Source organism: Leopardus geoffroyi, chromosome C1 (genome assembly GCF_018350155.1).
Source record: "Leopardus geoffroyi isolate Oge1 chromosome C1, O.geoffroyi_Oge1_pat1.0, whole genome shotgun sequence".
Classification (NCBI taxonomy): domain Eukaryota; kingdom Metazoa; phylum Chordata; class Mammalia; order Carnivora; family Felidae; genus Leopardus; species Leopardus geoffroyi.
The window spans coordinates 150,537,486-150,609,574 of NC_059328.1; positions in this window are offsets into that span (position 1 = coordinate 150,537,486).

The window sequence follows — 72,089 nt, forward strand, 5'->3', positions numbered from 1 at the left end:
CTGCTATAAGCCAAAGACAGAGAGAAAATTTTGTAGGCAACAAAAGTAAAAAGAAACATTACACACAGAAGAACAAAGAATGATAGGACACTACTCATTAGAAACTGCAAGTTAGAGAACAATGCACCATGATAAAAGAAAAAGAAATTGCTGACCCAGAAATCTATACCCACTGAAAATACCTTTCAACAATGAGAGTGAGCTGAAGGTATTTTTTTCAAATAAGCAAAGGCTGAAAGAATTCACTGTCAGCATATCTGTACAAAAAGAAACATTACAGAAAGTTCTTCACATGCAAGGAAAAATGATATCAAATGGAAATTTAGATCAACCAAACCACCTTCCCCCAAAAAGAAGAGAATCATAAATAGTAAAAATAAGAGTATACATAAAAAATATTTTCCTTAATTTTAATATTTTAAAAGGTAATTAAAACAAGAATGGGCAATTTTTTTTTTTCTGTGAAAGACAAAATAGTACTTTAGACTTTGCAGACCATATAGGTTTTCTGTTATATAACCCACTTTCTGGTTGTTATCATTTGCATAAACCACTACAAATATAAAAACCATTCTTAGCTCACAGGCTGTATAAAACCAGGCCATGGGCAGGATTTGGACTGCAGACCATATTTTGCTGTCCCCTGAGAGAAATCAAAATTGTAACTATAGTGAGTCATGTGTAGAAGTACAATGTATGGCAACAATAATATGAGAGGAGGAAGTAGATGAGAGGGAGAAAAGGATATACAATGTTTTGAGGCTCTTCCACTTTAGAAGTTGTATAATGGGGGCACCAGGGTGGCTCAGTCCTGTTAAGCATTGGACTCTTAGTTTTGGCTCAGGTCCTGATCTCACCGTTTGTGAGTTAGAGCCCCTCATTGGGCTCTGAGCTGCCAGTGTGGAGCCTGCTCGGGATTCTGTCTCTTCTTCTCTCTCTGCCCTTCCCCCACTCTCTCTCTCTTTCTCTCTTTCTCAAAAAACTAATAAATAAACTTAAAAAAAAAAAGCTGTATAATGATGGAAGGCAGACTATGATAAGTTAAAGATGTATATTGTAAACCCTAAAGCAATCACAGAAAATATTTGAAAATGAATACAAAATGGAATTATGAAAAAATATTTAAATATTAAAAAAGAACAAAGAACAGATAAAGAAATGAAAAGATTGCAGATTTAATTACAATAATGTCAATAATTATATTAAATATGAATTGTCTAAATGCCCTTAACTATTAAGAGGCAAAGATCATTAAATTAAATTAGATAGCAGTATCCATTTATATGCTATATGTTATATAAGAAATTCACATTAAATATAAAGACATAGGTAGGTTAAAAGTGTAATGAAAAAAGATATACTATGCAAATCTAATTTTTTTTAAACACTGAACTGGCTCTATTAATATCAGACAAGGTCAATTTTAGAACAAGTAATACTATCAAGGTTGAGGGACAGTATATCATGATGAAGGGGTCAATTATCAAGAAGCCATAACCTCTAAATATTTGTGTATGTATCAACAAAGAGCCAAAATACATGAGGCAATAACAGATAGAATTGGAAGGAAAAATAAACAAATAAACAATGATAATTGGAGACTTTAACACTCCTCTCTCAGTAATCAATAAAACAAACAGATTAAAAAATCAATAAAGATCTAGAACAACAGTATCAATCAGCTCAACATAATTGCTATTTATAAGACCCTCCACCTAATAACAGCAGAATACACATTCATTTCAAGTGCACATGGAACATTCACCAAGACAGACCATACCTGGGCCATAAAACAAATCTCGAAAAAAAAGGAAAAGAATTAGAATTATACCCAGTATATTCTCTGACCCCAACAGAATTTAATTGGAAATCAACAACAGAAAGCTATCTAGAAATCCCTAAATACCTGGAAAGTAACACTACACGCTTGTACACAACTCCAGGTCAAAGAAAAAGACACAGCGAAAATTAGGAAATATTTTGAATTGAATGAAAACGAAACCAAAACATGTCAGAATTTGTGGGAGGCTGCTATAACAAATATTTTTGGGGTTGATACCAGGAGCCAAGCTCTGTTTTGAATAGGGGCAATATACCCATCTGGTAAAGCAATGATTCAGGCAGGAGGCAACAATTTTGTCAAAAGCTACTGGTAGTGTCAGGGAAGATGAGGACTGAAATTTGGTCAGTGGACTTGGCAGCACGGAGGCCAGTGGTCACCTACACAAGAGCAGTTTGTTTAGAGGAGTGGTGGCAAACAACTGGCTGGGAGAAATGGGTTGAGACGAATCGGCTGAGCCGAATGCCAACTCAAGGCATTTTTTTCTGCAAAAATGGAATAAGAGAAAGAATGGCAGGCAGTAAAGGAAGTAGGGTAAGGAGAAGGCTTTGTTTTTTGTTGTTGTTTTGTCTTTTACTTTTTTTTTTTTAAGAGAGAGAGCACGTGTGAGCAGGGGAGGGGCAGAGGTAGAGAGACAGAGAAACAAAGACTCTCAAGCAGACCCCACTCTCAGTGCAGAACCCAAGGCAGGGCTCCATCCCACTACCCTGGGATCATGACCTGAGCCTAAATGGAGCCAGGCACTCAACTGACTGAGCCACCCAGGTGCTCCTGGTTTGTCCTTTAAAAGGGAAGAACTGACACCATGTGTGCCTTCTAATGGGCGTGATCTAATAGACAGCTAATAATTGATGATATTGGAGAGAGGGGAAGGCTATCATATGAAAGCATATATTAAGGAAAATATTAGCCCAGAACTCACAGGCCTGCAGCAAGGAGTAAAAGAAACAATTCATGAAGAATAGTTGTTTCCGGCATGTAGAAAATGCTGGACAAATGTTAGCCATTACTGCTACTTATCATTATTGTTGTTGTTGTTTTTATTATCATTAATTTTTCTACGTCTCATTTTTCTCATCTATAAAAAGAAGCTGGCATATATTTCTAAAGGGCTACTCAGTTCTAACAGGCTGTGAGATGAAATTACTCAAGAAGCTGTACATGATGTCTGACAAGGACCTAATCTCCACGCCGAGATCACAGTGATCACTGGGTAATATTTAAAATGAAACCCATACACAACTTCAATATATACAACCATATGTGAAAACTTAATGGCGTGCACACGGAAGAATCGTAATGCCACTGGGCCTGTTGCTGCAGTAGGAAAACAGTGAAGGAAAAATTCCCCTAACACCTGAGTCTCTAAGACTCTCCAAAAGCAATTGAGTCGTGCAACTTCCATTGTGGACTGGGTTGCTATGTAAACTGTGCTCCATAAGGCATTTAAAGACTTAGCACAAGTGGCTCGAGGTTTAATCTTTTAATTCCATTGCTCCGTAAGTTCCTTGTAGGTTCAGTGAACAAGGAATTTAGACATAATATTAGAAACCCATTTTCAGGAAAGGGCTTAGGCATGGAAAAAATGTGCTGCATTTTAGTACACAAAAGACACCACAGACTAATCTCTAGATTTACTCAGTCTAAGGGTAATTCTCGTGCAGGAATCCTGCTGAAAAGGCTCCTGCTTACCCAGTAAATTGTCTGTGGTGTACTTCTTTCCTGCACCATCAACCATCCTCTCCCAGCACCTCCAAAGGCTTCCTTTATCAAAGGGCTTGTGTAGATGGAATATGGTCACAAACACGCCAATCTGGGTCATTTGCTCCTTGATGAAAGCCCCGATTCACTGTGAAACATTATGTGCCACTTATGGACTTGGACATTTGCACTTTAGAACAGTAGAAAGAGTCACATGACCACATTATCAAACACAGTGTGGATGCTCAAACCACTTGTCACCTAGCCAAGCAGAATGAAGGCCAAGCACTATATAACATAGAGAAACAGTGTCAGGAAAAACAAGTCACAATTTATCCAGCCTGAAAATCCAGTGCTAGTTTACATATATCAGATTTAATTTTATTTGTCACGAGTCACTTGAGGGCAAGACACATTTTATATTTGAGCTTCAAGGAAGTGCTGAATTTGCTCTTCTCACTCTCTCCCTCCTCCCCTTGGGAACTTGATGAGTTACAAAATAGTTGTGATATTCCTTGACATGTTTCTAAAATCATTTACTAGAATTTTTGTTTGTTTTTAATTTCTTGCTACATTAGCTATTTAGTAATTCTAGACAATTGGACAAGGATTCAGGTGGCTGGGAAGCCATGAGTTAAGTCACTGGGACAGAGGAGATCGCAGTGAGCTTATGGCTAACACATGGTGTCCCCAATTTCTTGTTTGGACAAAGAAGGTAATTATCTCTACTTACATTTTTTATATCTGGAACATCCAGACAATGATAATCCCTTCAAAGGAATGTTGCAAGAATTGGTAAACTACTCTAAAATTCCTTAGCACTTCTAGACAACAAATTCCACCACTATTATTTTTACATTATCATAAATTCTATGTTTTATTTTGGTAACAGCACTGTCAGGGACTTTTATTCTTTACCCTCTCGTTTTAGGTATGTAGGCATTTAAAAAAAGAAAAGAAAAGAAAAACTCATCTGAGGTTGCAGTCAGAGAGAAAAACTCAAGAAAAGCATTTTAGACGTAGTAAAGCAATTTTTCTATGAGTGTCATCAAGGTATAAAGGAGAGAGACAAATTGTGGCATGTTTTATCACTTCAAGATAATTAAGCCAATTTTCACTGATGCTTATAAAAGTTTGCCACTGAAATAAGAAAACTCTCTTAGAGTCAAGTTTTGTGTTAAAACCTTTACTGTATGTGTTCTGCTATGACAAGAATGGATTTTTCATCTCCTTTTCCCACCTTGGCTCAGACTTGCCTAATCTTGATGACCACATGCACTCAGGTGGCCAGATATAGCAAATAAACATACAGGACACCCAGCTCAACTAGAACATCAGGTAAATAAATAATTTTTAGTACAGGTGTGTCCCATGCAACATTTGGGACATACTTAAACTAAAAAAATCATTCTGTTTATGTGAAATTCAAATTTAATTAGGCAACTTCTATTTTCTCTGCCAAACCTAAACATGCTGGGATTTTCTTTATTTTTTTTAATGTTTATTTATTTTGAAATAGAGAAAGAATGTGTGGGGGTGAGGGGCAGAGGGAGAGAGAGAGAGAGAGAGAGGAGAGAAAGAGAATTCCAAGCTGGTTCCAAGCTGTCAGCATAGAGCGTGACGTGGGGCCTGATCCCATGAACTGTGACATCATGACCTGAGCCAATATCTTGAGTTGGAGGCTTAACTAACTGAGCCACCCAGGCACTCCCATGCTGGGATTTTCTAACAGACCTGTGGGAGAGAGGGGTCATCAGAGTTTGTCAGAGTTAAGGAAACTAAGGCTGGATGCCTCCCCCACAAGAAACACCTAAAGGCTATAGTTACCCTTTATTGTGTTCTCACATTTTAAATTTCAGTGAGGGATTATTATTATTATGCTCATATCGTGTTTGATATTTCACCAGTAAAAAAAAAAATCAAGATTAAAAGCACTGGCTTTCAAGTCAAACTGACCCAGCTTTGAATCCTGGCTACACCTTCCAACTGTGAGACTTTGAGTTGTGTGAACTCCCTGAATTCAAGTCCCTCATTTGTGAAACAAAGGTAATAATACCACTTCACAGGGATGTGGGCAGGAGTAAACAAGTAATGTCTAAAATTTTTAATATCATGTCTGCCACAGAGTAAGATCTCAGTAAATAGTGCCTACGTGTTATAAAAAACTTTTGTGAGGGTCAAATTCTTAATCTGAACTGATTATTACACAAGAAGCCTGTTCTCGTTGTGGACTTAATGGTATTCATTGACAATCTCTGATAAAAAATCCAGAGCAAGTGTTAGACTGGCCCTAATCATTATCATCCTATTAGGGCAAAAAAGCCATTCTAGTCCAATGATTACACTTTCTGCTAGTTAAGCTACAACCCCATAATTACTAACAAGAAAAACCTTCTCTAACGAATGAGCTCTAAATGAAGAAAATCCTTCAACTCAATATAGATATTTGTATTGATCAAAATGAGCTATTTCATTGATTCTTCAATAACACTATATCCAAACGTAAATTCTGCATGATCATAATATTACTGTGAATTTTTTGACAGCTCTTGGGTTTCAAGACTCAGCACACGTAGCACAGTGGCTCTTACCCTGGCTGGACAGGAGCATCATCTGCAGGGCTTTTTAAAAAAGTAAAAACAGGGGCACCTGAGTGGCTCAGTCGGTTGAGCGTCCGACTTTGGCTCAGGTCATGATCTCATGGTTCATGAGTTCAAGCCCCGCATCAGGCTCTGTGCTGACCGCTCAGAGCCTGGAGCCTGCTTCTGATTCTGTGTCTCCTTCTCTCTCTCTGCCCTTCCCCCGCTCATGCTCTGTCTCTATCTCTCTCAAAAATAAACATTAAAAAAAATTAAAAAGAATAAATAAAAACAAATAAGAAAAGGCATCCCTCCCAGACCAATTTAGATTGGAATTAGAACCTTGAGATAAGGCATGAACATCAGTATGTTTTAGGAATTGTCTGATTTTAACAAGAAGCCAGTTTGAAAACATTGGGTAGAGGAAGGAACACGAACTTTTGAGTCTTCCCAAGTTGACCTGAAACCCAAGGCTCTGTATTTGTTAGCTATGACGCCTTGTACAATTAACTAATTTCTCAAATCAGTTCTAAGGATCTGTAGAGTTCCTACAAAAACGGAAGTTACTATTTTGGAGTTTGTATAAAAAAAATGGTCTCCTGTCGACAACTCCAGCCAACCAGAGCATTCCTTTCTTCCCATTCAAAAAGACTGGCAAGTTACAGCTTAATAATTTCAAATTTTTCCAGTATTTTTCTTCCTTGACTTTTTTTTTTATTGCATGCTTGGAATCTGCTTCTTGCTGAAAAACAATGTCTTAGTTGAATTATATATTTTTTCATGTTGCTTTGTTATCTTGGAATTTTCCAGAGCCATTTCTAAAGGCTGGCCGTGAAGTGGTACAAACTTTTATTTAAAGAAATTTAAATTGGTTTCGCCACACTATAGTTATCATTTCCGTATGCTTCCTTCCTTTGGTCTTAGAGCTGAAGAATTTCTCCTGCTGTGCAATGCTTACCAAAGAGCTTCCACTTTCTCTCTTAATCTCCAATTTCCAAAGTTTGGAAGTTGATTCTAATACTTATTATTTTACTTTATGGTAGTTGCCCTTGCTAAAATTGCTGTCTAATACAGGTTTATTTTAAGTTTTTAATCAATTTTTATATCAGAATATTTTTGCAGGGGTGCCTGGATTAAGTTGGTTAAGTGTCTGACTTTGGCTCAGGTCATGATCTCACTGCTCATGAGTTAGAGCCCCGAGTAAGGCTCTGGGCCAACAGCTCAGAGCCTGGAGCCTGCTTCGGATTCTGTGTCTCCTTCTCTCTCTGCCCCTCTCCTGCTCATGCTTGCTTGCGCTCTCTCTCTCTCTCTCTCAAAAGTAAATAAACATTAAAAAAATTTTTTTTAAAAAGAATATTTTTGCAATTTTCCGTGCAGCCCTTGAGGTTCGGGGGCCAAACAAAGGTGTCACGTGGTCAGGGTTAGAAATCCAATTTCCAACTGTCTTAGAGATAAATGGATGTAAAGGTTGTAAACAGAGTTGATATTCAAAATACTTAGAAACCAGCTCTATAATATAAAAATAATACAATTAAAAAGAGAATCCCACTTATTTTTTTCAAATGTTGCCATATTTACAGTAAAACTAATTTTTTAAGTTTATTTATTTATTTTGAGAAAGAGAGAGAATCCCAAGCAAGCTCTATGGTGTCAGCAAGGAGCCCTACATGGAGCTCAAACTCACAAACCGTGAGCTTGTTTGCTTGACCGTGGCTGTCACTAGCTATATGACAACCTCATCTGAGCCATAATTTGACTTAAAAAACTTCATCAAAGTCCTCCAATGGCTTCTCCATTAAGTAGATTGCCATTAAGTCTCAGGAAAAAAGAGATTTTTTCTTTTTATTTTTTTAAAGTTTATTTTGAGACAGAGAGGGGGCAGAGACAGATTGAGAGAGAGAGAGAGAGAGAGAGAGAGAGAGAGAGAAAGAGAGAATCCCAAGCAGGCTCCACACTGGCAGCACAGAGCCTGATGTGGGGCTCGAACTCATAAACAATTAGATCATGACCTGAGCTAAAACCAACAATCCGACACTTAACCAACTGAGCCACCCAGGCACCCCGAGATTTTTTCTTAATATTAAGGTTATTGCCCATGGGGCTGAGTCTCACAGCCTCAAATTTTTACATTTTAAGTATGTTTTTTAAATAGTTCTATGAGAAACAGTTAATGTTTCATTAATTATTGTTGTAACTTCAATGCCCTGATTTATAAGCTTTCCAGAAAGTTGTTTCATTTTGGTAGATAAAGGTTTTGCAATAACTAGGAACATAATTACAGATTATCATAATCATCACTTCAAACTCACTTTTTAAAAATTCCATTCAACATCTGTACTTTCTCAGTTTTTTCTTTTATTTTTTCTTTATTTTTTTTTTAATTTTTTTTTTCAACGTTTATTTATTTTTGGGACAGAGAGAGACAGAGCATGAACGGGGGAGGGGCAGAGAGAGAGGGAGACACAGAATCGGAAACAGGCTCCAGGCTCTGAGCCATCAGCCCAGAGCCCGACGCGGGGCTCGAACTCACGGACCGCGAGATCGTGACCTGGCTGAAGTCGGACGCTTCACCGACTGCGCCACCCAGGCGCCCCAGTTTTTTCTTTTAAATTAAGTTTTTAGTTTGGAATAATTTTTGATTTGCAGGATAGCTGCAAAGCTAGTACACATCTCATACACCCTTCACCCAGTTTCCCATCTTATATAAACATGTTCCATTTGTCAAAAACAAGAAATTAACATTGGTAAAATGTTATTTACCAAACTACAGGCTTTATTTGGCTTTCACTGGTACAACTCAAGTCCCCTTTCACTACCAATTCCACATTCCTCCATCAAGGTAACTATAATTACCACTTCCATTTGTGTGCATATTATATACATATAGAAAGACCTACAGAAATATAGTTTGGCTCTGGGATTATGCTGGATTTTCTTTTTCACGGAAACATTATTGTATTGTTCAAGTTTTCCTCACTCGAAGACACGTTGTCCAGAAGCAAATGGCTTTTCTTTGTTATCTGTCCCCCAGAGGCCTTAGAGGTGAGAAGTTTCACTGTCTATACCCAGCAACTTAGGCTTTTGTTTCACATGAAAGAGGGCCCAGGAAAATGAGCAGTGCTGCACAGCTGGTAACCAATCACATCCTGCAAATTGATGCCCCCGAAGGGGGGAATCTCTCCAGTTTCTTTCCCTACCCCTGGTTTTTCTCATGAGCTCCTAGAAGAGACCTGGAGGAAAGACCTTGAAACCGAGTGTGAACTCCTCTTACGTCTGGGCCTTCCAGGTATTTTAAATTGATCTGTCGTCCTACATTTGCCTTTAGGAATTTGTAAAAATTGTAGCCAATTTTTTCTTCTTCTCTTCTCTGGTGGCTACTTCTTCCTCCCACATTCTGCCAAAGGTGAAATAATTCATGTGTATTCATGTGTGCTGCCTCTGAGACTTCAGCCCTGTGATAGCTTCTAGAAACGTTATGATTGAATAGATCATTTGACCTTTTTAGGCTTTTATTCATTGCTAGGCAGGAAGTGAAATTTTCTTGTGACTTTTACATGTTAAATGTAAAACTGAGAATTGGGTAGAACATTCATATACATATTATTCTTTTTCATTGTGGCATTGAATTCTAGAATAATATGTATCATGGCCCAAATGAGTTTATCCCAAATGGTTTAAATAAAGAGACTTTAATGAAGGACTATTCACAGAGGTGTGGACAGGTTTAGCGGAACAGGCAACTTTTGTCAGGATTGTAGTATTTGTATTCCTAGATGTATGTGGAAACAGGGACATCATAAACATAGAACAAGTAAGCCTTCTGTTGACTGGATTTCTTTTATATCAAGGCAGTTTTATTAGTCAGGGTTCTCTAGAGAAACAAAACCAATAGGATATGTACGTATATGGAGAGATTTATTATTAGGAATGAGCTCACATAGTTATGGAGGCTGACAAATCCCAAGATCTGCTGGGTGAGTCTGCAGGTTGGAGTCACTTTATGCTTTTATTCCAGTCTGAGTCCAAGGGCCTGAGAACTTGGAGAATCAGTAGTGTAGTTCCAGTCCAAAGACTGGCAAACTCGAGACCCAAAAAGAACAAATGTTTCAGTTTGAGTACAGAGACAGAAAGAAAGCCAATGTTCCCATTTGAAGGCCTATAGGCAGGAAGAATTCTCTCTTGCTTGGAGATCAGCCTATTTATTCTATTCGAGCCTTCCACTGATTGGATAGAGCCCACTCGTATCAGGAAGAGCAATTTGTTTTACTCAGTCTACTGATTTAAATGTTAATCTCATCCAAAAACATCCTTACAGTAATACCCAGAATGTTTGACCAAATATCTGGGCTCTGTATGGACCAGTCCAGTTGAAACATACAATTAACATGTTTTTTATGTTAATATGTTTTATGTTAACAAGGAATAGGCCAGCTGCTCATTTTAATTCATGGGGCACTTTGTGAGAATTGTTATTCTTTCCAATCTAAGAGCTTGTGGTGACGTCCTATTTGGGTAATATGTGCTTGTATGCATACAAGGTTATGTGCCTGTAATACATAACATATATGCACATATACATAGCTACAGTTTTTTACAGGAAACAAGATCTCTGGATCCGAGAACAAACCATTTATCATTCACTGAGCATCTCAGCCATGAGCTTCAATCCCCATTGAGCAATTCAATGTGGGCCTGATATCACCCCGAACATGCAGCAGAATTTCATCACAGGAAAGGAACCCTTAAATTTTGAAACTCGGAGCTTTCAGAGGTTGCTCACACATTTGTTCACTTCCCCTCCAGAGAGGGAGTGAGACCTTTACTCTGGAATGTAAACAAATCTTCTCTGGAGAGGAGAGAGAAAGGTCTCTACCTTTTCTTCACTATCCTGGAGTTAAAAAAAAAAAAATGGTGCCATGAAAAATTAAAAAAAAAAAAAAAAATTGGTGCCAGTGGAGCCGAGTCTATAATTTCTCCAGAGCAATACACTGTCACTTCCAAGTCATGTTTGTCTTTCAAACTTTAAATGCAATGATGTTTCCTGATTTCCTCAGTGTTATTAATTACTAAGATTTCAGTTCAGTTAGCAAAATAATCAACTGTAAGATGCTAGAGATCTTTATAAAAATCATAAATAAAGATTTGTTTTTCTTCAGTTAGTTTTCCTAATCCTTTTCCCCACTGATGTGCAATGAATGTAGGTGGCCTTTGGAGGTTCATCTGATTTCTTTCAATAGCTTAGCTGAGAGCTGGCCTAGCAGGACTGAGCCAGCAGAAGGATAGCAAAGCCTTTGGTTGATGTCAACATTCTTGGTAGACAAGGTTGTTCCCAGTGTCCAATATGCACACTCCCTAGGGCTTTTTTTGTTCCTAGAGGTTCCTTGAAAGATATATTTACTGCAACTTAGAAAACTTAGATGTTCCCAACCCTTCCTAGGCTAACTTACAAGTAGGTACTATGGTGTGGGGGTAGGACTCATTATTGTTCTTAGAGTGCTTTTTGACTGCCAGCCAAGGCAGACCCTTCTCTGCTGGGATCTTGTCCATGGTAGATACAGAATATTTATGCCAGGAATGTTCCGTGGAATAATTGAGAGGTCAGGGCTGCATGCTTTTGCTACTTCTCTGTTTTTAAATTTTTTCTCCCCATGAACACTGTTCTATATCTGCTCTGTGCATTGCTGGTTGTATATAACCAAGACCACTCGGCATGACAGTAAATAGTGCAGGTCTGTATATTTTGAATGCCAAAGTAAGTTTTTTCTTTGTTTTTCCCAGTACCTTTTTCTGGGAGGCATTTCCTTGTGATCAGAGAGCCCATATTCTTCCTCTTTAGGCTGAAACTGCTTCATTCTACTTACCCTAAGTGGAAGTAATGAAATTACTGTTCCCGCTGATACTCTTATTGAAATACTTTGTCATTTAGTTTTCATCAGTTTCTAGAAGGTTCTATGAGTGAGAATTCATCCTTTTGATGGTCCAGTTTTGTGGAGTATGATTTTTTTAAGTATAAAGTTTTTCTTCTTTATGGTTACAATTAAGGGCTATCTAAATGTGCTAGAGATAACTGAAACAAAAATCTGTATCATAGCTCAGACTTAATATCCTTCTAACAGAAAATATACTTAAAATGCTAATGCACTCACCGAGCAGGTGGTGTTTGATAGCATTACAAACAAGTATCATGATAATCATGTCTGCCCAGTAGAAAAGAGGAAGGCCCACTTTTCATTTTATATCCCAAAGTGGAAGCTATTTTTTCTGTAAAAAGGAAAGGATTTATACAATTTTTCCACAGTGGCAGCCAGAGTAAAGGGACTAACTTAAGTTTAGAGCATAAAGGCAACTTGCCCAGGACCACGGAAAGCTCAGCACAGCAAAATAGATGTTGCCAAAGACAGAATCTCTCAAGCAGAAAGAGAGGCTAGACCTGAGTCCCAGCAGCATATGTACAGACACATTTGCAGAATGTTTGAAGAAAGAATAGCCCTTTTAACAATAATCTTCAGTTCAGGAAGTGCATGGAATTATAATATTCCTCTTGGTTCCTAAAACCTAGTATAGTGGCTGGGTCACGGTAGGTACTTAACAAGCGCCAGCTGAATGAATGAATGAATGAACCTGAACATATGGCCCAAGGGGTAGCTTGTTTCTCAAGAGAGATTATTCTAAATTCCTTACCTTTCTTAGGCTACATGTTTGGTAGCCTCATTCTTAGTGATAAAGTAAACTTCACCATACACCTACTCTTCCAGGAACAAGTAACCCATCATTGATCCCTCATTACTAGACCAGGACCAGGGGTAGAAAGATCTTGGATTGATTGTATTGTTCTAGGAAAGCCACAGAGAATCCTGGAGGACCAATTGGTTGGGGTGAGTTAGCACAACTAAGTGATTCATGAGTAAGGCTGTAGGAACATTCTGGACTCTGGCTAAACTTCTACTGCTATAGTTGAGTCATTCTGAAATTTCAGTGTTGGCCTTGGCAGCAGTGAGTAAGGCACCCTCCCATAAAGAGTATATGTATGTGTGTGTGTGTGTGTGTGTGTGTGTGTGTATGGGTAGTTGGGACATAATTGTTGCTATCATTCCCATTGAGTTGCAAGTCATACCACTCTTGAGTACTTGCTATTCTCCCTCACCTTCCTGAAGGCATTGGTTTCTCCTAGTGTAAGTTTTTTATTGAGTGCTATCTGGGTGCCAGGCACTGTTCTAGGCTGTTTCTAAGGCATTTGCAATCTTGTGTAGTGGGATAATTAGATAAGATAATATCAGTTAATGACAAATCCCATGAAAAAAATTTAGAAAGGATAGAGAATAACACGTGGAATAAAATAAAGAATAACACTAAATAAGGTGGTTAGAGAGTCCTCCTTAAGCTGGTGCCATTTGAATGGTGAGGAGACATCCATGGAAATGTATCTCAGATGAGAGATTGGGTAGCACCAAGGCCTGGGATGGAAGCAGCCTTCTAAAATGCCTCTGACTGCACTACCATTCCTCTACATGCACCCAGCACCCAGCACTGTCTCCAGCCAAAGCTCATTAGTGCTCCACCGGCTTCCAGGAATCTTTTCCATGACACCTACCCTCCCAGTCACAGAATCCATCCACAGACGAAGTTTTCCAACAGGAAGTGGAAGAGTTGCCCCATGTTAGGAGCACAGAAGTGTGCCCATCAGGCAGTTGCTTTCCTCTCAAAGACTGACCCTTCTGTAAAATTTAGTGAGAGGCTGGTACTCTCCTGGATGCTGTAAACTAGGCTAAATGCTGTCCATTCTGCATCTCATTGGAGTCTCACAACCCCTTTGAAATTGTTTCTATTGTTCATTTCCTTTACTGATAAGGAAAGTGGGGGGGGGGGAGGTTAAATAATGTCAAGAGCTCAGAATAATAAGTGGATGGGGCTGACATGGAAAGCCATGTGATTCTAGCATGTGTTCTTTTAAGTAACACATAATTCTCTTATGAGTGAAGCCTAGAGAAAGGTTCCTTCAATGCTCCCTTCCTCTCATGGGAACCTAGGTTCTCTTTCAGTGTCGTATCCACTGCCCCTAATTCCAGATCTTCCAGATCTTAGTGGAAGTTGGGTTTTTCACTAAAACATAACCTACTTCATATCTAGAAGGATATTGTGCCATGTATTTAACTACTGTCTCTCAGGTTCAAATCCATTCTTCTGCATTCTTCTTTGGGATGCTGGGATTCTGATTCAAAAAAACACTTTCCCCAAACAACTTTGCCACCTAGTTCTGCCAACAAGAGGCACTAAGCAGTGGATTGCAACCATCAATCTGTGTCAGAATACCTTGGGAACCTTTGCAAGCTATAGATGACTGGGCCCATACCTCGACAATAGTTTTCAAGTGGTCTGGGGAGCCTAGCTATCACCATTTAACGTCTTTCACAGGTCATTCTAACACCCCAACAGGTATCAGATCTACTGCACCAGAGGGAGATTGGAAAGCAGGAAAAGGAAAGCAGAGAAAGGGACTTCCTTCTTTCTATTTGTTTGAGGTTCCTGATGTCATGGCCCAACTCTGGCACTTGGCCTCAGCAACATCAGTGGTTTCAGTGTCCAGCCAGGCAACTATACATTGTAGATGAGGCATCCCCTGTCAGGAAGGGCAGCCCCAGCTACAGCACAACATCCAGTTATCCTGAGCTCTAATGGTTCCAACTGGATTCTGTGTTAGTTTTTCCACCTTTAACACTCTCTTAGCAGATAATCTCCTCAAAGAAGGAACACCAAATACTGCTCCTACATTCTAAGGATATAAAGCCTTATCTGCCTCTGTCCTTACCTTGACCTGTCTCAATCCACCTCATTTTTACAGCTACCAGTTTCTCCAGCAGTGATAGAAGTCACTTACTACAAGGGGCATGTCTGCCCAAGCTGCTTCCACTTGGACTCTTTTGGAGAATCTAGTCCCTTCCTCATTCCATGGGGACTAGAAATTACTAAGAATCAATAGGACAGATAGAAAATAAGAATGTTGATCCAGAAGAGGGAAAATTGCTGAGAGCTGGGTAGTCCGAGAAGGCTTCATGGAATGGAGGTTTCGGCTGGGTCTTGTATGGGTAAGTGGTTTTGACAGGCAAGGGGAGGGCATTCCAGGCCACGGGAAATAGAGGGGGAAAGTTGGGGACAAAGGCAGGATGAAAATGTTGTCTTCTGAGGAAAATCAGCAGATCAGTCTGACAGATATATGTGTGGGGCAAGAAAGGGAGGAATAGCGAGTGTAGGGTAGGAAAGGCTAAGAGTGTGCGACTCAAAAAGGGCTCCGAATTTCAAGCTAAAAGGTGAGACTTTATTCTGTGAGTGAGCATATGAAATTTTCAAGTGAGTTCCACAACTAAAACAAGTCCCTTAATAAAACAACAGGATATGATTAACGCAATCAGTAAAAAAAAAAATCCAAACTTCTCACCATAGCCTCCAAGACCCTACATGATCCGCCTACCTCCCAATGTCATCTCTCCCCAAGGAAGACTATCAGTTGGGAGGCTTCTTCCACCGAATTTTCAACAGCTTGGAGACAAATCCTTTCCTGATCAGAATGGGGTATTGCATCTGGATTAGGTATCACAGTGTTCACCGCACACATCAGCTTCTGGTTAGTGTTTACCTTGAGCTGTGGGAAAAGGGATGGAGGGATGTGGAACATTAGTTGGACATTTCTTTTAAAGAAAGAAAAGACTAGAAAGTGATCTGGAGCAAATATGGCAAATATGGCAAACTGCTAACAAAGGCAAACTAAGGCAAACTGCTCTTAGATTTACTGATTGACTCATTTCATTACTGAAATCCAGACTCGTTGGAGTCCATTAAATTATTTTCTCTGCTTTTCAATATGCTTGTATACTTGGAATATTTTATACTTATAAATATTTCAGTGTTCAGTCAAACACATTTTGATCAAATAGCTAAGTAGAAACTATTAGCAACAAAGCAAAATGATTCATCCTTATAATCAATATCACAGCCATTCATAAGAAATTAATATTCTTCCCAATTTCACTTTTTCTTTTAATGGATATATCAGAAAATCACAATAATTATTTCTAACTTTGAGTTCCATATAACTGGCATCTTTTTTCCCACAAATGTGCTGTGTTCCCCTGGATGGAGCTGTTTGCCTGGGGAGATAAAGGGCTATTACAGGCTGAATGTTTGTGCTCCCCCAAGATTCATATGTTGAAGCCCTAACCCCCGTGAGGGACCTTTGAGAGGTAAGTAGGTTTAATGAGGTCATGATGGTGGGGACACCATGATTGAATTAGTGCCCTCAGAAGAAGAGGAAGACAGAGAGCTCTCTCTCTCTCTCTTCCCGTGTGAGCACAAAGAAGAGATCATACACGCACAGGAAGGAGGCAGCCACCTGCCCGGCAGGAAGCAGGCCCTCACCAAGAACAGATCAGCCAACACCTTGATTTGGAGCTTCCCAGACTCCGGAACTGTGAGAAATAAGGCAGGCAGACTATAGTATTTTGTTGTAGCAGCCCAGGCCGACTAAGAGAAGAGAGTTGAGGTACAGTGGGGAAAAGGAATGCTTCATTCTTTCTCTCCCTTTAAGACACACACTGTGGCCTCTGCTCTTTAAAATGGAAAAATCCTCCTTCCTGCCATCTGCCCTCTGGTTTCTTGCTCTCTTTTGCTTCTCTCTCTTTCTTCTTCCCTTCTGATGCCCCTTTTCCTTATCCTGCACAACATTGTGGGGTGATTATGTATGTTTAGGATGGGAAGGCAGGAAACATTTTAATATTTACATTGTCCCCAACTTCCAGAATGGCCAGCAACACTGACTTTTGTTTTCCCAGCTCACTCTTTTATGTTAGTAACCAGATATTTTTGTCATCTTTCTTTGCTAGTTCATAAATTACACAGTAGGTACATTGAGTCCCGTTATATCCTGCTTACTTGTGAGTTTCTTTGGTAACCACATAATTATCTTGGGGAATAATCTGTAGTTTTTTAAATGGGCTATAAAAATCTGGTATAACAGGTTTTCCTTGAATGTGAGTTAAGGTCCCAGCCTTATGAAAGTGTAATAATTGGCACTTGAAGATGCCACCAACTATTTCATGGACTCATTCTCATTCATCATTGTCAGCTATTTATTGAACACCCAGAGTTCATAATATTGTACAATAGAGCCTAGCACAGGGTCTTAGGCAAAAGACAATAAATCCTGTCAGCTTTTAAAGGGTGATTTACAAGATGTAGTCTCTTAGGGAAAAACGGGTGCCACTTTTTTTAATAGTTTATTTATTGTTTGAGAGAAAGAGAGCAGTGGAAGGGCAGAGAGAGAAGGAGAGAGAGATTCTCAAGCAGGCTCCCCACTGTCAGTGCAGAGCCTGATACAGGGCTTGAACTCATGAACCGTGAAATCATGACCTGAGCTGAAATCAAGAGTCAGTCACTTAACCACTTAGTCAACTGAGCCACCCAGGTTCCCCATAAGGATGCCACTTTTAAGTCAAGTGAAATCTCATAAATTCTACCTTAATTTGTAGGTGTAGTATATGTGTTTGGAAGGGGTGAGAATGTGGTGGGGACAACATGAAAAAATCTGCCTAAAAAGAAGAAATCAACAGTTGAGAATAAATCAAGTTCCACATTTACTTTTAAAGGGTTATTAAACTTTCATTTGAGACCCGTTAGAAATTGGTTAATTCTGCCAGCAGTTACAGGTTTATTTTTTTTATTTGTTTTTTAAAGTTTACTTTTTATTTTGAGAGACAGAGAGAGCACGCGCACATGTGTGCACATGTAGGGGAGGGGTAGAAAGAGAGAGAGAGAGAGAGAGAGAGAGAGAGAGAATCCCCAGTAGGCAAATCCTACATGGGGCTCAATCCCATGAACTGTGAGATCATCACCTGAGCTGAAACCGAGAATCTGACCTATAATGACTGAGCCATCCAAGTGCCCCAGCAGTTAAAGGTTTAAAGCCTAAAGCCATTTTACTTAATAAGTCTTTTTAACATGGGAGATGAGGAAAAGGACCAGGGTTTAAGTACCTCCAGGTAACTTGTACGCTTGGGGGGGGGGGTGCAGTGCAGACAAGTAGACACTCAAGAGGTTGATTTGATATTTAACAAGTCTATAGGAAGTCTTTTGAATCATTAATTGGGGGGGTCCAGGCCTTAAATGTGCGCCTCAGCAGGGTGTGGTTTTGCAGGATAGGAGTTCTGTTCATTGATGGGCTGGTAATCAGGGTGTGAGTGCTTGATGTCTTCAAGCAGCACTGAAGGATGGCATGGTCTGAGGGTCTTTGAGTCCTAGATGACCTTGAAATCCTAAAATTCTATATTCTTTTCATTATTTGGAACAATGCAGAGTCCTAAAATAACAACATATGAGAGGTGGAAAGAGATTTGGGGCCTGTAAGGTCCAACCTTTTCATTTTGAAATAAAGAGACCAGGGCCAAGAAGGGGAACCAACTAACCCAGGGCGCCTTTGGTAGTACTGCAGGGTCAGGCCTAGAGACTAGCTGGTGGTTCCAAGGCCTGTGTTCTTCCCAGTCATGCACAATAGGGATGGAAGCACGTGCAGCTTCCTGTTCAGAGCACTCCCGGAGTCCAGTGCCAGTATCCGTCTCCTGCATTCTCTCCTAACTGGAAAATGTATATGCATAAAAGAAGTACCTAGAGGGGGGCGGGGAGAGGAATCAGAATTTCTTCTCTAAATCTGTCTTCAGGCATCTACCTGGGTAGACTTTTAATCTCATTATGAAGCCATAACTGGCTGTGATCGAAGTTTATCTTAATGTGGTTATTATAACAGAGTAATATTCTGGTGTGATGAGATCACCTTAATTCACTGTAAAACATCTGTGTGTGCTGCATTGTCTGATGCTCCTGAGTATGAATATTGCTTCTCAAGGTAGAATTCTCAGCATCTCAATTTTCTGTCTGGGTTTTAAATTGTGTCTAATTAAAGGATTTCACATTCCTTCACAATATTGCCTCCTCAAGCAGAAATAAAACGACAGAACCACATTTTGTGTTTTTTCTTATGAAAGACATTCTGTTAATATTTGGGTGGGTTATTTTGCCTGAAGTGTGTTAATTACATTAATTAGCCTTACTTCAAGAACAGTAGCTAGGAGTTGGTGGAATGAGTCTAAGCTGGATCACTGTCATTCGAAAACCTCCTTTCCCCGTTCCCCTACTCCCACCCTGCCCCAGCTTTCCCTACAAAATCACCAGGATATTGGAAAGCCCTACTCACTTGGAATGGCTCTCATGCATGTTATTTTTGAGTTGAAAGCGCAGACACTACAGGAACAATATTCAATAATTTTATTAATCTCATAAAGAATGATGAAGCTCACAGGATGAGAGCTCCTCAGGAATCATGGACACATTATACAGGATTCTAATCTTAATGAGCAAGGCCACATTGTTCTCTTATTTTCTTCCCATGTGTATTCTCAGGGTCACCTACCTGGAAAAGGGAAGAAAAAATAACACTCTGTGTGGTGATAGCACCAAGCAGGCTGGGGACAGTGAGATTTCAACCAACTTTATTGAAGCAGAAAATGCTGTGGGCTAAACTCACTCCCCAGACATCACAATTTTGTGGAAACTAGAAAGGACCACACATTTTTTTGTACCCTGGCTGCTGATGGAAAACATTACAAAATCCTGAAAGAATAAAGAACTTGCCGATGTAAACTCTATCACCGTTTCCGCAGCAGCCATGCCCTATGGACTCTGACAAGGGTCACCTCCTATTAAAGCAGGCAAGGAAAAACAATCGTGATGCCAGGTCTCTATTCAAACTTTGCAAAGGTCATTGCCCTCATTCTGGCTCTCAATGAAATGCAGAGATTGTATTTTATCCTCTTGCAGATTCAGTGAAGCCGTCTGCCAGGAAAGTGCTTCTCAGGCCTCAATGTACACATTAAATCATTTGCGGATCCTGCTTAAAAATACAGATTCTGGTTCAATAGGCTTGGGGGATGGACCTGAAATTTTGCATCTCTACCAAGATACCAGAAAGCTGATGCTGTTAGGGCATAGACCATACCTTGAGCAGCAAGAGTCTAGGACAGTGGCTCTTAAAATTTTTTGATCATGATCAACAGTAAGAAATATGTTTTATGTTATACATTACATTTATGCATCTTATGCCGTAACTTTATATACATGCATGTTATATATGTCTGAAAATGGATATAAATGGATGAAAAACAGAAACAGCAGCTTCATGGAACAATTCTTACCTTTACTAGCTGTGACATTTGCGAAACGAATTTTATTTCTGGAAATACCCCTGGTTTAGTCGGTGGTTACATGAACCTACACAACGCGATAAAATTGCATACATCTATACATATACACATTCAAATAGGTTCATGTATTGTAAAATCTGTAATGCAACGCAATCTGAATAGCTCTGAACATTGTCCTATGTCAAGACCCTGGTTTTGACATTGTACTAGTCACGCGAGATGTCAGCATTAAACACCGTAAAGGGTCCGTGGGGCCTCTCTGTGAATTTCTTTGCAACTTCCTGTGAATCTAGAGCATGAGTGGAATGTGAAGAGGAAAGGAGGAGACTGGGAAGAGGTTTTCTGAGGGCCTGTTAGGTAGAGGGGGACACAGATAAAGTATCACAGCGAGAGGGGGTAGCCCACAAATGCAGGGAAAATAAGAAACACCAGTATCCACTGGCGGTCCAAATTTTTGTCTCTTGACACTTCCAGCCTTTCAGAGTGGAGCCCATTAAGAGTTTTGTTTTTGTTTTCATTTGAATGTGTTTTTTAAAATCTGTGGTAATGCAGTGTAAACACAGAGCCCAAGAGGATTTGAAGATGTTTGGAGAGAGAGAGAGAATCTTCGGGGGCTCTAGAGCATCCAGAGTGGGAAATACTTAAACAAAGGCAAGCCTGGGAGAAGGGGGTCAGGACTTGCCATGATTATTAGCCCCAAATTCAGACTGAAGGAATCCAGGAGGCAATTTTATGTATTTAACTTGTCGGGCATTATAACAGAGCAGCAGTACTGTGCCAACCACAGAACTGTACAGCCTCATTTTTCTCGGGGTAATATAAATCACAAGAAAAATCCAGAGGAAGGAAAGGCTTATTCCTTGGCCAGAGGTTTGTGAATGTAGAATGCGTGAGGGATGTATCTTAATTTCATCAACTACTACCTCAATGTCACCAAATGCTGGAAATATGAATCATACAATTGTTTCAAATTAATACCTAATTGATCTGTCCAAATGTAAGAGTGAACTTATACCATCTTCATAAGGCTTCCTTTCTTCATTCACTTCGTTTTTGCTAAGATGCATAGTCCTTTTCTAACTAGATAGTTCCGAAGCATTATTTTGCTCTTGTAATCCAATTGCAGGTAAATCAGAGATATCTGCAAAGTCGAGTTTGGAAGAGAAGAAGGTTTTTTCTGTATGGCATAATAATTCATTTCAATTAGCATGATGAAACAAACTGCGGAGCCATTTTTCACTGAAAATGTTGTGGTGGAGTTCAGGGAAATATTAAAGACATTTCTAGAAGCACAAACAAGCTTACACATGCACTTAGCTGCCCTAAGGAAGAAGAGAAGATTACAAATTATCTCATCATACAGATTAGAGTGCTCTGTCCTCTTCAACACTTTAGGTGAAACAGAATCATCTGTGATTTATTTATGGTCATTCACCGTGTGATCCCAGGACATGTCCCATAAAGCTATCCTTTTACTTGCATTATTTTTCTTTAATGCACTTATCTAAGGAGAAGATAAAATAGAGTCTATTGTGGGTTTTAATAAAAATGTGATAGATAGAAAAATATCCATAAGAACAGATATTGCTTCCAGGAACTGAATGATATTGAATAAAACTGATATAATTAAGGGTTACCAAGAAATTTCTGATACGAGCTTAAGGGGATTTCAAATTTTGTAAATAGGAAATGTAGAAAAATCAATCTATGAAAGATAGAGGTTGTTTCCTATGTGAATGCGCAGGTCTGTGAAGCCTGAATGTGTTCGGCCAAATGACTTGGAACAAACTAAAGAATGAAGTAGAAGGAAGCTAAGAGGAGCTGTAAAACTAATTGGGGTCCAATATGTTTTGGGCTGCATTTAATTTTCTTGAGGGGAAGAGAGGTCAGGAATGGAATGAAGCCAATGAGAAGGAGAATAAGACTCACAAGAAAAAGTGAAAAAGCAAAATAGCCAACATTGAAAGGTCAGTGAATATCCTAGAGACAGGAAATGAACTTTAAACGAAATAGAAGGTAGTATTTCTATCTGTGTTTAAGAGTTGTTAAAATTGCTATTTAAAAAGGCAACGTCAATCGCCAGGTGTTGCTTGCATAGAACCTAGTTTGGGTATGTGTTTAACTTATTAGAAATATCAAGATCATAGATATTTTGCCCTGGGCAATAAAATAAATATTTAAACTCACAGCAAAATGCTTGCTATTTACCAAGACTTACTTCCTATTTTACTGTAATATCTTTTCTTGAAAGAAAACAGAAAAAAAGAAGAAAAAAAAAACCCAGCTCCTGAATCATCTCTCCTAAGAAGTCTTCATTATGCTAATGACTATTAGTATAAAACTTTGCCCATAAGTGTGAAATCAAATAAGGTAATTTTCTTCTTTTGTTAAAAAGCTACTGCCAGTCAAAACCCTTTGGGGTTGATATTTTACATGCAGCATTTTATACAGGGAAAACGTGATTGCAAGTTTGGTTGGTAGTCTTTTGCATCCACTCTCTTAAGCAGTAGCAATGACTGAATAATGCAAATTCTGAATTAGCATCCAAATGCTTTCCAAAGTAAAACTAAAGCAAATAATTGCTGCTCTGAATTGCCACATCTAAAGGCATCTTTTGTTTCCACAAAGCCTGAGTTTTAAAAATAAATGTTCATGGTCCTATTGAAGGTTAATAATCATTAAAATTAACAACAATTGTTAGGAGGAATAATCTCCTTGAGGAGGCATTCGTAATTGTGGTGTATTGGTGCCCATGTCTTCTCCTGCCTTCCTGCCTGATGCTATGAGATTCTGGGAAAGACCATATGATGTAGCAAGATGATGCTGGGGTAACAGACAGTATAAACAGGCTTGTAAAACTCAAACAGGTCGCCAACAGACCGGTGTTGTGCCTAGAGCTTCCAGTAACACTCGTGTTCTCTCTTCCCCCCGCCCCCCCCCCCCACAAGCATTCTGTTAAGCTTTTCCTCATATATCACTATTGCATGTAAATATTTGGACTGGCCCTTTCTGGCACTATACACCTATGTTATGCTTTTAAAACTGTGACTCGTCCTCTTCCACCCACTTGTGGAAAAGACTGTTTTGCCTACATTTTTCCCCCAGTCACACGTATTCTGAATTTTTTTGGCATTGCCGCACAACAGTTTGCTCTAATTTGGCTCTGCAATGGAGTGTTACCAAGGCTTCCTTCCCCCCTCCCTCTAAGTAGAGGAATGAGTTGGAGTGTGTGCTATACTTTGCTGTGTTGGCAAGAGAGCAGGAGGGTCAGAAAGGAACCAGGATGTTCTTTACCCAGGCATGTGGCACTCCTGGCCTTGCTTCCAGAAGCTAAATAGGAAGTTGGACTAGGCTACCACTTCAATGGAATACTGGCCCTGCAGGCATTCATTATAAAGACAAGCACCCCAAACTCTCCATAAGTGCTTAAGGGCAGCAATTTAATTGTTGAGGGGACAAAGGGACTTGCCTTGTAGTTGTATTTGTTCCACAAGTGGGCTTTTTTACTTTGATTGTATGTTTATTTAGAAGAACGATGAGGTTTGTGGGGGGAGGGGGAGTTAAAGACCTAGAGGTTTCCCCTCTCCACCCCACCACTGCAAAATAGATTCCCTCAACCCCAGATTCGGCCTGCACAAAAATTTAGCGACATGTGTTTATAAGGCGCTTGAACTGGGAAAATGCAATGACTGTTTACAAACTCTACATATTTTCCCCCTTCGATCCCTTGTCAAGCACATGAATGGCAAACAGAAAGAACTTATCTGAAAAATCAGCAGGGTAGAACTAGCTGGAATGTAATTTTACAAAACCTGGCCATCTTTCAACAAGAGTGGGTGGATTTTTAGCGCTACAAATGTTTGTGTATTATGAAGTATTTGCCATGGTGACAAAGCTGGGAGAAACATCCCATTAGCCACAGACGGGCTACAGATTGTTCTGATTATCCATGTCCAAAATTCAGTCTGGCTATATCTTTGTGTTATTTTCAGTGTTTATAAGTGCTCCATTCTTTTTTCAACATACTAACCTACAAGTGTGTAGGTATTTAATTTAAAGTTACCTTTAAGCATGTTGGTAGGGCTTGTTCGTATGACCTGTGTGCAGATTGTGTGTGTGTCACCATTACACTTACAGTGGACACGCGTATAGTGTTAAAAAGAATAATCTCTGAAAGAATGAAAGACTTGTGAAAAGTATCCTGGAGCACTCATTAAAAATAAAAAAAAGGGTCACGGAGAGAGAATTTGAACAAGGAGCAATGAAATGTCTGCACTAATTTCTTTGCAGGTATTTCTGACGATTGATTTCAGTTTTAAAAATGATAGCTTCTATTTTTAAAAGTGACTTTTACCTCAAGTACATGGGGAGAAATGTGAATTATAAATAGCCAAGAGAAAATATGCCACTGCATGTAAAGAATCCACATTTTTCCTCTTCCAAACACTTCCCTGCTAAGAAAAACATGGGAAGAAAATTTTAATGACTTTTGTTGCCCCTATTTTTGGGCAGAACGTTTATAAGCAAGTGGTGTTTTATGTAGTGGAATGAGTCGCCATGCAATAAAACCTAGCATCCGACAGAAGTGCTTTGAAGTTACCCATGGCTGGGCAAGGTAGAAGGCAGGCAGCATAAGGGGAAAAGATAGACAAGAGAGAAAGAACGAAAGAACGAGAGAATGAAAGAACAAAAGAAAGAAAGGAAGGAAGGAAGGAGGAAGGAGGAAAAACAGAAAAAGAAAAGCTTTAGGGTCATATAAAGGGTAAAGAAAATAGGTCACAGAAAATTAAGCCTTATCATCTGAGTAGCATTGCCGCTAAATTGACCCACAGTGGAAGCAGGAACAGTCTGAAGATTTAGTGAAAAGACATTACACAGTTAATTCTGCCACTGCCACATCTCTCAAACTTTCTCTTACTTTTCCGGATGACTTTTAGTGGAGGTGCCGCCGATGTTTCTTTCTCACATAAACAAGGAAAAACAATTCTAATTTGCTTATTTATCATTCAGTTTTTCAGGGCAGGCGATATAGTAGATCATTTCACGAAACAAGACTGAGGAGAGACATTTTAATGAGGAAGTAAAATGCCTATTACAGGTATTTTGAGCAAACAAAGTTTTGCTGACTCCTTCCAAAAACTGTGCTTTCTCGATTCATTTTGAAAAGTACTAATTCGAGTGCACATCTGTGCAAACTGAATGGTTGTTTCAATAAAATATAGTAAGATTTTCATACTCTCTAAATATGCTTGTGTTCAAAAGTAGATGTACCAATACATTATACAATTTTGGAAGAGGCAAATTAAAGAAACTTAGTTTTATAAAGGCAAAGGGTTCTAAAGTCTTGTTTCTAGGTTATGGAATGGGTGTGTATTAAACATTTCTAACAATCTTATTTCCAAGATTGGTCTGTGTTTGGAGGTCTGATTCTAACACCAGTTATATTTGTTCTTGCCAATATGCATTGGGATTGTACATTCACGACTTCAGCACATAAGCATCCCAAGTTCCTAACACTACTAAACAATCTCAGTGACCAGGCAGCAGAGAATAAGAATGGGTCACGGGCATCGGGGGCAGTATTTTACTTAGTATTTGGCCATCATCATCTATTTCTAGCCTATATTTGCTTTGGAGTTCACATTTGGCATTTTCCAAAAGACAATCTGGACCACTGCCCTCCAAACTTGAGCTGAGGCATTCGTTGGGGCTTTCTCTATCATATTTTGCTCATGACTAAATAAAACTAGACAGACATAAAAGGCTAAATTCCTGACACATCTCTTATAATGGCAAATTTTCATATTTAAAGAATGCCTGGCACATATTTGTGTTTCAATGGAGCCCTACACATCTGTTACTTATTTTGGAGCAGCCTCTATCACATATGCAAAAGTCTTTTGCAGATAAATTACTGCATTTCAATCTAAAATTACATAAAAAGGATTTCATTCTTTAGAAGAAAATTCTTTACACAGTTATCACAAAAGGATCATGAGGGTTCCCCACAAAGGAAATAAGCATCACACTGTGTGTGCATAAATGTGCGATCAGTTATTGGAGTCACTGCTATGATAATAGTATGCATGCTTTCTTTATTTGAGGGCACAGATGCAGAGCAACATCCACTGAGGGTATAGACAAACAAATGCTTCCTATTTGCCGTACAACTGGGGGCCTAGAATTTATAGAGGGTTTCTATTTGGAAAATGCATCAGGTACCCACTTCATCCCGCAACTGCTCTCCCAAGGCTTAGTGAGCATCAGCTGAGAGATACTTGCAAGGACTCTTCCTCTGCGTTTGTATTTCCGGCACGCCAGCTTCTCTGCCCCTCCTTCGCACTCAGTAAGCAAAGTACTATTCACCTACCACCCAAAAGGCAAGCTTTTCAAATCAAAGGGAATTTTAAAACCTTGGGAATAGTTCTAGGGGAAACGGCTTCCATCCCTTCTCTCTACTCCCAAGGGAAGAGGAGCAACTTAGCCGTTTGGTGAGATTGGAAACAAGGCCATACTGCTTACTAGAGATCCAGCCTGTTTGAAGTTTTCCGGACCTGACTGCCCACACACAACCCACGTTCTCCCTTTTGCTTCCTGCTTCCTTGTCGACACTAACCAGAGCTGCTGCTCTGCCCACCAGCAGACACGGTCAATTCGGGGGGAGGTAAAGCCTACTGGCTTCATGTTTGAGTCACATTCTCCAGTCCATTACTGGTGAGAAAGCCTATTTTTTATTCCTGTCTGACCTCTTTTATTTACTCATCTACCACAAATTCAGAGAGAAGAAGAGGTAAGTTATCCAGGGTCTTGCAAACACCAAGGGCCCTTAACAGCAACTATCCTACTGTTTCAATGTCTGCCTGGCCACATACCTTCTCCCTAGACCATAAGCAACCTGACAGCAAGACCTGTATGGTTTTTTCATCTTTGTAAGCCCTGGCCTAGCATAGAGCACAAGATTCAATTAATGTTGTTTACATCCATCAATCAATGGCACTAGCACCTAATAAAATAGTAATGAAATGATAACCTAGTTTTAAAAGACTTCACTCAAGCAATTACATCAGCTGTATTAATCATCATCAGAGGGAAAGTGCTATGTTGTTTGAATGATTTAATCTAATGAATATTAGAAAGACTGAAGTGTGAGGGTTAAGGCCCCCTCTTGATACTCCCCCTACTCCCCAGTTCCCTCCCACCACACAACACTATTCTAATTTGTAGACTGCCTTACTTTTCAACTAGCCATTGTGGAGATTGAGTAAATAATAAGGAATGGAGTATGTAAATATCTCATGTATCAGGAATCTCCAGGCTTTTCCTGAAAAATAATACTTTGTCATTTCCCTGAAGTGTTTTCAATTATTTAGGACCCAAGCACTGAGCTGGGAGCTTACTTTCCTACTTCTGACTTCACAAGAAGAAGGGAGGCCCCAGAAGCAAGATGGCATGGGTCTCTGAAAGCCTTCACAATCCTCATGGAATTTCCCAAAGTTATACAGACAAGCTTGAAAATATTCTTGACACAAGATTTGAGTCATGCAAAACACCTTTCTCAGAAGTATATGCCGCTTTATGTATGGGCTAATTCAAGCAAGTTGTTGTTCTTAGTAATAAGCATTAAATAGTCATAACTGAACTAGAAAACTTAATTTTAGAGTCACTCTAAAACAAACAGGAGAGTGACCCACTTGAAGGGAACCAAACCAACAAGCATTATAATATCCAGAGAGAGGGTTAAGCAACTGTGAATGGAAAATTACCCTTTTTTGCTTTAACTACTCATGGATGAATCTCCATCTTCCATTTGGTTGTTTTTGCTATTGTTGTTTGGGGGCTTCACATAGTTTCTGACAACAGGTGGGTGTGATAAAGACCCTTCATCATTATGCAAACCTGTGATGCACATATTCTCTCTCAGAGAATTAGGATAATCAACAGTTAATTTTTTTCTTGTCAAAAGAGACTACTAAATAAACCTTAAAACCCATGAGCTGCACCAATACTTTCTTTCTCTTGTGTATTATGACCCATTAATTTGACTAAATCCACTCAACTAATCCACTAATCTATTTAACTAAATCAAATCTTTTCAATAACTTGTCTCTAGTCCTCTTATTTATTAGAAGCAAGAATGCATTTGGTTATACAGCTTCTGAGCAGAAGAAAAGATTGAGGGAGTAGAGGTGTTTACCCAAAGAATGCTTTAGGAAAATGGGGGAAAGGCTGCAATCACGGAAGAGGTAATAAGAATAGAAGGGTTTGGAGACTGAGGAAGATGAATGAGAGAGGCCAAGTGTTGAGAGGAAGATGGGAGGCACGGTCAGTGATGGGGACAGGGAATTCTGGGCTGTGACCTGTTGTTAGCAAGGAGGGTTTGGGATTGGCTGACACTGGTGTTCCAAATAGAATGAGCCACAGATCATTTCACAGCTATAGCAAACTTCCTCCTAGGCCACCTTCATACTGATGTGAGACAGAACTCCAGTTGAGGGAGAAAAATCAAGCCAACTTCTTTGGTTTTCAAAACACGGTGTCCCTTTTGCTGCCTGATATTGAAAGTACATGTATATGGCTTTAATACAAAATATATCTACACTCTAGACACTTGTCAGAGAGCTTTACCTGGCCCATTGTGTGTCATTTTATTGTATTTTACTTTGAGTTCTTGTCAGCAGTAACTAAGATATAAATTATAAATAACACAAACCTAAAAACAAACAAACAAACAACCAAAACCCTCCTGCTCTAGGACTGACAGCATGATTAGATATCCCTGGATCAAAAAGAAAATATTCCTTGTACTTTCTTTGCTGTACTTAAGAAGGCAAGAAACTATTGTATATTTTAGAAAGATTTTCATCTACACTTTTACCTTAAAATGTAAACGTGTTGGCATGAAAACGAGTTGGCTCCAGTTATCTGGAAAACGTGTTTATGTGGAACACTTCATTCCCCAGCAATGTCAACCAAATGATGTGTCATTACAAGAAGCAATGATGCATAACATCAAAGAGAGTTGGACCCACCACATTTCATCACACTTCTGCTAGCATTCCAGAAGACCTTCTTGTTTGCCTTCTTTACCATTGCTGCAAAAGCTGAATCAAATATCCAGAGCTACCCCAAGGCAATTAAATTGGTAATGTTTTGATTTTTAAATCTCTATTAGAAATTAATGCATGGCAATGTGACAAGAGAAAAGGAAGCAATCATGTGAAAAGCCTAGGTACATCGTGGCATTATCATTTTATATAAATGTACTTACATTTTAAAATAGATAGCAATGAGTCACTTGAGCAAAGATATTGTGTCTTGGTATTACAGTGTTACTGAGCTTAATGCTGAATATCTTTTCATCAGCCACAGAAAGCAAGGGAGAGGGCTGGGTTGCTTTTCATTGACCTCCTAGGCATTATTCAGGACTACGGCCACATCATGCAAATATTTAATCAGTCCCTGAAAATCATCAGCAAGACGCACCATTCTTCGTTATTACCAGCATTGCTGTAATAGTACTCAAGAAATATAGAGGGGCACAGTAATCCCCGTCCCTCAGCTATATTACTGGGAATTCTCATTCCATCAGCAAAATGTGTCTGCCAAAATCAAGATATAAGGTCTTGCAGATCATTTAATTTGCAAAAACATAAAAAAAGGACTAAATGATGGACAAAAACTATCTTGAAATCTTTTATTGGGGCAGGGAGAATGGAGATTCACTCAAATAATCCCACTTCCAGGGAAGACAATGTTTAAGCCCATGGTATATGAATTATAAATTCAGGGAAAAAAATAATCTGAATTCCAGCAAAATCAACACTGGTAGAATTCAGAATTTGTATGAGAATGAAACTAGCCTCAGAGATGGTTAATTATGTTTAAAGAATAAATGATTGAGAGAAAAATTGCCACATGTTCGGCTGTATAGGGAGAGGATTTGTGCTGACAACTCAAATAAAAGGGGGGATGGAGACCAAATGTCCAGGGAGAAACCAGGCCATGGCATCTGAGCCAGCTGGTCTGCAGGTCAAGAGAGTTCAGTCTACAGGACTGACTTCCTAAGAATCACCACAAGTTAAGGACCTCGAGTATTTAATTGGCAAGCCAGGCAGCCTGGATTAGTCCACAGCAAAGAAGAATAGTCCTTTGTCTTCCCATTTAAGATAGACTCCTGGATGAGGCCCCAGGTAGGGCCAAAGGTAACTTACAAAGGGTTTTTGCTACCCCGTAAACATCCCCGTTGTAATGAGAATATAACAAAGCTCTCATAGCATCAACATGTCATTATTTTTTCTGGACTATCTGGGATACCCTCTCCAGACCACCATGAACCATGAGGGTACTTCAAACAAATACAGGGGTTTCAGGCCCCAAATCTCAGGACCCCTCTTTTTCATGGCCTTCTTGCAGGTTTGGGCAAAAGCTTTGGGCAACCATGTCAGATAGGGAATAAAAGGAGAAGGCAAGGCTATGTAAAAAATAGGGTTTGCAAATTCAGAGAGTTCTGTTGACCATGAATCCACAAATGCAGACAGGTCACTTAGGAATAAGGAGAACAGGGCTAGCCTGGATGGCTCGTTGGTTAAGTGTCTGACTTTGGCTCAGGTCATGATCTCATGGTTTGTGAGTTCAAGCCCTGAGTCAGGCTCCAAGCTGATAGCACAGAGCCTGCTCAGGATTCTCTCTCTCTCTCTCTCTCTGTCTCTGTCTCTCTCTGTCTCTCTTCCCCTCCCTTGCTCATTCTCTCTCTCAAAATAAATAAAGAAACTAAAAGGAAAAAAAAAGAATAAGGAGAACATACAAACTGATCTGCCCAGGACAGTGCCAATTTATAGCTTATATCCTAGAATAATTGTAAATAGTGCCTCATTACCCTTAAATATCCAATTTGGGTTCTATATTATCTGGGCACGCTATTAGAGACACCATTTACAAAAATTACCTTCTGGCTGAAAAAAATGTAAGCAAAAAATATAGATAGCTAAAATAGGTTCTCTTCAGTAAAGAATCAGCTCTCATAAATTGGTAATAAAACATAGGGTATTAGAGAAATGTTGACCCTTTTAAAAGTTCTATCTTAATTTCTTCATCTTTGTGTGGGCAGTAATGGTACTAGTGGGGGGAGGTGTGGTATGAGCATGTGTGCATGTGGCGGTGTGTGTGTGTGTGTGTGTGTGTGTGTGTGTGTGTGTGTGTGTGATTATTAACACCTCTTGAAAGGCCTTAGGGCCCTATAAGTAAAGATTTCATGCAAGGTAGTATTATTACAACTTGTCACAATTGATTAAAAAGAATTAAAAAGCAATAATATAAGTTCATTTGAAAAATTCCCAAGCAAAGAGCTAGTCAGGGAAATGGGGGGAGGAGGTAAGTTTGTGAATGGCTGTCAGACATCTCTTCTGTCTGACAGAGAATATAGAACTGCTCTGTGTGGGACCGAACACCCGGGCATATACATACACCCACAATTAACCAAAACCCCACAGGTGTATCAGGGAACAATGAGAAAGTAAACATTTTGTTTAGTGTCTTTGTTTTTTAATTGAGGGGGTGGCAGCAGGTTTAGTGGGACATTATGAAAATTGTGGCAAGGGGAGAAACCTTAACAGCTTTTCGTTCTTTGCAAAGGACGTTCTGCTTTGCCCTGGAGAGTGGGCTACACTGATAGCAGATCAGACAGCTAAACTACCAGATCAATGTGGGATCGAAGAGTCAATGGTGGTGCTTCAGAGCCCAGAAGCAAAGCAGGAACGCTGCTCCTGGAAGCAGAGAGGTGAGATGGTGAGCCTGTTTCAGAGTCTTGCTGGGATCTCTTTCACATCCCCTAGTCATTCTGTAAATCACAACTAGCGTGGAAACCACTTTACAATAGCCGTTTTATTTCTCCTTTTGTGTCTATTGCTAAAAAAATGCATGAAAACCTTGTGAACTATAACATGAGAGGATCTAAAATGATGGTGATTTTGTTCCTCTTCATTCAAGAGGTGGGAATAAGCCCAGGAAAGGGTAACAAGCAGAGTGGGAGGTGGGAGGCCCCATTTATTTCCTCGTAATGGCTCCAGCCTAAGTTGCCTTTTATCCACTTAGGCCCACACCACAAGTTCACTCTGGAAATCTCTTCAGTTTGGCTACGTGCAGATGTAATCTGACCTGCTCTGGGCAGTCCTAATTGCAAACACATTTCTCTCCTGTGGCCATTCCTAAGCAAGCAATGGTCAGAGCCTTGCCAGGGTTTTCTGGCATCTTTTTCCTTCTTTGTTTCCAAATCTGCATTTTTCTATGAGAAAAGATGCACGAGAGATTGTAAACAGGATAATTATATGGCAATATGATTTCCAATGCAGTCTTTCCTTGTGGATTATTTCGAATGTGTAGGGGTTTGTTTTGGTATGGTTTTTTTTTTCCACTCTGCCTGTGAGTCAGGGAGATAAAATGTTGTTTTGAAAGCACCAGTATATGGATCCACTAGGAGCCTCCTACGATGTTGTTCAAAACAATTTGCGAGAGATTATTGAAAGGAACAGCAAACAAGAATGAGAAGGAAGAGCAGGGTAAGGTGCGCAGGTCTCCAGCAGTCAGCCAGCATCACCGTGGACATGGGGTCTGTTCAATGTGCCCTCTTTTTTCTAGAATAGTGTGGAGAAAGAGGAAAAACTATGCACAAACAGCTGCCAGATTAGATATTACAAAGTTACCGAGTTATCCTGTCTGAGATGACAATGTTTTGGGTGGGGGAGGGGTTGAATGTGAGTCTTTGAAAGGACATGTCCTCCTGTCCTTCCCCTATGTCTCCACTAAACTCTCCACTGCATTTTGCCAAGTCAGATGGCTCAGAATCTACAGATAGATGGATGGGGTAATGTCAAACACATGCCCACCCTTCAAGTTGCACACATAGACACAGCACATTTATTTATTGTGGTACATAAAGTCATGATTTGTGGCAGTTTGAGCTAAGGGGCACATGAGGGCCCCCATGGATGGCCATGCAGGCTGTGTGGCCCAAGTCCAGGCTGTACTGGGCACATGGACTTAGGGTGGAATTGGTGTGCCCCAATTCCCCAGCAAAAAAGCTGGGGATGATCTGTCTTTTGTGCCTAACACACTGCCTACCATTATATATTAGGCGCCCAATAAATTTTGTTGAAAAAATTGCTAGTCTGCCACCAGAAGGTTGAGCTTTTTAATCATCAAAGTACCTCCAAAAAACATACTATTGATTCATTCTTCCAACAGCCAGGGACACAGGAATAAAGGAAGTACCATCCCACTCCCGGAAAGCCACGGTTTAAGGAGAAAGGCATATGTACAAGAGTAATGTGAAGAGAGCACACTGATCACCCAGAGAGAAATTAGGAAAGTTTTGACATAGAAGATGATCTTGGCAAAGCAGACTTTGCATTCTACAATCCCAAATATCAAAGAAAACAATGCCAATGTCTGATCTCTGACATTTCCTTCATTTTCAGGAAGAGGGAAAGATTGACACGTTGGAAAGGAAGGATTACTCCAGATATATTAGAATCTCTTCTAGTTGTGAATAATAGAAACTACCATAATCTCCCTATGTATCTCATTCAAATGTAACAGGTTCTTTTTTTGAAGAAATCTTCTTTCAGATATTGTGAGATAAGCCTCATACTAAAGAGTCAGGCAACTGTAGACTGATGCTTATTAGTTGAGGGGCCTTAAGAACAATATTTATTATATGTGGCGGTCTCTTAGCCATCAAATGGAGATAGTATATGTCAAGTGTCCATGAATGCCATCCCCACTTTTACCATACCCCACTTGAAGATACACTTGGCATATTGAGGGGTTTGTAAATAACCTACTTAACCATTAGAATGGTTGGTAACCTTCACATGTAAGCAAATGCAGTGAAGATTCTTAGATTGCTCATAGTTTGCCTCTTAATCTTCTCAAATGTAAAGAGGAGCAACACTATTTCTTTTTCAAGAGCTTCCTGAGGGAGGCACTGAGTGACACTAAAAAACATCCACCTGAAATATCAATCGTTTACCATTCTTCAAATAAAGAGAATCTTAATACTATCCATAACCACATCAACAAGTATTAACTGACAATGTATATTTTTGTAACCAATAATATTCTTTAGGCACTCCACTGATAACATTAGTAAGGCAAATGAAATTTTTCATGGATTATTTTAAAAATTAAATGTATTTAATATGTTTATTATTTCATGACTCCTAATTACATCTTCATTTTAAAAGTTCTTGACTACTATGTGTATTTTCACTCTAGGAGCAATTAAACATTTTCTGAAGAGTTTCAGGAAAGCACATTTGAGGGAAACACTTGAAAGATGTTCAGCAATCTATTATCCACATAACCAGAGGCAATAAGAAAACTCAGATCAATGACATTTGAGTTGATTCCCATGACACATTTACAGCAAGTTAGTTGACTTCACTTCAACTTTCTTCCTAGAAAACTTTTCTCACAGCTGCTAAGTAACACATTTCCTTTCTTAGTCTGCTAGGTATGGTATTAATTATCAACAATATCCCCCCACCCAAAAAAATAATAAAACAGAATAGGAAGAGAAAGTAGAGCCTTATGTAATTAGACTCTAGCTAATACATTGGCTAAATAGCTCGGCTATGACTAATTCTACAGTTAATTCTAGATTACCCATCTACAGATAATGCATAAGGCAATAATTAGAGACCATTTATTGTGTGACATCTGCTTTAGTAGGTACTGAGAAACAAAAACAAATTAAGACTATTACCTCCCGGAAGGCATTTTTTTTTTTTTACTACCGTATCTACCCTCAGCACCTAGGATGGTATTGAGTACATTGCTGAGTCCCAATAAATATTTGTTAAGGTGGTAGATGGATTAAAGAAATGACAACATTCCATATTTTCACTGTCTAGGTGGGGAAATTGCCAGATAGGCCATTAATTCAATACTGCACTGTCCATGGTGGTTTCTTTTCACCCCCTCTTCACAATCTCCAGATTTCCTTTCAGCCACCTTACAAAGTCTTTTTTTAATTAGAGAGTAAAATGGAAAAAACATTTAAAGTAAAAGAGGTTTGATTTTAATTTTCTGTTCCACTACTAGCTGTGTGACTTCAGACAAATTATTTACCAATTTTTATCTTTAATCTTTGATTTATCAAATGGAGGTAAGTCATAGCAATAGGGTAGTCTAGTCTAAGTGACATTGTATAAAATCCATCACCCAGGGTTGGTCACACAGTAATTACTTAAGTAACTGTGAATCCCGCAGACTGATCCCTCTTTTTCTTCCTTTCTAGCTTTCTCTCCCAGACTGCATCAGCCTGTCCTCAGGACCACTGTCCTCCCAATCACTCTAGTCCAGAGGCTCCCTACCACAGCTGACTTCAGAATCCCTGAGACCAGCCTAATTCTAATTCTATGGAATTAGAAATTTCTGAGTGGGTCTAAAACTCCATAGGAAGCTCATGCTCACCCTCTGATTCTGATCAGCGGTTTGGGAGTCCCCACTCTCTGTCAATCCCTCGAGCAGTGGGTCTCAAACTGGAGTGTGTGTCAGAACCACCTGGATAGATCGCTGAGTCTCACCCCCAAAATTTCTGATTCAGTAGGTCTAGAGTGGGGCCCAAGAATTTTCATTCCTGACAACTTTCCAGGGGCTACTGATGCTTCTGATGCAGGGACCACACTTTGAGGTCTTGTTTAAAGGTCTTGCCAGTCAAAGTGTGATCTGCTGGCCATCCATACCGCATCATCTTAAAAATGCAAAATCTCATACCTCACCTCACATTTACATTAAATGAGAAGCCCAGGTTTAGGGAAGAGCTTTGTAAAGGGATCTTTTAAAATGGAGTTTCCTGGGCTCCATACACTGGACATTCTGATACAGCCCCAGAATCTACATTTTAATAAGCTCCCCCATGTCATTTGGATACATGCAATTCTTGAAGCACACCTAGAAAACACTGCTCGAGAGGGTTGCTGCAGCAGGTGATTAGCTGTAGAATCAGTAATAGTGTTTCCTACAGAGTATACAACATTGAGTCTGGCCAGCCTTGCTAGTTGTCTTGCTCTAGCAAGGATCCTACCAACCAAGCAATCACATTGTACTTATTTTTTTCTATGTATCAGACAAAAAGATTGTGTGTGCTTCCCAGCAATCTAATTATGACCTACTAGAGTAAGATAAAGATTGAAATGGATTCACTTTGAGACAGATGTCAAGTTTGGAGAAGAATGTCTGCAATCATTATTTATACCCATTAGTCAAGGCTATTGTGATGTTAAGTAACAGAAGCCCTCTCTAGCACGTGTGCTCACACACACGAACACACAAAATGAAAAGACAAGTTTTCTAGAAAGATAAAAAGATACCTAATAAAATATAAGGGAAGGAAGTACAGTTGGATCTCATCTCCTAATGGTCCAGAATTGAGGTCATTTATCTAGCAGATTGTATTATCTCAAAATGGCCATAACAATATTTTGTAGCAAATGACCACAAATGCTCCTCCTGGATTTTGCCACTCTTACTCCAAGAGTTGGGGTCTATGCCCCCTCTCTTGAAAATGTGCAGGTCTTTGTGACTACCTCATCTAATGGAAGACCATGATGGAAGAGTGCTACATGACTTGTGAAGCAAAACTATGCCGTAAAAGGTGACACGGCTTCCACCTGGTTCTCTTAGAATGTTCCCCTATAATCCTGAGCCTCAATGTCAGAAGTCCAGCTGTCCAGAACTGCCATGTGGGAGAGACCACTTGGAAAGGCCACATGGAGATAGAAAGAAATGCCCAAAGAGCCCAATGTGTTCCAGTCCCTACCTAGCTATTTGAGTCTCCCTACTCCAGGAACCAAAGATGTGAGTAAGGAAGCCCTCAAAATGTTTCCAAGGATACAGTCTGACTGCAACCACATGAGGGATTCCCTGTGGAACTAAATCCAGAACGAAGAGAGACATTAATAATTGATTATTGTTGCTTTTACACCCCCATGCAGCAATAGTAATTGAACTAATCTCTCTGTTTGTCTAGAGCTCTGCACATCTGCTTTATTCTCCTCTTTCTGTCTGTAGACCAAGCTCATGCATTTGTTCAGGTACATAAAACAATATGGCTGTTCAGCCAGACTATAAGCCCTACAGAGTGCTTCTTAAGCTTTAATGTACACGAAAATCACATGGACATTTTTTTATAAGACAGATTCAAATTCAGTAGTTTTGTGCTGGTACCTGAGTTTGCATTTCTAAAAAGTTCCCAGGTGATGGATGTCTCTGTGGCTGTGGACCACTAAACTAATCCTTACCATTTGCTCACTCTCTTTCTCATGCTCTCCCTCTCTCTCGTTATCTTAAGTCACTTAAAAACAAGTTGTACACATCATGATAGTTCACCACTAGGTCCTTTGACATAACTCTGCTAAGAAAAAGAACATTCTTCCATAAAATCAGGATACTATTATATATGCCAGAAACTTAATTTCTAAAAATGGCCTCATCTAAAATATAATCCGTATTAAAATTTCCTCATTTGTCTCAAAAAATATCTTTCAGAGCAGTTTCTTCCATTTTGATCTAGGATTCAATCAAGGATTATGCATCTCTGCTACCCGATAGTCTAAAATAGCTGCTTTACCTTTTCTTGAAATGTCTTTTATGAAATCGCTATTCTTGAAGAGTGCAGGCCAGCTGCCTGATAAAATGTCCCATAACCTGCGTTTGATTGCTTCTTCATCAATCGATTCGAGTTACCCATTTTTATCAAGAATACTTCCCAGTCACTAATTATGTACTTCACATTGGAATACATCAGGAGACTCATGATATCACTTTGCTCCTTTTTTGGTGATGCTGGGTTGGATCACTTGGTTATGGTGTTCTTTTTTTAAGTGCCAAGAAATGTTTTCGAGAGAGGTCCCAGCTGACTCCCCCTCTCATCTCATTGGCCAGAACAGATAACATGGTCACCACTAACCCACTCATTGACAAAGGAGAAGTGTGTCCTCTCACTGGCTTAGGTGAATTATGATTCTATCCCTGGGGATAAGGAACACCCCAGCTTCCCTGGAAGTGGAGGTCTGTCAACATGTGGGAGAGGGGAGCTATTAGCCTGGAAGAGTGGCATTGGATAGACAAACTGCAGTGTTTGCCACACTTACCTAATATTACAGAGCTAGTTAGAGGAAACACTGCTCTCTGATTCTTATTCTAACATAGCATGCTGCCTCCTCAAGAGATTAAGGATTTATTGCTTATAAAATACTTTATAGGCCTCCTGTGAGAAATCCAATATTTATTTGCCCTGTAAGATAAAAACAGAAATTTATTTTTTCTTATTTTCTTTCAAGCTTTTCTCAATCTATGATTCTTCACAGTGTGATAATGACATGGCCACATATGTCCCCTGAAAAAGAAATAAAAAGCTTTTTTTCCTTACAAAATGAGCCAATAAGTTACACACAGAATAAGTTTATGGAATGTAAGTAGTTTAATTTAAAAACATTTTCCACTCTATTATTCTTTTAAAAAGTTCTAGAGATAGAAAATAAAAAGGAGTTATAATTCTAACAGGACACGAAGCCAAAATTGTGGATGGATGCTTTTACAAAGTTTATCAAGACTATTAATAATAGTCATCCAAACTTTTGGCATCTGCAGAATTGGGTTGGATATGTGTAAAATGTAGTTTTCTTATGAGAATTCTGGTACTTTGAATCTTGTTCCAGCTGGAAATTAGATATGGAAAACATGAGGTTGATTCTGAATCCCAAAAAACATGTGGTTTAATTCTGAAAATCAAATGTAGTGTCTGGGGGCTGGCTACAAAGGCCATTGGTAGAGTCAACCAAGTGATACTTTCCTCCCAGCAATAGTAATCTTTTGTTCTGTGCCTTCAGAAGTAGGAGAGGCAACTCTACAACCTGTGATTTAAGGGGTTCAAAGGCAGGTCTTTTACTAATTTGTACAGTGCCTCTAAGTTTTACCATAGAAGCATTAAAGTCATTCTTCATCCCACTTCCAGTAAGGATCTCTACCCCCACCCAACTCTGTGGTCACTGGGCCAAAGCTATTTCTCCCTTTTTACTTATATAAGGGACCTCGGAGGTGACTCTGTATGGGCCAAGGCCATTGTTACCCCCACACCTCCCTCTCAAGCATCAGCCAACACTTCAGCAACACAACTTCAGGTTCCATTGAAGCCTAAGGACACAGAGGCCCAGATGACTGTATGGAGAAGGGGGTGTAGGTAGAGAAGGAAGCACAGATGTGTGGGGAAATGAAAACGGGGAGAATAATGAAGTCAGTATTTATCTGCTTCCGAATTTTGCCAAAACCGAGCTACCATTTTTAAAGCTCACCAAACTTTCTGTTTTCTACTGACCCCAACCCTTACCAATTTTTTTCTTTCTTTGCTGTAATGTTGACACCAGTAGAATGGCACTTGTGATTTGTGTAACCTTGTTTCACCCCACAACAAAAAACGGGAGATGGCCAAATACCACAGAGAACTGTGGGGTTATTTTTGTATGGGCACCAAACAAGGTTTCTACATAGATTTGTCATCTCTCCCATACAATGAATGAGTTTTTAAAATGTGGAGAGATTTCTCAGAACTATTACTCCTGCTATTTTGCTCTTTGTCATTTATCCACATACCCCATGAGAGGTAAATATGAAAAAACAATATTTGACCATGTAGCTATAGTTACAAGCCACAGACAGCCAAGGGTGCAGAAATTTAAAGATGAATGTAATATGCAATTTTGCCCTGATTCTGTCTCCCTAGATAAACTCTGCTCACCACTTAAATCTAAGTGTTCCCTAGTCCTAGGTAATTGACAAGAAGTGGGAAAAGGTAAAACCAAGTAGAAATTGAACACTGAATAGAAAAGGACCTCCTTTCCACAAACAAAAATGCCATTTTATTGTGGAATGATGAAAATACCCCATTCTTTTGTTTAGATAAATTTCAATAGTATTTATGCTGATTTCCCCACAGGGAGAAAAAGAGACTATTTCTTTGAAAAGCCATTGGCAGAAAAACAGTCAAGTTCAATTTGGTTTCATCCTGAAGGTTTGAAGTAAAATAATTCTTTGTAAGGATTTATAAATAAGACATTCATTAATGAAGTTTCACAATATCACTTTGAAGTGAATACTACTGAATTCATTTAACTAGGGCTGGGACTCCAGCAGAGAAATTGAGCAATTGGACTTATTCAGTAAAGCATGTAAAAGTCTAGAGAAAGAATCCAGGAATTCCCAGTGCCTCATTCTCCATGTTGAAGTACTCTCAGATATGGAATCAGATATGCAACATATATAGGGAACAGCATCTGTGACCCAGATACGACTAGAAAGCTAACCTAGACAATTACTCAGAGTATCACCCTTCCACATTTGGAACAGCTGGCCAATACATGTCACATGTATAAGGAGAGGCTTCTGGGAAGTCCCTGAGTGTTTTCAGAATCCTTGCACAGAACTGAACATCTGCCCTGACCTCGTCTCTAGTTCTGAGGTAACCTCAACCCCCCAAGTCAGTGCTGCTACTAAACATCTGATGTGAATGGCCTGAAAGCACCTTGGATATCAAAGCCTCCTCCCCAAGGTCAGCCTAGTGATCTGACTTTGATGCAACTCTGTCTGCCTCTGATTCCTCTTTCCACAGCCCACCAATATTCTAACATGTCAGCTTGTTGTTGGCCCCCAAGTCTAGCCAGTTTTTGTTGACACATCCCTTTTCAGTCTTATTCCGGACCAACTATAGTACTTTGTAACCTACTTCTTCAACACTCCTTTCCTTCATGTCTGTCCTTTGATCTCCTGAAAAAATTTCTGTTGTCTTAGCAGGAAAAATACCTTTACTGCCTGCCCATCACCCTCTGGTCCAAGTCACTTTTTCCCTGAAGTTTCAGGGTCTGCTCCCCTGATGTCTACTATCGCTTTTCTCGTCTCTTACTCAGACAAGCAAACCATCCAGTAGCCCACGCATCTTTCTTTCGCCTTTATGTCTTTGCTACAATCACACATCCCTCTAAAACTTTTTTCATGTATTCAGGATCACTTCATCTACTAAACCTAAACGGAGCCTAATGCCCCATTTCCTGTCCATGCTTTCCTTGTGCCATTACACACATTAATTCAATAAATATTTATTGATAATCTTTTATCAACAAAGTACCATATATAATAAGGGAAATACAAAAATAATTGCGATACGCATCCTGAACTTGAGGACCTTACCATCTGTAGAGCAGTAAGATGCAGAGGGAAAACACAAATCATTCTAATACACAGAGAATATTAAGTGAAACTAGAATGATACTGACAAGGTGATGTGGTAGTTCAAAATCAGGGGAAATTAGTTCCAAAAAAGAAGAACATGAGCAAAATCAGGAAGATTTCATGGTAGAGGTAGCTTCTTAGTGTAGCCTGTAGACAGATATTTCAGATATAGAAAGGTATTTCAGGTGTTAAGCCTATACCAGCAAAAGCATGAAGTGGGAAGGAAACCAGGATTAGCAGACAGGACAAAGTTTAGGCTGGCTAGAACATGGAGGGTAGAAAAGGATATTTGGGAAAATAACTATGGAGCCTGGTGCACAGCAGTGGAATGATATGCTAAGGTGTATAAACTGTGGTTTTGAAACCATTTAAAGCTTGTGATGAGGAGTCAGATGATCAGAGCTGGACTCTAGAAGAGTAAGCTGGCATTGGTATAGGTGAAAACAAGAAGCAAGAAGTTTTAGGAAACCATTACAACCAACTCCAAGGGAAAAAAAAATAATAATAATCAAGAACCTGAACTAGAGCAATGACCATGGGAAGGAGAAGGATGAAACATATCTAAGAGTCCAAATGTAGAATCAACAGAGATTGGCAACTGACTGGATTAGAAGGGGAGAAAATGACTCCAAGTTTTCATAGTAACGTTGGTATAAAGATACACCAGACAGACAGCTGCTTTTTTTAATCCATCAACAAATACTTCTTGAGCACTTACTGTGTGACCAGTGCTAGGCAAAAAAAACTGAAAATACAGTAGCAAATGAAAAAAAAAAAAAAAAAAAAAAAAAAAAAAAAAAGGACTCCTGCCATGAGGGAGCTGCCAACCCAAAAGAGCTAGATACATGGAAAAGGTGTTGGAGATGCTATGAAAGGAGCTGGCTCAGAATACAGAAGGAGCCCCAGGAAGGGTTGGTTAAGTCACTGTTGGATGGCAAGGTTCTCAGAAACCAGGTTGTGTAAGGCCGGCTGCATATGATCGTACGCGCAACTGCAGAGAAGTCCGCCTCCCCTGAGAACATTCCTTTCCAGCTCCGTGGGTGCCTGCGTCTCAGCTTCAATTGAAATAAATACAAAGATTACACTAAATTCTTTCTTTTATTGTTCATTGTTATCCAAAAAATGTCATTTCTATTGCACTTGTGTTAGGTAACAGTATCAGGTGATGTCGCATGTGGTAGGGAATTAAGACGACTGGCAGGCTGATGCAGTGCAAAGAGCTCTAAATTCAGTCATTAGACCGGACTTGTTTTCTGGCTCTCCCACTGACCAACAGGGTGAACTTGAACACGTATGAAAACTTCTCTTGGCCTCAGTTTTCTTATTCATAAAATGGTGATTTTCTTAAAAAAAAAAAAAAAAGCCGCTTTACTTATATCACATTGTATTATAAAGGTCAAAAAATACATATAAAAGCAATTGGCAAAACATAAAATATTATTAGTTATAAAATATTGCTATATATAGTTCTTTCAGATTCCCACTGAAAGCAAATGACGCACTCACATTACATTAAAGGAGAGTTTGACAAAGAGACTGCTTACAAAGTATAGGCGGGGTTCTGGGAATAGTAAGTACTCCAGCGCAGGTACATCAAAGGAGCTGTTACCACATCTGGGACTAAAGGGTTGAGAGGCTGAGTCCTTGTAGGGATAGGGAAAGAAAAAGTGGTATCAATCAGAGAAGTCCGTCCGCGGGCAGCATAGCAAAGAGGAAGCCCAGATTATAAATACCTCGGTCATGCTCTTCCTTTCCTCTAATCAGCTTCCAGGGCCCACTGGTCAGAGCCAACCAGAAGGCAGAGATCTGTAATCTGTCTAGGTCAGGCTGTGGGGTCAGTGAGTTGAGTGGAGAAGATATCTGACCCAGCATCAGTAATTATCTATTAATCTTCAATGGATATAAGGATCATCAGTGGGAGCTTGTTAGAAATGAAAGTGCTATGCACCCAGTAACGTGGTGTTTCACTGAGCAGCCCACAGATTCTCACGCACGTGGTCGATGGTCGCATTTTGAGAACACTGAAGTAGATAGGTTAATAAGTCATTTTTAATCAAGTTCTTTTCCCTTTATCATGGGGGTATCTTAGGAGTAAGGTCAGACTAACCCACCAGGAAAGAAGGCACTTGGTCCTCTTCCCAAATGACTTGCCATGGGGTTTTATAATTTTGCTAGGACTTACCACCTAGCATGGTTCTAACACCTCCCTTTGCTGCTAGTTAGGACCCAAATCAGCCCAAAGAGACTCTGGCCACAATACTGTTTCCTCATGCATTTGTTTAAACCAATTGTATAGAATGTCACTCCCACAGGGAAGAGTTTTTAATTTTTTACAACACCCTATTGCACTGGAACTCACTGTGTTTACTCTTTGTATCCCCACTACTGGTACACTGAGTGGATCATAAGCACATCAAAAGCCACCATTTCATTACTGGACAGAAAGGAAAACTGAATGCAGTTTAAATGGATGTTGTAAATTCTATTATGTGTTTCTTTTAAAAAGTAAAAAAACAAAAACAAAAACAAAAAAACTTTCTTTGGAACTTTCATTTAAAACCAAATCCAACAGGGGTGCTTGGGTGGCTCAGTTGGTTAAGCATCCGACTTTGGCTCAGGTCATGATCTCAACGGTTCGTGAGTTCGAGTCCTGCGTTCGGGTCTCTGCTGACAGCTCAGAGCCTGAAGCCTGATTCAGATTCTGTGTCTCCCTCTCTCTCTGTCCCTCCCCTGCTCACACTCTGTCTCTCTCTGTCTCTCAAAAATGAATAAATGTAAAACAAAATTTTTTTTAAACCAAATCCAACAAAATTCAAACAAGTTTTTAAGATCATATGCAATTGCAATGTTCATCAAGCGTACTGAGTGGGCCCCTGGGAAAGAGAACCCTGAAAATTGCAGTCTTCCATCCTCTTAGGCTCCCACCTACTGTTTTTGCACTTCTGTTTTGTTGTTATTCAAAGTAATTGAAATTTTTTAGAAAGTATAAACTTTTTGCAAATGGAAAGATCTTGTTCTTTTTATGGCTAAGTAATATTCCATTGTACATATATGTATCACATCTTCTTTATCCATTCATTTATCAACAGACACTTGGGCTGCTTCCCTATCCGGCCATTGCAAATGTTTTCATTTTCCTGGGTAGTAGCATTGTATGGAGATGGGTGGTAGCTACATTTGTGGTGAGCATAGCATTGCACTTACTGAATTGCTATATTGTACACCTGAAACTAACGTCACATTGTGTGTCCACTACTCTCAAATTTTTTTTACAAATGATAAACTTGTGAAGATAATGCCACAGTAGAAATGCAGGCTTCTCTTTTTAAGAGTCATTCAACGTTTTTGTCATGTATCTGTTTTCCTACATGTGTAACTCAAAAAAAAAAACAACAAATCCTCACAACTAGATTACACAGCTTCAGCCTAAAATGAATTTTTTTTTCCTCAGCACACACTGCCCGTACAACACCTGTTCCCTGCAGAAGATATTAAACATTTTGTGCACACCTACATACATTGTTGGGGCAGGAATCACAGCTGTTTGTAATTTAACTGTAACTCTAATCCAGAGTGTGAAACAGAACTAAAATAGTCAGTTATGAGACATTAAAAAAAGAACCATGCAGATGATCCTTTGTTGGTAGAGCCTCAAAAGTGCAAAATAAAGAAAAAGATAGTTATTCAATAATTTACAAAAATATGGAGCATGGTTTCACTATTTTCTGAATATTAGTAAGATTTTCAAGATTTCCTTCCATAAAATGAAACAGGCTATCACCACAGGAGATCTCTTTATGGCTCCTCTTTTCCTATTTGTATATCAATCCTATAGAGAGATAATAAGTAGTGTCTAAAGTCTTAAATGTACTCATTTAGTTGGACCTTCTAGCCAGTGAAAATAAGCTCTTTGTTATCTGAAAGAAAATGATCAAAATACCAATCTGTCATCATCTTAAATCCTCTGTGGTTGACTAATTGTGATTATTTATGGTACTGTTTTCTGATTTTTGTAATGTTATGGTTGTTTTCAGCTTCAAGTAACAGAAGACCCAGTTCAAAATGGCTTAAAGAATAAAAGGATTTATTGTCTCTCATCACAAGGAATTCCAAATAAGGGAGGCTCCAGAACTGACTAATTCAGAAGTTTAATCACATTCTCAAAGACCCAGGTTCTTTCCATGTTTTTACTCATTCATCTAAATTTCCATACCAAAAAAAGAAAGCAGTGAATCAGTTAGGATTGTCTGAGAAAAAGAACAAGAAGGATAGCTATCTATCTATCTATCTATCTATCTATCTATCTATCTATTCTTTGACCTATTGATCAATCTATCAATCTAATGACTTATCTAGGGAAATTTCAAGTAATTGGCCTATGTAGTTGTGGGTGGAAGCTGGTGAATCTAAAATCTGTGGGAAAGCATAAGAGACTCTTAAAAACTGAGAACAAACTGAGGGTTGATGGGGGGTGGGAGGGAGGGGAGGGTGGGTGATGGGTATTGAGGAGGGCACCTTTTGGGATAAGCACTGGGTGTTGTATGGAAACCAATTTGACAATAAATTTCATATATTGAAAAAAATAAATTAAAAAAATAAAAATAAATAAAAAAAATCTGTGGGAAAGGACAACAGGCAGGAAACCTTGGACAGAAGCTGATGGTGCAGTCTTGAGGCAGAATTTCTACTTCCTCAGGGAAACAGTTTGCTCTTAAGACCCAAAGATCAACTTTTTCAGCAACTCTTAAGGGCAACTCTTAAGAGCAAAGGAGCCTTTCCCTGAAGCACCTCAACATACTTCTTCTCAATCTCCGTTGGCCAGTTCTGGGACTCACACTCTTCATGAAATCAGTCCCTTGCAAGGAATATGAAATCAAGACTGCTTTAAACCAATTGGGTTTTAGCTGAGCCATATGGAGCCAGAGTAGATGCGAGAATTCAAATTGGGCTATGCCACATGGAAGGAGGAGAAAGTTATTGTTGGGTAGGCAGAAAGAGTATCTGGAACATAGTAGGAGTTCAATAAATATTTGAATGAGGGAGTAAGCCAATGAATGAATGGTGATACATGTGGAGGAGGATGATGAGTACCGGTGATTTTCTACAAATACATATTCCAGGCAAGACATGACTTCATCAGGTAAACAGTGTATATATTGTAGGCATGACATATGCCTCTTGTTTACATGATATCACATTCAATCTTTGCCACACACTGCTAGGCATTGTCATTCATAAGACTAAGCGAATGCTAACTGTGCTCAAGGGGAAGAACTGGAAAATAACGGAAGAAAAACAGCATTCTAAGCTTATAATCTATTTAATTTAGTACATTAAGTGCAAATGCTTTCATGCTGGTGTACTTAAACCCCTAATTCTAGAATGTTCCAACATACTGTTTTTTTTTGATAAATAAGTCTTTGATATAGAGAAATCTCCTGAGAAAGCAGAGAGCCTCACCTGGGGACTATGCATTTCTCCAGGGAGTATCAAGTTGTGTTCCGGAAAAAAAAAAAAAATGACGCTTTTTTGTTGCACTTGTGTTGAGTTCTTTATGTTTAACTATCTTGTTAAACCAAGACCTTTGACCAAGAGTCTGAGTTTCTATGACATGTGATATAGGGACAAGATGGAAATATGTTCAGAACAGATGGAATGTGGATTTATCACATCTGCGTGCACACCGGCACAGGCACACATACACAAACCACCACCACACCTGCCTTTAGTTTTTTATCACGACTTTCATAATTGGGGACTGTGTTATGTTCCCTCCACATTAATTTTTCAGGGAAAATACTCAGCTGGTCAAGAAGAAATTATTATTTTTCACTTGTCTGACCAAAATTCAACTTTATTAAAAAAATATTGCCAGAACTTGTGAGAAGCTTCTGTGAATAAAAGGAAGTCTGTGACTAATTTCTCCTTGTTAAGCACTTTGAAAACCACTTCCCCTCCCTCTCTCTTCTTTTAGCGTGGATCTTGACCAGCTTGCCATTTTTAGTCTTGTAACCCTGGACAGTCCTTTTTACTCTTTCTAAGACTTAGCTGGTTTCTTTCCAGGCAAAATAAGAACAATAGTTTTCTGAAATGCCTTAGAAGTTTCTAGATATCTGTTTCCAATGTCAGTTTTCTCCATTAAAATATGATATCCTCGAGGGCAGGAATTTTGCCATTTTCACCTTTATCCCTGGGTGCTCAATAAACGTTGGCAGGTCAAGGTAATGAAATATCCATGTCACATCAATTAATGCTTGTACCCCAAGTATTTTTTTTTAATTTACATCCAAGTTAGTTAGCATGTAGTGCAATAATGATTTCAGGAGTAGATGCCAGTGATTCATCCCCTACATGTAACACCCAGTGCTCATTCCATCAAGTGTCCTCCTTAATGCCCCTTGCCCATTTAGCCATTCCCCCCACCCACAACCCCTCCAGCAACCCTCAGTTTGTTCTCTGTATTTAAGAGACTTGTGTTTTGTCCCCCTCCCTGTTTTTATATTATTTTTGCTTCCCTTCCCTTATTTCCAAGTATTTTTAAAGCATTTCTCTCTACCAACCTATTTTCTGACTATTCACTTGAGCTCTTGTTATATCACTTTTGTATTGTCTTCCGTAGTTTTGTTGAGTGGGAATTGTGTTGAGTGGCAAACACTTGAGAAGACTGGTTTGGGACCTTGCTTTTGGTCACCACATACTACTTTTAGCTGAGATTGGTTTAGGCATGGATAAGAATGCTACATGACGCTTGTGCAATGTAGAGGGTTGCTAACAAATATGTATGATAATTATATTTGATATGTATTGACAGTGAATCACCACACATTGCCTGTCATGACATGGTGGTTATCTAGGGGTTTGAATAAGAAGTTGAATATTTTACCGGAAGACTAAGATTCCCTCGGGAAAACAAAAAAAGTTGTTTACTTCATTGTAGACCAACTGAATGTGGGAAAAGCCGTGGTAATTGAACGAAACTTCTATGCACAAATATTTCCATGACACCAAAACAAAGTAGACAAGAAAAGTGGTAGGTGCGTATTTGTTAAAGTATGTGGTTTGAGCAAAATAACTCCCCTTTGATTAGTTGAAAGGCTTTCTGGAAGTGGTTAAATTATTAATGCCATTTTAATGAGATTTGAGAGAGTCTGATGACCTAGAAGTAGAACTAGGGCTGAGAAAGGCAATCCTCATTAATGCTACCATCTTGAATTTACTTCTCAGAATTTTGAGCACTTGGAGGTGATAAATATCCTTAAGTTAATTTCTTGTTAGAGACCAAAAGGAATAGAGTATTAAGATACAATCATTACGTCCTTTTTGGTAGCTGTGCCTCTAAAAGTGCAGAAGACAACATGGAGGCCCTCATGCTGCAACAACTTATTGTTGAGACTTTGGGAAACAATTGAGGTCTCCTGGTCATTTTCCAAATCGGAAGTGAGAAAGTTTCCCAAAATGCCATGCTAGAGGGTGAGGGAGTATCTTTTAACTTGCTAGACTGCAAGCAAGCAGCAAACATTTTTCTAGTAGTGTGTTGCCAATGCAGAAAAGGCTAAACTATTTGGTTTCTCTAAAAGTTGACAAGAAGGCTTTGTAATTGTGTGGTGGGCAATGGACCCTGAAGTGGGGAGGAAAGGGCACACGGTGTGGTACGTCATGGCTCCCCCTACCTGGGAGATACGTGGGGAGAGTGAAAACCTGCCTCCCTTGCTTTGAGTTTGACTTCTTGATTACAGTTACAGAATGCAGGCAGCCCCTAGCAAATTGTTATTTGGACTCCCTGGGATTAGATGTGTGCATACACACCCAGTACCAGAGTATACCTTGACATCTGTAAACTCAGCTTGCTGTTTTTCCAGATTCCACAGGATTTGGAGTTCTGGTCTCTACCTTCAGATTTCCATCTATGGTATGAAATAATCTCCAAAGATATGGCTAAGACAATTTTGCCCTTTAAAACAAAGCCCACATAGGTCATTCTAGGCATTATGAAATATTCTTCTCTTAGAAGTACTTGAGATAATATATGTGAGTGTGTTTCACAAACTGTAAAGTGCTGTCTAAACATAAGGTTTGTGGCTATTGCATGGTTAAACTGAGCTTGCAATGTATATAGAATTGTGATTGTGCCGCACTTCTCGGTGTCTGGAGCCCACTTTCAATTAGGTTTACAGTGTCATCAATTTGCTATTTAATTGTTTTAAACCATCCAAGTGCCGGGCAATATTCTTGTGTTCTTTCTCCAGTGGGTTAGCACGGATCCTTGACTAAGTTTAACATAAAAGCTGACACAGACAGAGACAATATTTTTGTTTGTAGGGCATTAAAGGGCAGATATTTGGGGAAATACTTTTAACAGATTTTGGTATCTGGCTAATTCCATGGCTCTCCCCAGCTGTCCCCCTATTTGTCACCCTCAGCTTCCTCTCACATCTCCAAGGAGGCTTAGAGAAACACTCCTCACTGATTTGAGTTGCGCCAGCAGGCTCCATGCATGGTCAAGGCCGTTAGAAGTCTAGAGAAGCCCGTGGCCACTTTATTTTTAGATTCTTACTGACTTATAAAATTAAGGAGTACCATAATAGGTTTAACAAAATTATGGCATATTTTATGTGTTTACACTTAAATGAATTCCCTCAGAACACATGAATAGATCCATCAACAACTTAAGTTGATGCATTTAAATTTGATACACTGGGCATAAAGATGAATAAGACACGATATTCCTCCTCAAGGAATTCTCAGTCCAGCAAACTGTGAAATGTTATATGAGAAATCGTTGCACGCAAGTGTTGATAGGGTCATACAACCACAAAGTACTTCATGAATATTCTTTTCTCGCAGAGAATGTCAAAACTCTGGCATTCTCCCCCTGTGTGGAAACCAAGGCCAAGCAGCAGTTCTGACCCCCTTCCCTCCAGTGAGTCCTAAGCTCACTGGTCTGGCAGCTCGCCCCCCCCCCCCAGGCACCCGCTAGCTGGGCCAGCAAGGGTGCCAGGCACATATGCAGCCATACCTTGTTCATTGCTGCCCTCAAGGCGATGGAGCACGTTGCCATTCCACAACTGGGAAAGTCCCATTTTCTCCTGGCCCATCAGCGATGCTGAAGCTCTTTTCAAATTGGTTCTTTCACTTTGAAAGCTCTTTTCATGTTCAAAACACCAGCGAGTACAAACTGTTGCTAAATTGGGTAGACTCTAGAGCAATCTGTCTGACTGGGAGAAAAAAAAAAAAGTTAGTACTGCTATTTTGTTCCAGTCTGCACGGATCACCCTCAACATCCTAATGGAAGTAGAGCACATTATTGTCTAGGAGAGGGACAGGTGGAGAGAGAGAGAGAGAGAAACTACAATAACATGAAGTCAGTTTTCCCTTCTGAAAAACTCCATTTTGAGAAGACACGTATTCTACCCAAATCGTAGTTCCTGCTTGCACATTGTAATGTCTCAATATACCTGCAGATCCTTTGACCTAATAGGCTCCTCCCCAACCCATGATTCACTCCACATGCCCTATTTATCTTCTGTCTTACCATCAACCCAGAGCAATCGGGAGACGAAGAGATTAAATTCTGAAAAACAAGCCTCATCATAATGGAAAATCCAATTAACTTTAGATATAGAAGCCACGTTCCTGCAGCAGCACTCTAATTTTGCCTTCTATGAAAATGGTTTAGCTGTTCATTAGGTAGCATGTCAAAAACTAAAGAATGCCAGTTATTTTCCTGATCTTGAGATCTAGCATTATCTGGGGAATTAGAAGACCGACTACGGATATACATTTTAACTAGCCCTAATTCCTAGCATCTTTGTTTTTCCCTGGTTTATCTTTTCTTGTATGTCCTGGTGGGAGGAAAAATAATTATCTCTGGGGAATCCAGACTGAACTCCTGTTCAATGGTTTGTAGATTGTGAAATGATGATGTTGATAGGGTTGATGTCATTTTTAGCTTTCCTAAGTGAAAACTGATATTAAAGAGTGATATTATCATGCTTACTCTCTCAGCTGCTTTGTGAGAGAAGTAAGAAAGCGATTGTTATCCCTGCTTACGGGGAGATAAACTGGAGGCCACATGACTTGCTGAAAGTCTCCTGTGTGATTATTGGTAGAGCTGGAAACAAAAGCCAGGTCTTGACACCAAGCTCAATGTTCTGCTTCCAGACTGTGCTTTCTCACTCTGGCAAAGCTGACAAACCCTAAGTTTCTATTGCATGCCTTGTTTTTATTACTTTTTATACACTTGACTTAACTCATAGTCAAAAACAAAATCCATTCTTTACCACACAATTCTGAAGGATAGAAACATGGTAATTACCTAACCCCTGACCTACAAACACAGAGAAGAGGACTAATTGCTAGCATACTCGACATATGAGAAAATTAGAATCTTTATGAAAGTGGGCACCTTAGTGTAGGTGTGTGTATACATACTTCTATGTGCAAGAGGGATGTGCAAGTGAAAGGACATCTCATTTGGTTGGGGGTAAAGGAAAATCAGGGGGAGCAAATGAGGAAGGAGGGGAGGAGGGTTGGGTTGCACTCCTCTTCCCTGTGCTTTCATTTGGTTTAGCCAGCTTGCTTTTCCCCAGGCAGAGTTTCTCCAACTTACTGGTGTGCGTCAGACTTACTCAGGAATTTCTTAAAATTGCAGATGCGTAGATCTGATATTGAGATATCCAGATCCCAGGGTTATGCAGTGGGATCCTGCAATCTGCATCGTTAACAAGCTTCCTGGGGCTCTGGATCAAGCTTTGGACAGGAACTAGGAAGCAGTACTGCAAGATCATGTCACGCGGCAGTTTTAAAAAAGGAGAGCGCAAACTTGGAAGACAGGGATGATGTAGGAGTCCACAAAAGATGGTCTTTGTAAACTCTGCCTTACATGTGGTAGAGGAGAGCTAAAGGAGGAAAGAAAAAGAGAGTCCCAGGCAATCAACTAACACAGGCTTCTTCCAGCTCAAGTACACTTGGGCACAGCCCCATCTGCCTGCATCAGAGAAATCTGACTCCTGACAGAACTTCCGCTTCCCCTGTCCATCTCCTGCATTTCCTCTGACCCTCATATTATGCTCCATCTGGGGCACGGCTGCTCTCATTTTCCATTTATGAATAATTTGGGGCTATATTTAGGCATCTCCAGTCATTAGGTACCCATATTTCTGTATACAGCCTATCAGGTTTTATTTTTTTAGAATTTTAGAAATTCATGAGCAAAAGCTCTTAATATTAGGTCACTTAGTCAATTACCTCCTTTCCTGCCTAATGCAAGATTATTCCCACTAGTCCTGTTTCCAGTGCTCTGTTGCCTATTTTTAAATGTACTAGCTGATGGTGATTCTGCCACTCCCCTCAGGAGACCATTACCCTGGCTCACCATTCTCAGTGTCAGGGGGCTTCCCTGGTAATTAGCTCCAACTTGCTATTTCTTCCCCTTCCCATTATCCTCGGTTATCAATTCCCTTGCAACAACATTACTTCTCTCACATTCGTTATATATTTTTAGATAGTTTCCACAGTTCCACAAGCCACTGTTAAAAAGAGTTGAGCCGGTCGGTACCAGCCCATGTCTTAATCAGTTGCACTGTGGAGGGATGAAAATAGAGCCTATGCGGGTGGTCACTGGGCTCTGTGGTGGGTAGCCACGTATCCCGCTGTCTTGTGCCTGCGTCTCCATGCTTGCACACAGTGGTTTCATCAGTCTGAGGTCATCCTCCTCCACAAAGCAGTATCTCTTTAAGCATAATGTGTGTAGGTCATATGAAGGTGTACAAGAAAGGGCCACCCCATTATCTGAAAAATGGAGATGAGACTGCCTACTTAATTAGATTTCTAGGAATGTTAAATGACACCAGGTATGCAAATAATTTAGCCAAAGTTCTAGCATGCCATAAACATAATAAAATCTTGAGGCATTAGCTATGTGCTAAAATGAATATACATTTGGAAGTCAAATAAATCTCATGCCATTTTTAGCTTTGTCGTTTGCTGGTTGTATGACTTCATCAACACCTATGTGCAATTATTTATTATATAATACTTCACATTTTGCTGGACTGAAAATTCCCTGAGGGGAGGTATTGTGTCTTATTCATCTTCATGCCCAGTGCACCCAACTTAAATGCATCAACTTAAGTTGTTTAACCTCCCTGAGGCTCAGTGTTCCCTTCAGTGCAATGAGTGCATATTGTCTACCTCTGTATCACACACATTTTATGCCCTGGCTCATACCTTCTTAGCCTACCCCCTTTTTTTTTTCTGCAGCCATTGCTGTAGCTACCCCATGTGCACAGGAATGCCTGATGACACTTCACCTTAGCAGCACCCTGAAGAATCCTGCCATCACCTCACGGAACCTGGATCCTGTCACCCAAGCGGCGATTCTCACCAAGGAGATGTGGTTATCACAACTGAGGGAGAGAAGTGTTATTGGCATCTGGCAGATAGAGGTCAGGCTGCTAACATCTTACAATACACAGGATGGCCCCCCAAATAAAGAATTATCCAGCCTAAATGCCAATAATGCTGCTGTTGAGAAACCCTGATGAAGAGACACTGCAAAAGCTTTATCTGAGGATAACACCTCATAAGATATGCTCTTCTTCTTGTATTCAAACACATCGCTTTCACAGCTCCAGACTGGACTCATCTGAAGTTTATTTCTCCACTCTCTAAGTGCTATATACTAAACAGCTAGCAGAAGCATGCCTTGGTTCCTATCCTGTGGAGTAAGAGCTATAATGATAGGCATGTATGATAGGAATGTTTAGGTCATAGCACCAACACAGGGGATATATACTCTCCGCTCTGCCAGAAAACAGCACAGCTAGAGAATTGCAAGGCAGAAATCAGGGGAACCGATATGGTGACAGATTTTGAGGGTGCTCATATATGAGGTTAGAGTCTAAGGCAGACGAAGGGGAGAGTTTACCGACATTGGAACATTCTTCTGTGATACAGTGTTCAATGTCTTAGCAAGAACAAAGTTGGTTCTGATACACTGCTGGGATTGTTCCTTGAAGCTTGGACCTTACAAAAGTAAATCAGGTGTAGCACTGCTTAGGCAGAGAATGGGGGAAGAGACTGAAAGGCTCAGGAAATGTTGTAGTGTATTAATGTTAGACAAAGAAACCACCACCTGACTATGCTCCCTGAGGAGGTCCAAAGGACACTCTTCCACTAAGTCAATAAAGAGCGCATGATGAAGGGAAGTGCCAACATTGTAGAGAAGCTTGGTTGTAGCTGTTGATTCTAGAAGGTACTGCATTGGAACTGGTTTCCCTGGTATTGCTAGAATTGGTAGAATTCTAAAATGGCTGAGGCTGTTTTGTCTTTGCAGAAAGAGAGTGGATATAATTATTGAAATGGGCAGGATGGTCAGAGGGACAGAGGGCCTTGACCCATAGGGATCTGTGGCAATTATTAATAGATCATGGAACCAAGAGGGAAGGGCAGCCAACTAGAGTTTTAACCGTATAACCAGAAGGTGCAATCTGGCAAGCAAAAAAAAAAAAAAAAAAAAAAAAAAAAAAAAAAAAAAAACTGGTATCAGTATCAGCCACCAAATGGAAAATCACACTCACTCACTCATTCTCTAGATCTAAGTCAATTCTCCGACTCAGAGCTCAGTCTCAGATCCAGAGCTCATTGACTAATAAAGAGGCTGGGTCCCCTTGAGGAAGTAGCCTGCACCACCACTGCAAATGTATACAATAAATATCCCCTAATGTTTCCCCCAAAGGACCTGAAACTAGTTATCAGAATAAGTATGTACTAGGGAAAGAATACTCAGACTATTCAAGGGCTATTGGGCACAGGGTCTGAGCTGACTCTGATAGCAAGGAATCTGAAGTGCCATTGCCCTTCATTAGAGCAAGGCTTATGTAAGCCAGACAATGAATGGAATCCTGGCCCACGTCCATCTCCTAGTGGCCCCATGGGTCCACGGACCATCTGTGCAGTTATTGCCCATTACCATAGTGCAATCAAGATTAGTTCCTTGGCCAATGGAATAAAAGCCACTGTGTTTGAAAAGGATAAGGAAAAGTCCCTAAAACTGCAGTGCTACATCACAGGTGGAACTGCAGAAATTAGCACCACTAACAAAGATTTGAAGGATGAAGGCATGTTACCGTTCAACCCACCTATTTGGCCTCTTCAAAAGCTAGAAGGATCATGGTGAATGACTGGCCCAAAATAAAACCGGGTGGTGGCTACAATCACAAGTGCTATAGTAGATATGGTCTTTACTACAACTGATTATCACGACTTCAGCACATAACACACAGCTTTTGAGCAGACGAATGCATTTTCTCAATCCCCATGAATAATAAGGAACAAAAGCACTTTGTGGTCATGTCAAAAAGACAGTAGAGTACACTGCTATCTTACCTTAGGACTAGGTTAAATCTCCTGCTCTCTGTCACAATATAGTCCACAAGGACCTTAATGGCCTTGATATTCCACAGAATCAGCATGATTCTGGGTGACCACACTGGTGGTATCACAGTAATCGGACCTGGTGAGGCAGAAGTGGTAAGTATTTAGGGTGCCGTGGTCAGAAACGTATGTGCCATAGCTTAGATAATAAAGCCTTCGAGGTTTCGAGGACCTCCTACATGGGTGATGTTTTTGAAGATCCAGTGAATCGGAACATGTGGGAAAAATCTTGTTTAATACAAATGACAAATTGGTATACCTATACCTCCCACCACTAAGAAAGAGGCACTGCACAGTAAACTTGTTCAGATGCCAGTGTCAGCTCATACCACACATGGTAATACACTGTGGACCATTTATTGGTGTCTTGGAAAGCTGTCATTTTTAGGTGTGATATATACTGCCCAGAGCAAGAGAAGATCCTGTAGCAGGTCCAGACCATAGTACAAGCTGCCCTGATGCTCAGACAGTACCTAGAAGATGGATGGTGCTAGAGGTATCCTAGGATGCTGTGCAGAATCTCTGTTAATGAGCAAAGCCAAACATTCAAAGGGAGAGAACTACTTACCTGGCATGCTTTTGGGCCCTAGTAGAGGCTAGGACATCCAATGTGACTATGCAGCTGGAGCTGCCTATGAGAAGTTGGGATTATGAGACCCACAGTCATCAGGTCATCCAGGGACAGAAACAATCACTGTATATTGTAAGTAATACATTGAGGATTGTGCTGAGCAGGGCCAGAGAGCACAACGAAGTTGCATAAGCAGGTGGCTTCAACTGTCATGTGACTTTACATGCTGTCATGGAGGCTTCCCTATGACTAACTCATAAAGGAGAAAATATTTGAGCCTGGTACACAGATGGATTAGCCCAAAATACTTATGATAAGTGATAATAGACTGCCACCACAATCAAACCCCAGTCAAAGGTGCCGTGAAGGGCAGCAAAAAAGACAAGTTTTCCCAATTGGTATAACTCGAAGCCACACGCTTGGCTATACACCTGTCTGCAGGGAGAAACTGCCTAAAGCACAGATACACACAGACCTTGGGGCTGTCAGAGGGCTTTGCTGATTGGTCAGGATTTTGAAAGAAACACAATCAGAGGCTTGAAAACACACAAGGAAGTCTGAGGAACAGGTTTGTGGATGATTCTTTGGCAGAAGGCCCAAAGCATGTATGGGTATTTGTGTCTTATGTTAATGCCTACTGGAGAGCATTCTAGAGCATTCATAGAGGTACTGGGAAATTAGGAGAATAGGCTGACTTGTCCAGTGGCTATCAGTCAGCCTCTGACTAGACACCCCAGTACTTGCACTATAGTCTTATGAATGAAGCAGCCTTGATGACAGAAATGGAGGCCATGCATAGGTCCAACAGCATGGGCTCTCTCTCACTAAGAGAGAGCTATTGCTGAATTTCTGCAGCAGAGATACAATATGGTGCCTCAATATAGAAACATCCCTCAAGATGGCCAATCACTTGGGTGACAAATAATTGACATCTTACAAGGGCAGCAATATATCCTTGCCAGAGTTTACACCTACTTTCATCATGACTTTGCGTTTCCTATCCGTGCTGCCTCAGCTAGCATCATCTGAGGCTTGAAGAGTATATGATATACCATCTTAGGATCCCAATAAAATTGACTCAGACCAAGGGACATATTTTATAGCAAAAGCAAATGAAAAGAGTGCATGACTAGAGAATCCTCAGATCCCACCTTACACCACATCACCAGGAAGAAGCCAGCCTAGCAGAATGATGAAATCTCCCTATGTTAAGCCCAGTGAAGGAGCCTCCTCAGGGACCACATTAGGGAAGATTGAATGCTGTCCTCCAGGACTCTGTATATTTAGTGAACCTCTAGCCAATACATGGTGAAGCGTAACTAGAGTACATGAGTCCAAAAACCAAGGGATGGAAGTAAGATTAGCTCGTCTCGTCATCATTCCTAGTGACCCACTTTCAGAATGTGGGCTTCCCATCCCTATAGCCTTAGGCTCTGCTGGGTTAAAAGTTCTGAGTCCTGGTACTGGGGGGTGAAGATGGAGGGTAGGGGAGGAGGATTCCACCAGAGAACATAGAAAGGCAGAAGGGCTTCCACTTTAAATTCCACGGAATTTAAAGCTATGACTACTATTTTGTCATTTAGGGCTTCTCAAACAGATGCACCAACTAAGAAGGGAGTTGACACGCTGACCCTGATTAGCATTCAGAAATTAAGTATTTGCTACACCGTAGTGGTTTGAAGGAATAAAGCTCTAAACCCACAAAAGTCACCGGGGCTTCTGTCAGTGCTTTCATGCAATTTCAGCAAGCACGGCCTAACGAAGGTAAAACAACTAACTAAGAGACCCAAAGCCTGGGGATAAATGTGCAAACCCAGACGTATGAGGACAATATGATGCAACCTTTGGCCAATGGGGGCATGGAAACTGGTGGATAAATACTTTTCTTCTCCTACCTTAGGTGGATAATTCTGAGGCACAGCCTCAGGGGGATTAAGCCCTAGATGCCCTGTTGGTAACCAACTAATAAGGCACACTGAGACTGGCTTTCCTTCCAGGGAAGGAATATTTTACTCTTCCAAGTCCCTTCATCTTATTCTCTGTGATAATTTCCCCAAAATAAACGACACCAAGTCAATGTCTCAGGCTCTGCTTTTTTGAAAGAACCTAAGCTAAGACATCTCCAAAAGTAGTATTGAGACTATCTGACGAAATAGCCTACAGCTAGGGTAGAATACTGAAAAAAAGAAAAAAAGTACAAGTATTTAAATGCATCCTGGTAAAATTTCTGAGTCTCAGGGATAAAGATAAAACTCTTCAAGCTTCCAAGCAGAAAATAACTATAATAATAATAACAGTTCACCTGGAAAGGAAAAAAAAAATCAGGTCAGTACTGAAAAATCTCATCTGTTACACTAAAAACTAGAAAACAGTACTGTTTGCAAAGGACGTAAGCGAGAAGAACGTGACTCTATGAGTCTGTAGCCAAACTACCCTGGTGTGACAGCAAGTGACAGACATTTTCACGTATGTAAGGATTTCCAAAAGTCCCACAACAGCATAGACTGTCCAGTAGCATTGCTTGAGGAACTCTCTAATCAGAGGAAACTGCAAAAAGAACTCAAGGTGATGGAATACATGGTATACAAAACACAGTGGTAAATATTAAAACCAGTAAAATGCATAGGTAAGTCTAGCTATAATGATGACGTTCATTAATTTTTATAATATTTAAGAAAAAATTTTAAAAAATTTTTAATGTTTATTTATTTTTGAGAGAGAGCGAGAGAGAGAGTGAGAAACAGAGCAAGAGCAGAGGAGGGACAGAGAGAGAGAGGGAGACACAGAAGCCGAAGCAGGCTCCGGGCTCCGAGCTGTCAGCACGGAGCCTGATGCGGGGCTTGAACTCACAAACCATAAGATCTTGACCTGAGCCAAAGTCGGATGCTCAACCAACTGGTTTTCTCTGGCTACCCTTCCTTTAGTCTCCATGATTTGGCATGTCCTCTTTCACTCTCTTTACCTTTAAAAACTGTGCTCATTAATACACTATTTTCCTTGTTTCTCCCTTTTAAACATCCAACACAGGAATGAATGACCACTGAGTCCGAAATATTGCTTGAAAGAAAAGCTAAACTATACAAATATATCTGTTGCAAGGTGCTGGCAGTAAATTTTCAAGGTAACTCTGCCATGGACAGAATTAACTTTCCTTTTACTCTTCTGGCAATATGTCTCTGTAGAGCCTGCAGAGACGTTTAACAGAACAGAACAAAACTTTATTTTCTCCTTGTACTGGTGTGATGCTGTCAGCCTGAGCATCTTTTGGAATGCCCTGGTGCACTCGGAATGGACTCTGTGCGCTCACAGGAGGCAGGAACAATGAACGGCCTGCAAACTACTGAAGTGGGCAGTGCTGCAACCTGGAGCCACACCAGCCCTGCTGGGAAGGAAGCCTGTCCGTTTATCAAATTGACACCACGGCAGCAAAGGGAGCATCTGAAGCATCCTTTGCCAAGGACAGGCATAATGCAGAAATATACGTCAACTGCTGCTAGTGACTGAATATATATATCTCTGGTTCAATTGTTGGACCATACCACTAGTCGTCTAAAGTAATGGACAGTAAAGAATGACCAAGACTTACATCTTGGTCAACAAAGCTGAAAATAGGTTTATCTAAAGTGAGTTATTGAGTTGGAGTCAGACTTGCTGGTCTCATAAAAAAAAAAAAAAAAAGAACATAGACTAATATCTTACCTCCATCCCAGAATCTATGCAAAGCCTCAACCTAAAGAACACCCAAGATACCATGGCCTTTTGCCCATCATGCGTTGAGCATACTCGGCTTTAGATTAGAACATCCTCTTTTGCATACGTTTCAAACTACACCCTAGAAGCTATTACCGTTTGGATCTACATAAGAGTGAAACCATATGGTATCTGTCTTTCTCTGTATGGCTTATTTCACTTAGCATCACACTCTCCAGTTCCATCCACGTTGCTACAAAGGGCCATATTTCATTCTTTCTCATTGCCACGTAGTACTCCATTGTGTATATAAACCACAATTTCTTTATCCATTCATCAGTTGATGGACATTTAGGCTCTTTCCATAATTTGGTTATTGTTGAGAGTGCTGCTATAAACATTGGGGTACAAGTGCCCCTATGCATCAGTACTCCTGTATCCCTTGGGTCAATTCCTAGCAGTGCTATTGCTGGGTCATAGGGTAGGTCTATTTTTAATTTTCTGAGGAACCTCCACACTGTTTTCCAGAGTGGCTGCACCAGTTTGCATTCCCGCCAACAGTGCAAGAGGGTTCCCGTTTCTCCACATCCTCTCCAGCATCTATAGTCTCCTGATTTGTTCATTTTGGCCACTCTGACTGGCGTGAGGTGATATCTGAGTGTGGTTTTGATTTGTATTTCCCTGATAAGGAGCGACGTTGAGCATCTTTTCATGTGCCTGTTGGCCATCTGGATGTCTTCTTTAGAGAAGTGTCTATTCATGTTTTCTGCCCATTTCTTCACTGGGTTATTTGTTTTTCAGGTGTGGAGTTTCATATTTCTTTCTTTCTTTCTTTCTTTTTTTTTTTTTTTTTTTTTTTTTTTGAGACAGAGAGAGACAGAGTACAAGCAGGGGAGGGGCAGAGACAGAGAGAGACATGGAATCCAAAGCAGGCTCCAGGCTCTGAGCTGTCAGCACAGAGCCCAACTCGGGGCTCAAACTCACAAACCGTGAGATCATGACCTGAGCTGAAGTTGGATGCTTCACCGACTGAGCCACCCAGGCACCCCTAAATACTTCTGTATTTCTGATCTGGGCACCTTTTCTCTTCTACTTTTACCTCCTACCTCCCTTACTCCACTCCAGCCACATGGACCTCTTCATTGTTCCCCAAACAGGCCAGGCAGCTCCTGCCTTGGGGCCTTTGCACTTGACTGTTGCTTCTCAGCAGGAGGCTTTCCCACTAGTTACCCACCCTCCACCCCCACCCTCTCCCTTACCTCCTGCAGATCTTTGTTCCAAAGTCACCTTGACAGCAGAGTCTTTCCCCATACTCTTATTTAAATTTGAACTCCTCCCCCTTGCCTACAGCACACACACACACACACACACACACACACACACACACTCTTGGAACTTGCTATCTTCCTGCTCTGCTTCTTCTCCACACCACTCCTCACAGTCTAATATACAATATTAGTATTTGCTGTCTGTCTCTCTTCTTCCCCACCCCCAGACATACTAGAAGTCTAAGCTCCATGAAGGAAGACATTACACTCTCCTCTGCTCACTGACATATCCCTGATATCTAGAAATCTGTAGAAATATTGGCATTCAATAAATAAATATTTACTTATTGTTGAATAGATGAATTACTGTAAAAGCATTTTTTTACTTTTTATTTTCAATAGAGAGAGAGAAAATGTGTGAGCAGGGGAGGGACAGAGAGAGAGAGGGAGAGAAAGAATCCCAAGCAGTCCCCATGCTCAGTGTGGAGCTCAACGTGGGGCTCAGTTTCACAAACCACAAGATCATGACCTGAGTCAAAATCAGGAGTTGGATACTTAACCAACTGAGCCACCCAGGCATCCCTAAAAGCAATTTCTATACATAAAACACCAGATTTTAGAATGTTCCACCTCTGTTCAGAAAGCGGACACATGATTATAATAAGTTGTTTGAATTTCAAATAAGAAGTTGAATATGAAATAAAAAATATAATAAGAAGCAGGTGGTGTGGAAAGGTTAAGTAATACAAGTCATACATCTTTGCTTTTTGATGAATACACTGCTAGAGTTTAGGTCATTGATAAATTTTGGCTTGAAAAATCTCTAAGCAGTTGTTTGCTATTGTATACTATTTTTGAAGACAGCAATCAAAACATACTAACACAACACAACACACACACACACACACACACACACACACACACACACACCAGCCTTTATGTATAAGATTGCCTCTGGTGCCCAGGGAAAATGAGAGGAAATGACTTTTAAATGGCTAAGAAAAATATTCATGATTTATTAGTTCAGTGAAATAGAGCAGAGCAGACCAGGCACCCACTTAACAAAGCGGGCAGAACCGACCTTCACTAGGTGGATGTCTATGTGGAGACTCTGACCAAAAAAAAAAAAAAAAAAAAAAAGCCTATAGTTACATCTATGTGATTATGAATGACCAAGAGAATCAGAAACTTCAGAATAACACCACAAGATCTTCCTCTTCTCTTCCCATAAGCCTGGAGATAGGAAATTTATTGGGAATAATCTTCTCCATGTGAAACTCAATTCAACGTATACATTCTACCTTCCATTTAGTGATTCCCAAGTAAGACTTGGAGAGGTAGAAATGGTTGTTTGCTCTCTTTGTGATCCACATAGAATTGTGTCACTTCAGAGCACAAAGAGACTTTCATAATCACACCCTCTGATCGCATTTTATGAAGGAAAAAAAATGGAGCTAAGGCAAAAGCTCCCCGGTTAACTTGGAGGAAATACTGAACTAGCCTCAAGATCTCTGAAGCCTGTACCAGAGTCTCCACCCCACTCCAGAGTGTCATTGCTGGGGTCTTAGTTTTTTCTCCAGAGCAAGCACTCATTTCAGCCCAAAATACTGCATGCATTCAAATCTCTATATGTATGCATAGGAAGGACATAGAGGGATAGATAGAAATACAGACATGCAATATACAGAAAATCAATATCATAAACTTCACTCATCATGCTTGTTATTTAATAAAAAGAAAAATGAAGGAGAAAATTAAATTTCCCATAATCTCATAGCCCTGATAACACTTGCTGATATTTAAATCTTTCTATTTTTAATGGTTTTATGTCTTCCATCTTAATACTATAAATATAGTCACCATTTCTTGATCAGTTACCATGTACCAGGTCCTGTTCTAGTTGATTTATTTACTCAAATCTCACAACAACCCAATGGCATTGGTATTATTATCCCCAGTTTATAGAGGAAGGGATGGAAGTTCAAAAAGTTTTGTCAGAAAGTAAATTAGCCAAAGTCAAACAGCCCAGGTGTGACTGAGTCTGTCCTCAAACTTGAACCAGTTAATCTTCAAGGCCATTGCTGTTCATATTGCCCCACACTATATCTCTGTCTTCCCCCTGGGAATTGAAACCCATTTGCTTCCTCATCCATCCAAGATAGATACTTAAACCCTGTATTTATGGGGATAGTTAACAATCCCAGTTACAGTCACCCTACTTAGATAAAGATGAAGTAACATTGTTAATATTTAAATAACAAAGTTTATGGCAATTTTTAAACCATTCAAGATGATTTTATTTCTCAACCAGGTATATGATAATCAACCTGATGATTTTATTTCTCAACAAGGTGTATGATAATCAACCTGAGCAAACCCTTTGGGCAGAGAGCTGTACTTCTCCAGAAGCCAGTTAAAGAATTTAGTCTCATGCAGAGACAGAGAAGTAAGCACCACAGTGATTTTTCTTGTCCATTGCCTGCCTAGAATGTCTTACTCAAAACAGAACAAATTTGTAGATTTGTACAAAGGAAAGATTGGCTGAACCAGGCCCTACATAGTGGCTCTGCTTGGAATGAACAGGCAGAGATGGGAGGAGACTAGGCTATGTTCTTCCACAGAGGTAGTGAAGGTGAATCACCAGGTTTGGCCCAAAAATGCACCTGAGATTCCAAGCACAGCATCTCTCAGGAAAAGGACACTGGGGCAAGCAGAAATGTTCATGCTCCTTTATATAATTCATTCCTTGGTTCTTCACCTTGTCCCAGGTCAAAGAAAGATTTTGTGTCAAGATCTTTAACAGCCAAATCATATGACTTAAAGAAGTTCTTTGAGTCTTTCCAGAAATAGCCAGAAGGCCAGAGTGAGGCTGCCAGTCAACCTCCCAGGATTCAAACTCTGAAAGAGTGGGAGATTAAGTTTCCAAGAGCTCTAGCCTCCCAGCTCTGATCTGCTTCTGCATTCTCCTCTCTGGGGAGCCTTGCAGGGTGGAGGTTTGGAAGAGGGAAGGGAATCTTTGGGTCTGTTCTTTATCCATTGTCCCATCATTCTGGCGACTGCTAGTCTTTATTTCTTTTTTAAACATTAAACATGTAAATAACATTGCTTTATTTTTCTTTATAGGAGATAATGCTCCATTATGAAGAAAACAATTTGTTTGTTGCTTCTGAAGGAAATATGATGTTTAGTTTTGACTTCAAACTGAGAGGTTCCAGAAGGTACAAAATGAGTTTGCCTTTCTTAAGTTATCCTGTTTTTGATTTTCTTATTTTCCCACTGACTGAGAAAGCAATTACTGCCACCCTTTCTTGACTAGCTAGCCGGTTCTTTCTTATGAAAATGTGAACCATAAGTTGAAGAGACTACTTGAAGTTCTGTCTATGATGAGCTGTTCCATGCCATAGGTCACTAAAATACTTTTGGTGAGATTTCCTTGAAATTTTTCTGTCGTATTGTCCTCAGAAGCCACAATCCATTCAATTGCCTCTGTGGGACTACACAGCATAATTCATTTCAGGAGACTTCCTTTTTTAATAGTTTTTGCTTCAACCCATCTTATTTCTAGTAGTTACACTCAAATGGGTATGTGTTTACAACTCACTGTTGACCCCCAGCAAACAAAAAGCTCTACAGATGCTACCACCATGTACATTCATACATATATGTGCATACATACATACGGATCCAGTAAAATTAGTGCACTCAATTATCTGGCACCAATGGTCTCTGCTTTGAAGAATTCAGAGTGCTATTTTTAGAATGTTTTCATAAATGGGAACATAGATGACAGTCATTCTGTAGAATACAAAATGTTATACCTCTATTAACTAGAGAACAATATGGATGCTAATAAACACAGTTCACTGAAGTTCAGCGTTATTGATGTTCTTTTTCTTTTCTTTGTCCAGTCTCTTCCCCAAATTAAAATGCTTGCTAAATATGGTCTTGTTTATCAACTTCTTTCTCAGTCATTTAGATTGTGGGTGTACATGTTCCTGTTTCCTATTTACTAAATTCAATCACAGGAATTTAAACATGTATAGAAACTAAGGGAGAAAATAATACCTTTTAGAATTCTTAAACACCTGGTCTTTCTAGAATCCATTTCATCACCAAATATACTTAGAGCTTTTTGGAACAGAAAGTATCCCCTTCTTATGGAGAAAATGAGTCACAAAGAACTCAAGCAAGTTGTTATACAGTCATTGATAAGATAACAGGTAGAACTCAAAAGTCCTATTACTGTTATACGTTTTCTCCATAGTAGACCATGGAAAGCTATAGCAAACGTGGGTCAAAAATGTGAACTTTCAAGGAGAATAATTTTTAAAAGGTAAAAGCCTACATCTGATACTTTGTTCCATATACAGCTGTGCTTAATGCTAAAAAGAAAACAAAATGTTCCTTTATGTAGATATATCCCTTTTCATTCTAAATAATTCATGCTCCTTAAGACACATGTGGACCAAAATCTAACTTTCCTTATTAAGTACATAGTGTTCCCAAAGCAAGTTGTTTGGCTTTGTAAGGCCATGAAAGCTTCTGGAAGATTTCATCTGTGACACCTGCATGCTATACTTAGCCATATGGCAGCATACTATTGCCAATGAAGACATTTGGAAAAGTAATTGTTCCACAGGCTCCCAAGCTCTGCCTTGCATAACTCACTTCTGCTGGACCACTAGTGGGAAGAGAAGAGACGATGCCAGAATTTTCTGAAGGGAATCACAGAATCTTAGATTGGAAAAGACCTTAAATTTCATCTAGTCCCACTCCCCATCCCATGTTATGAAGTAACCTGCAAGAATCCTTGAAAAGCATTTTATTAAAGTAAGATAATATCACAAATTCAGGAAGGCTAATGGCAGACACACCACCACAGCAACTATAGGTTAGATGTTTTAAGTACACCAAAGGGAACGTGTCTGGAATCAGAAAAGGCGCACCAAAAGTTCTTGTTCTTCTTTGAAATTTGAGAAAACAATTCCTTCAACACTTTCCAGTACTTCTATAATTTAAGAACAGGTGTTATGGATTTTGGATTGCTTCTTTCTCACTCATGTATTCAATAATATTTACATAATGCCTACTATGTGAAAGATAATCCATCAAAGTTAGGATTAATACTTTTAAGCATTACTAAAGTAACTTGCATTCACAGAAGACTCCTCACTCAAACTTTTTAATCATAGTTAACATAGGCGACTACAGATCGCAGACCCCTTTTCAGAAGAGAAAAAAAAATTCCCATAATAACAAAGACTGAAGAAAAATCTCAAGAAAAAAATAATACACTTTAGAAATCCTTAATAACTCACTAGTTGCCACTACTAGAGTAAACAGGCATCAAAATCTGATACATGTCTGAGTTCAGATATAAATACCAAAGTGTTGGTTAGTATAAGTAAAGAGAATAAAGAAATGAAATCATGAAAAATGTTAAAATTTGTGCTGTGGAAAGTTTCAATTATTGATCTGTAGGAAGGGCATTATGAGAGGGTGAAGAGTTGAGAGAGGGAAGCGTGTGAGGGGGGGTTTTCTCTGGCACAGGCTGAGCCTTGTATCCCCATCCTTCTCCCCTTCCCCAACAGAGGGGGTTGCTGACTCTTCTCTCCCAGACTAGAGCCGGGGGGGGGGGGGGGGGGGGGGGGAGGAGGGAGATGTATGTTCCCTGAATTTGAAAGGCTTGGTGGACTAGAACCAGACTCACCTGATAAACTTCAAGTAACCCATGGGACACAGAAAGGGTTGCAGCCGAGATGTAAATGTACTTCTCTCTGATGTCAAGTCAAAGAGGCATATCCCAGGGACCAGCTGTAGAGCCATGATAGGAATGACAGGCAGAGGGCATGCGCAATGGAATTCTGCCTAGGAGAGCAGACTGCCAAGGTGAAGGGACCACAGGAGTAGAGGTAAGAGCAGAATGTGGGGATGTCATGGGGTGGGGGGTGGGGGGTCTCAGCAAGTAAATGTGCTAAGAGTCTTAAAACTTTATCATAAATGCTCCATGACTCTAACTTGCAGACATTAGAGTCAAGACCATACTGTCATATTGGCACCTCCAGAGACTGTGGGATGTAGCAGTAATGAGACCATTGAGAATGTCAAGTCAATATTGCAGACTGAACTGACAGGGAATGACTCTCTCATGGAAAAAAATTAAACTCTACAGAAACAGAATTTGGATACCTAGCAAATTTCAAATGCAGAGTGTGAAATCCCTGAGTGAAAAATGGAGCCAAAAGCAGCAAAGTGAACAGGAGCTTAAACCAAATCAGTTCATAGTTTACACCTTTAATGGGTATAGAACTTAATAGGGGCTTTGGAGCCATCACAAACAGAGGGTTTCAACATGTCATTCCCAGGGTCCCTGGGTGGCTCAGTCAGTTGAGCATCTGACTTCAACTCCAGTCATGATCTCTTGATTCGTGATTTCAAACCCTACATCAGGATCACTGCTATCAGCCTGTCAGTACAGAGCTTGCTTCGAATCCTCTGTCTCCCTCTCTTTGTCCCTCCCCGGCTTGTGCTCTCAAAGATAAATAAATGTTTTTAAAATATGTCATTCTCTGCGTGCAGAGACACAAAATAGACTGCCAGAAAACGTCCCCTCCATTGGTAACAAAAGATGCCAGAATGCAATAGAGTAAATTTTCAACGTGGTAAAGCAAAGTTACTATCCACCAGTTAAACTATATCAAGGGAAGGTAAATAAATAAGAAGACTGAAAGGGTCTACTATTTATAGCAGTTTACTGAAAAAAAAATTACTAAATAACATCATTCAGCAAGAATAATGGTAAATCTGGAGGAAGAGTGGATGAAATAATGAGATGGAAATAATGAATAATGAAATCCACGGGAATAATGAATCATGAAATAATGAAATAAGAGTGGAGGAAATAATGAGATGAAGAAGCTTTAGGTAAGCATGCTGATAGATCTAACTGAACTTCAGATGCAAAATAATAATAACATTAACTAATTTTGTAGCTTAGATGAAAGAAAAAACTAAAATCGTACATGATAATTTGGAATATAGGAAGGGATAGTCATTCTAACTTCTTATACTGTTCAGGAGGGAGATAAGGATTTGGTTAACTCCACAATTCGTTAAGTCAGAAAGAAAACCTGTAAAAGGAATAAATATCAAATGTATAATTACCAAACGAGTTGAGAGGATATAAAGGGAATAAAGAACATCTGGTCAATTCAATAAAAACCCAGAAAAGAGGGGGGAAAAACACAAAAACATAAAACCAGATAGTGTAAATAGGAATTAATGTATTAGTAATCATATTAAATACAAAAAAATTTTAATCGCCTCTAATTAAATTTTCAAAAAAAAAAAAAAAGAATACCATCCAGCTATTTTTTTAAGAGTAATACACAAAAACATGTTGATACAGAAAGAGATGGACAAATATGAGCCAGGCAAATACCGATCAAGAGATGGTTGGTATTACTACATTCACATCAAACAACATAGAATTTTAAGCCGAGAAGCACTGATAGAATCATAGATAAGTAAGATAAAAAGAACGACTCAACAGGAAAATAAAATCGTCATGAAATTTTATGTACTTAACAATAGAGCCTCAAAATACATAAAGTAATGACAGAATTGTAAGGAGGAATTGACAAATCTATAATCACAGTAGGAAACTTTCATACACCTCTCTCAAACCAATACATGAGGCAGAGAGAAATAGTATTAAAGATTTATAATTATAATGTTATAATTCTTGTAATTTAAGGATTTATAATTATAATATATATATGAACAACACAAAGACCTAACCCAAAAGACTATAATGTAGAAGCCTGCACATAATGAATAAAAAGCATAAAATACACATTCTTTTCAAGCACAAACAGAACTGTCAGAGAAACTACATGGCAAGTCACAGAGGAAATTTCAAGACATGCCAAAGAATCTATATCACATATCTGTATCATAAAAATAACCTAGTAGCCAAAGAGGAAACCCCAAGAGGATATTATAAAAAAAAAATTAAACTACACAACAATAAGTGTCATATGCCAAAATTTGGGGACGTTTCTAAATCAATAAATACTTTAGAGTTAAATTAACTTACTGAGAAACAAGAAATCCTAAGAATAAATGAGCTACAGATTCTATTGAATAATGGGCGGAGGGGGGCGAGAAGAACACCCAAAGAAAATATAAGAAACGATGTAACAAAGAGCAGAAAGCAATTAACTTGGACACAAACAAACAAAAATCACTGGAGATGACGAGGCCATCAAAAATATTCCATTTGGCCCCTATGTAGTCCCTCAGCATCCACAATGAAAACCAAGCTGTCTCATTCCTCGGCTGCCGTTAGTATAGAGTACCTACCAGAACTTCCTGATAGACACACAATGTAAGCCACATTTGCAATTTCAATTTTATGGTAGCCACATTTTAAAAAGTAACAAGAAACAGGCGAAATTAATATTAAAATATATTTTACCTAAGCATATGTATCAGAACTATCATTGCAACATGTAATCAATCTTTGAAAATTATTGAGATGGATTACATTCTTTTTCCATACTAAGTCTTTAAATCTGGGTCTTATTTTATACCTGCAGCATGTGTCAATTCAGACTAGCCACACATCAGTTGCTCAGTAGCCACACACTACTGTCCAATGGCTATTGAAGCGGGCAGGACAAACCTGTACTCAAATGGCATGCCATATAACATCAGAGTTCTTTGGCCTTTGCAGGCATTCTTTTCTCATATTTGTTTCTTAATTTGGCCTTTGGGACAGGATAAAGACTTGTTTAAGCATTTTCATTTGGTCTGCATTTTAGGTCACTCAAGATGGTGGTAACGCTTCAGTTATTTTACTGCTAATTTCTGAGTAAGTCTTTTCTAGCCATGTGTAGTGGCATCAATCTAGCAGTCAAAGTTGAGATGACCACATAGGTGATGGCATCTCAACGAGTTACCCGTGTACTTTTCATATTAGTATTTGCACAACAGACATTGCCTACAGTCATCTTCATCCCCCAAGAGTTTCATGTTGAACAACAAAATGGCCTAGATCCGTCTGAAGATAAATTGCTTTAATTATTAGGCAGAATGTGAAGCTTACCGTTTCAGATATCAGGTCAGTGCAATGCCCAGCATCGGCAGTGGTTTCACTGTGATATTTCTCCAGGTGCTACTATTGAGCCATCATATCAATGAAATGCCTCCGTGTAGGCCCAGCTTTGTCTGTGGGATGTGTTCATTTCTTCAACAGAAAAAAAAAAAAAAGTGATCTCAGTAATTGTGGAAGGAGACCATTATTTTCCAACACTGCAATATTTGCTGTTTGACATTTTAGTCTAATTGTCAGCACCGTTGTTAATATGTATGGAAACCTCACAGGGTAATTATTTTTTAGGTCTTAGAATTGATATAATGAAGCTATACTGATACTTCTCAACTCTTGCATTTTTAACACTTTTTGTGGGATCATAGAAGGGAATTTAGTCGTTACAACTAACAGCATCAAAACAAACAAACAAACAAAACTAGCCGTACATGGACTTGAAGCCAGACTACCTGGATTTGAATCCCAGCTTTACTCTCTACCAGCTGTATGTCTGAACCTCAGCTTCCTCCACTAGGAAAGTATGGAAAAATATTAAAGTTGCAAACAGGATTGCACAAAGTAACATACAGGGTGCTTAACAAAGTGCCCAGAACTCAGAAGTATTTCATAAACATCACAGTTGGGTCATCTGTAGGTTCCTAATTCCTCCAGACAAATTTGGGAGCATTGACATGTGATGACGTTGACTTCCATTCTAGACACTTACTATGCAACTGTGCTAACGTTTTGGTTGGACAACTCCCTGCTCAGATCCTATTACCAAGAACCAAGTCAGATTAGAGCGCGCTACACGTATTTGACATCAGCTGGTGGAGTGACCCAGTTCTGATATGCCACTTGCCCTAATCTTTTCATTCTGAATCAGGAGGAGGCATTGCAAGGCCGAAGATTTTTTAATATTGTTTTTCCTGACTATATGATTTTTTAATAACACTTTTGCTCAGGGTAAGGCAGGCCAAGTCTGGACTGAACAAATGAAATAACAGGGTTTATGTAAGCAAGATGCTTAGATAGGAGTTTCAGCCCAAGGCATTTCCTCCTCCTCCCTTTTCTGTGAGAGTGCTGTTCACCTTTACACATTCACCTTTTTGGGTAGAAAATTCTCCCCATCTTGATATTCCAGTCTATACCTCCTCTTTTTGAGGCTCACATTCATCAAAACTATAAATTTCATGCCCACACTATCCTTCTGCTGACGTTTTAGTATTCTGGAGCTAGAATTGCACTTTCAGAGACTTTTGTCAATTAATTAAGAGTGTGATATAAAAGCAGACAAATTTTTACAATTTTTCCGGTAAATCTACTTTAATGTTAAAGTATTTTTTTTTTATTTCTTTTTAACGTTTATTTATTTTTGAGACAGA